General features: G+C 38.4%; 5 protein-coding genes across 7 annotated transcripts; 1 reads left to right on the top strand and 4 right to left on the bottom strand.

Moving 5' to 3' along the window:
• Positions 1-11,810: 11,810 nt before the first annotated feature.
• Positions 11,811-23,150, bottom strand: LOC107041067 (TAR DNA-binding protein 43). 2 transcript variants are annotated; one of them, XM_015261435.1, is made up of 4 exons: positions 22,413-23,150; positions 20,862-21,031; positions 20,383-20,523; positions 11,811-14,966 (listed from the first exon to the last, which is right to left on the bottom strand). In XM_015261435.1, the coding sequence occupies exons 1-4, from the start codon at positions 22,648-22,650 to the stop codon at positions 14,109-14,111; spliced, it is 1,407 nt and encodes a 468-aa protein (XP_015116921.1). In that variant the 5' UTR covers positions 22,651-23,150; the 3' UTR covers positions 11,811-14,108. The 2 variants fall into 2 exon arrangements, with proteins under 2 accessions (XP_015116921.1, XP_015116922.1); XM_015261436.1 differs by lacking the exon at positions 11,811-14,966 and adding an exon at positions 15,619-17,834.
• Positions 23,151-24,655: 1,505 nt separating this feature from the next.
• LOC107041125 lies at positions 24,656-37,006 on the bottom strand. Its single transcript, XM_015261529.1, has 7 exons — positions 36,356-37,006; positions 34,928-35,170; positions 34,710-34,850; positions 29,521-29,718; positions 29,233-29,442; positions 28,582-29,089; positions 24,656-27,304 (listed from the first exon to the last, which is right to left on the bottom strand). The coding sequence occupies exons 2-7, from the start codon at positions 35,135-35,137 to the stop codon at positions 26,643-26,645; spliced, it is 1,929 nt and encodes a 642-aa protein (XP_015117015.1). The 5' UTR covers positions 35,138-35,170; positions 36,356-37,006; the 3' UTR covers positions 24,656-26,642.
• Positions 37,007-40,859: 3,853 nt separating this feature from the next.
• On the bottom strand, positions 40,860-44,355 carry LOC107041053 (heat shock 70 kDa protein 14). The gene is made up of 5 exons (XM_015261412.1): positions 44,255-44,355; positions 43,988-44,068; positions 42,799-43,229; positions 41,123-41,927; positions 40,860-41,057 (listed from the first exon to the last, which is right to left on the bottom strand). The coding sequence occupies exons 1-5, from the start codon at positions 44,321-44,323 to the stop codon at positions 40,914-40,916; spliced, it is 1,530 nt and encodes a 509-aa protein (XP_015116898.1). The 5' UTR covers positions 44,324-44,355; the 3' UTR covers positions 40,860-40,913.
• A 129-nt stretch (positions 44,356-44,484) lies between these two features.
• On the top strand, positions 44,485-48,342 carry LOC107041121 (mitochondrial tRNA-specific 2-thiouridylase 1). 2 transcript variants are annotated; one of them, XM_015261524.1, is made up of 8 exons: positions 44,485-44,664; positions 44,776-44,956; positions 45,040-45,205; positions 45,828-46,012; positions 46,127-46,353; positions 47,205-47,372; positions 47,657-47,884; positions 48,165-48,342. In XM_015261524.1, exons 2-8 carry the CDS (start codon positions 44,881-44,883, stop codon positions 48,315-48,317), a joined length of 1,203 nt encoding a protein of 400 aa, XP_015117010.1. In that variant the 5' UTR covers positions 44,485-44,664; positions 44,776-44,880; the 3' UTR covers positions 48,318-48,342. The 2 variants fall into 2 exon arrangements, with proteins under 2 accessions (XP_015117010.1, XP_015117009.1); XM_015261523.2 differs by lacking the exon at positions 44,485-44,664 and having other exon boundaries at positions 44,678-44,956.
• On the bottom strand, positions 48,310-51,223 carry LOC107041123 (protein FAM185A). The gene is made up of 4 exons (XM_015261525.2): positions 50,488-51,223; positions 49,646-49,851; positions 49,386-49,569; positions 48,310-48,696 (listed from the first exon to the last, which is right to left on the bottom strand). The coding sequence occupies exons 1-4, from the start codon at positions 50,873-50,875 to the stop codon at positions 48,377-48,379; spliced, it is 1,098 nt and encodes a 365-aa protein (XP_015117011.1). The 5' UTR covers positions 50,876-51,223; the 3' UTR covers positions 48,310-48,376.
• Between the last annotated feature and the right edge of the window lie 20,384 nt (positions 51,224-71,607).

Raw genomic sequence — 71,607 nt, 5'->3', positions numbered from 1 at the left:
AAATTATATCACGAGGGCGATTGGCAATGGAAAGACCGTTTTTATGAAATGTTCATTCTACTCAACTCATAATTACAGGTTTTACTTCACCAGCCAAATGTCACCAGTGCGGTTGACCCGTGTTGCACACGTGCCCAGTCACGTGCACACAATGTTCACCATCAGCTCGCGTAATTTTATCGAGTCTGAAATCTGGGATCGGTATCAGAATTGCCGTGATTGTGTAGTGGAAAGTAATTCCGAAATCAATGCCTCATAATTTCTCGTGTTTGAGATGAGCGAGGCGTGATAAACCGCGTCCAGATGGTTCACACGTCGGATAAACAGAGTCCCATTACCTGGGACTGTTCCAGGTCTGTAATTACCGGGAACACAGCCAGAGGTTTTTCTCACTCCGAATGGAAAATGGGGGGATAAATTACTGATGCAGGCTCTTCGGTGCACGCGATGAAAATTGTGATCCCCTCGGGTGGATGAAAGCAACTGCGGGAGGAAAAAAGTGGAGGGAATAAAACCGAGATAATCGCGGAGACATTATTTTACGAATGGACTATTGCAGATGAGATCCCGCGCTCTGATACGCCCGACGTAATCCTGAATGAAAATAATGGATCGGCCTCCCTCCAGGTCCATTGTCCTTCAAAGTACGTCGATGCGGAGGAGAAAAATTATTTTTCAATTATGAAACGTTGAATGTAAATTTCAGAATTATGAGAATAAACTGTTGAACTTTTTTTAATTGTGGAAATCGGGAGATCGGCAGAGTGACATTGGAAAAATGATATCTCATTCTCAAGATATTTTTTCAGTCTTCACAATGAGCGCAGATTCATCCGAATCGCATCGTTTGCTCCGGATAAATCGGAGATGTAAGAAGTAAAAAAATCGAAGTAAAGTAATTTTGCGAATGCTATTGCGGATGAGATCCCACGCTCTGATACGCCCGACGTAATCCTGAATGAAAATAATGGATCGGCCTCCCTCCAGGTCCATTGTCCTTCAAAGTACGTCGATGCGGAGGAGAAAAATTATTTTTCAATCATGAAACGTTGAATGTAAATTTCAGAATTATGAGAATAAACTGTTGAACTTTTTTTAATTGTGGAAATCGGGAGATCGGCAGAGTGACATCGGAAAAATGATATCTCATTCTCAAGATATTTTTTCAGTCTTCACAATGAGCGCAGATTCATCCGAACGTCATCATTTGCTCAGGATAAATCGGAGATGTAAGAAGTAAAAAAAATCGAAGTAAAGTAATTTTGCGAATGCTATTGCGGATGAGATCCCGCGCTCTGATACGCCCGACGTAATCCTGAATGAAAATAATGGATCGGCCTCCCTCCAGGTCCATTGTCCTTCAAAGTACGTCGATGTGGAGGAGAAAAATTATTTTTCAATTATGAAAACAAATCGTTGAATTGAAATTCCAGAATTATGAGAACAAACTGTTGAACGTTTTTTAATTGCGGACATCGCGAGATCGGCAGAGTGAAATTGGAAAAGTGACGTCTCATTCTCAAGATATCTTTTCAATCTTCAAAATGAACTCGGATTCATCCAAATCGCATCATTTGCGCGGGGCGTATCGGGGATATAAGAAATTTTGTTTTGTGTACTCTCCCTTATTCAGCTTTCAAGTAAAATAAAAAAACTTTCTTGGTAAATAATATGATATCCCTTACATAAGAGTGATGTAGAAAAACATGGGGATGAATTTTCCACGGTACCCAGCCCCCTCCCTGTCAGCCGCGCATCCAACACCTGGTCCCAGTTCCAAGTGTCTATTAATTTCTACTCAGCGTGAGTGTGAAATCGATTTAGTTACCCTCTCGAACCGAGGGCTTTCACACACTCCCCTATAATCATCTGGACCAGAATTGTATTTACTTCTAACATCCCGAAAATTTGTATCAAATCCCGATAATTGTCTTCGGTAAATAATGAAGATCATCAGTAATCCAAATAGTGAAAAATTTCATGGAAAAATTTAGTGAATTCGCCAGAAAATTCTATTGAATTTCTATTCCGCTTATCACGTAATGTAATTATGATGTCTATATTTTTTTTTTATGTACTGTTATCTTTTGTTTATACTAATTGTGAAAAAAGAGAAATTCATTTTTTACTGTAATGAAAAAATACATTTACAACCTAATATTATATATAACCTATTATATATTATATACTATATGCATATGTATTTTTTTCTTTAATATTTTTCAGCCGTTAAAAAGCTAATATAGTTTTCTATAAAAAAATTAATAATATGGTTCTATAAAAAAAAACATATATAGGATAGTATATATCTATATAGTATATAATACACCTCCAAAAATAAAAAAGAAGGCAAAAGAGAAACGAAGAAGAAAATAAAGAAGATTATGACGATTCCGAATAAATTATTCAACAATTAAATTCTCATTGTGAAAAACTTTGTTGAAGCCATTCATTTTTCCTGCATTAATATTGAGATAAAAATTAATGAAAGTGAGAAACGGTAAGATTTTACTGATTTGGCATCCATGAGAAACAATACGCGCGCGCCCTGTTCTAGTTGAGGGAAAAAACAGCAAATTTATGTCAAGAAATTCCTTCAGAAAATGTCTTAATTGTGGACACATGAAATTCTACGGACTTTTTTTAAATCAAATTCGCGATCGCAATGTAGTGGTGGTAGCCACCAAGTGGTCTCTAAATTAACCACTCTCAGGGGCCAGCCAATGATATCACTGGCCTCTCCTTGATCTCATTGGTTGAGCCTCATCATTGGTTCCCTCCTAGGGATATCATTGGTTGGCCGCCAAGAGTAGTTAGTTCAGAGACCACTTGGTGGCTCTCACTTCGTGGATCTACGTTGCGATCGCGAAAAATTTCTATTAGCCATTTCGCTATAAAAAGCGCGCAGTAACGATGCGAAAAAAATTGATAGAATTTTGAACAGAAGTTTAACCGAAATCCCATACAATTTCCTATCCAATTCTTTAGATTTTGCGCGACTCGCTTCAAATATTCCGAAAAATTAACCGTTTACAATTCTTCCCTTTGAAAAAATGATAAATACAATGGGCGAAAAATCGCGTGTCGTGATAACAAATCGATGGTTGGGGGAGAATGAGGGAGAAAAATAGGGGCTCCGGTGCACGAAGTGTTTTGGGGGTCGCGCCCTCTCTCGCTTGGGGGTCCTTGAGGGATAACTCACCCTGTGGGTACATCCCCCACATACCGGAAATAGTGCATGCAGACCGGATGCAAGGATAGGTATTAGACAGGTGCTTCGCATTACGAGAGGAGTTTACGACGGGAGTTCACGATTGGTCAAGTCATCCGTGTAATTTTTTCGATTTTTTTGCATCATAAATTCAATTTCTGGAAAACCCCGATGACTCTTCGTTTTTTCAAGCATTTTTCGTCGTTTCAAACCCAACCTCCACCAATTTTTCCCATTTTTCTTCCGAATTTGTCTTTGAAGCGATGTAAAATAACGATAAAAAAAAAGAATTTGACTTTCATCTTTTTTACAAATCAATAGAAATCAATTTTTTGTCATTGTTATGTCTCAAATTATTGTACAAATATTATTGAATAATATAATTGCGAAAAAATTAGGAGTCAGCATCGTATTACAACACGAGACTGTTTTGTAACACGAAACGAGCCAAGTGAGCCACCATTTTCAATAAAACAGAGATCACACTGGACTCGATGGTTCATAATCGACTGAGCTCGTTTTGACTTCACTTTTAAACGTCTTTATATTTTAGCCTTTGTATCGAAGTAAATTGTTACTCTTTAGTTACAAATAAATAAAGTATTTTAAATTGCTGAGATTGAGTTCATATTACTCGACCATTCTACCGTACATAACATCATTCCGGCTGAAATCTCCGCCTACGTCCGTTATGACAAAATAGTATATTTAGATACAAGTGCGGAAAAGTGTTTTTCCGGCCTGTGGCGATGGGGTTTTTTATTCGTGTGGCGTTGGCGTCCGAGCCGTAGGCGAGGGCTGGTCAACCACACGAGTATAAAAACCCCATCGCAATAGCCCAGGAACAATATTTTTCATCACGCTGTGACGAAAAGTGAACTTTTCGGCACGCTCCGCGCTTCACCACATTGTGATGAAAAATATTGTTCGTAACTCGTGAAAAAAAGTTTTTTGCACTCGTTACGAAATATACTATTTCTGCAGTGATTTTCAAGTTTTCGAGTTTGGGAAGTATGTAATACCAANTTCACCACATTGTGATGAAAAATATTGTTCGTAACTCGTGAAAAAAAGTTTTTTGCACTCGTTACGAAATATACTATTTCTGCAGTGATTTTCAAGTTTTCGAGTTTGGGAAGTATGTAATACCAATTCCCAGACGAGAAATCGTGAGAAGCAGTACAGAAAAAGTGGTTTTTGGCTCGTGAATATCGAAGGATGTTTTTCATCACAACGTGTGGAAAATGGGCGTTGTGGAACGCGAAACGTGTCTAAAAAGTTACTTTTTCGCACAACGTGATGAAATAGTATATTTCGTACCGAGTGCAAAAAAGTGTGTTTTGGCGAGTGGGAGGTTTATATCACGAGCCGAAGGTGAGTGATATAATCCCACGAGCTATAAAACATTTTTTCACGAGTTACGAACAATATTTTTCATATCACAATGTGACGGAAATTAGACTTTTAGGTACGCGGAGCGTGCCGAAAAGTTCACTTTTCGTCACAGCGTGATGAAAAAGTTTTTTACGGCCTGACGAAGAAATGTACTATTTGTTGCTCGTTGATTCACATCAGAAATGACGCGATCAGAAAAAAATTTCCAGAAACTTTCCTCGGAGATGCTTTAGATGATTCAGCACATGATTCTTCGTTTCATCAACCTTGTTTTTCGTCGCTCAAATGCAACCGGCGATTTTTGAATTTTTATTGAGAATTTGCCTCCCATTCGTTTCTACAAATCAATAGCAATCAATTTTTGCTGCATGTTGATTCGGCTCGAAAATAAGGGGATTAGGAAATAATTTCGAGGAATTTTTTTTAGAAGTTCTCCCTCTGCTATTGATTCCCACCAGTAGATATTGCAGGAAATATTGTCGGTAAATCATGCATTTTCCACAGCAGCGCTAGTGATCGGAGGTTCGTGAGACGCCCGCCGGCAAAGTAGGGGGCTGTAGCTGTAGGTCTCATCAGGGAATGCGGTGGTCTCTAAACGAGTACCTACCGCCCGAAATTGCCACACGCTTAGACTCTACCGCATTCCTATTGGAAACGCTAAATATCAAAACGCCACCTATGAATGGCGGATATTGGGCTGCACACAGATAGTATACAACCGAATTTGGGCTTGGTTAGCGTGTATATGGGAAGCCTAAAATCGTCCATATTGGTGAAAACGAGCGCCGCCATCGGTAATTAGCGGTCCCAATACAGCTACTCTACATGTCGAAACATGAAAATAAAAAAAAACTCGGAAAATTAATTTCATCAAATAAATAGCGCAGGCGCAGATACCGCCCTCCAAGCCGACACCATATCGCACTTAAGGCGATATATCCATGAGGTATTTTCCCGCGAGAACATGCCTGAGGCCGCAGTTGCGATTAGTACATGAAAACGTGCAAACAGTCAGGATCTAGTGAGCGCAGGAAATGGGCGCCGGGAAATTTGAGTCTCACATATTTTTTAATGATTTTAATATTTTTTTCATAATTACTTTTTCCGTTACTATTGCTTTAAAGTGGTGCAACCCATTTATTGAGTTTTTACACTGTCTCATAAGAACAGAATTTATTTCATTGGTGCTACAATTACTGTTTGACACCTGCTGTCTCATGATTATTATGTAGCATGCTACATTGTCTTATTTTTTTTTTTAACGGAATTTGTTGCAAGGGCCTTCAGCCAGGTATTTACAAAGTAGTATAGACATTAGAAAACCGAGTGGAAATATAGTTATAGTTTGACAATAAGAAAATAGTAAGAAAAAAATATAATAAAATGTAGAAAAGTGAAACGATGCCTTGGTGAGAGAGAAAGTACAGAATTTACTGGTTTATTCTTGGGGGTACATTGTCTTATTTTGCGTTAAATTAGCCAAATCTGTAGTTTACATATGATCTCATAAGGAATCATTGGTTATTCCAATTCTAGCTGCAAGGTAGTAGTGGTTGGCTCTAACGCGTCCCTAGGGAGTCGACATTTTTTAAGCCAGATCCTTCCAGAGTCCTTGCAAAAAAGGTCGAAGGATTCTGCACCCTTTTTACTTAACATTTTTTGTTTGTTCCACGATTTTACTAGTTGTCTCTCTGTGTTCATCTGATTTCAATTGGGCTCGGAAGTTCGTGAATGGGACTGAGCTCATCTACCGAGTCGTCTGCCGCACCCCCGCCAGGCTGTCAGCTTCCTCATTCCTCATAATTACTTGATAATGAATAATAATTGACTAGTAGTAATTAATTTGTAATTAATATTTAATAGTCGAAAAAATTAAGAAAATTAAAAACGATTCGTATTCGTGATTAGTATGCAATAATGGACTAGATAAATTGTGGCGTCGGGTAATTCAATAAATACAAACATGATCTTAACAAACGGGTATTTTTATTCATTTTATTGCTCACCATAGGTGCACTCATAAATTGTTATCTCGTGATGCGTGGTACGCACTGAAAGATAATTACGATTCATAGTTGACGAGCCATAGTCATCCAGAGCATTGACCATTTTTTTATATTTTTTTTTATTTCTGCTCATTCCAGTCTTTTAAAGAAACACAACAAATATAGAAATAAAAAAAAATTATACATTATTTATGCACATTACACGACGCATTTTGATCTCTCACGTAATTCTTCAGTTTTATTATGAATAAATAAATTCTCTATTTTGTTTCATTCTCTTTTTACTCATTCTTCGATTACTTTCCGCACACTTTCCGTCTAATTATCGTAAATGAATGACTATTTGTACCTTCTTCGATCAATTTATATAGTAATTTAATAGATCGAGGTAAGAAGAAAAAAATCGCTATTTCAGGTGAATTTGATGGGTCGACCTTCTTTGCTAATTACGCGATTATCTCGGTAGTGGGTGCCTCTAGCGAAAAATGTCATAAGACTTTTTTTGTAGAGAATTCAATTTTCTACAAAAAAATCTTATAACATTTTCCTGTGAAACCACTAATTACTGAGATATTTACATAATGACGAGAATGAGAAAAATTCCACTCATCAAATTTCGTACCTTCGATACAAAATTCTCATCAAATTCAATGAATATTCGATTTTAGGCGAGCTCCGCAACAATTTCATGAACTCGTTCACGACTGAAAACCGTTCAACTATTTTAAATGCAATTTCACTGTTTCTAATTGATTAAAAAATTGATTTTATTCATTTCTGATTTTTTTTAGTATCATAAGAGAGCTCGGAATAACGGTTGAATAATGATAGTAGAAAACAATTCGAAAATCTTTTATTTACAATGAAATTCAATGATCTCTCGAAGAATCGGCTGATATTGGAAAGAAAATAAAACGTGACTTTTTCACAGATTCAACATTCAATTAAAAATCTTACTTAAGCGTTTTTCTTTGTTTTTGTTTCATCATCAGGACGAATGACAAGAGGGAATAGTCCAGTATACCTTCACACAAAATCATCTTGATTTTTTTTAAATTTCCAATTTCGTTCACTCATCTCTATTCACGTTATGGCAAAAATGGTGGACAGCCTGGGGCAGAATGATCTTCACTAAATCTCAAATATCTTTGGAACCAACGATGCGATTCGAGCGAGTCGGGGTTTATTTCAAAACTCGAGATATTCCTCTCAAAATGGCGCAATATTCTTTCAATTCCACTCAGCCAATCTTGAGATATTCCTGATTGAAGATGATCATTGTCCCCCGACTGTCTTCCTCACTCGTAATTTTTTTCATATTACTTCTCTTCATAATCTTAATGACACGATTACCTCACACAATAATCACAAGAACCCATCATTATCGCTCACTTTACATTGAAAAATTGTTAATGAAACTTTCAAAAAGTTGGTTTTATTAATCAACATGAAAATTCATCATGGATATTTACAAATTCCGTGCCGATCACTTCCAAATCGCTTCACTCGTCATTTTTTCATCATCATTTATTTATTTAATCTTCTTGCAAGGCAACTCTTGAGCAACAATTACTTTTTGTTTCATTTTTTTTTGGTTAATTAATCTTCCCTAATTCTAATTGACTTAATACATTAGTGTTGTTGTGAAAAAATTCTTGATTCATTTGTTAAGAGTATTTCTGCGGTTTTTTCAGTTGTCAAATGCATCAATGGACAATTCCATTTTATATAAATAGAATTGCCATAGATATTGCACACTCGTTCATTGTGTAATAAGTGTAATAGTACTTTGAGTGAATTTTCTTTTTCTGTGTACAAACGGTTTGGAAGGGACCGAAATTCATAATTGTATCATCGTACGCCCTAACGGTTCTAAATGTTTGTTAAAAGTTGTCTTAAACTACAGTCTTTGTCTATCAGCTGTCATGTTTTGTTTAAAATTGATTTAAACATTTGTATGTAAGCGCTCATTGCTGGTTGTCATCCCTATAATTTTTAAAAATTATTTCTCATTACCGTGCACGCTTCATCGGTATAAAACACTCAGGCATTTTTTCAAATCAGTCGGGATTAAATAGAAAAATTAAATAGCCGGTGGGAGATGCTGTTTCATCCATCATTGTGATTCAACACTCGTTTCACCACTCTTCAGATACAGTCCCATTCATTTTTTATTTCAAAAAGATTTTTACTTTTAATCAGACAAACTTTCGCTTCTGTAGTTCTGAGACGACCATTAACAAATACATTCAACCGATTCATACTCACATTATTCACGTTCGTTAATTCAATCCAATCGGTCCACTAATGAATCTTCAGTCATCATGAGTAAGTCAATAACACATCAGCCATCACTTGAATACTCAGTTTTTCTTTCGCTTCCAGAATTTTCAAAATAATACTTTCAAACGATTTTTTTAAAGGGATGAGTCTAGGAGTGCACGAGGGATGAGATAGGGGAAAAGGGCATTTTATTTGAGTAGAAAAAAAATATTTAAATGCGGAAAAAACTTTGCGTCTTGAAGTCTTAGTCAAAAGAGGATGGCAAAATATCAAACATGGCTGAAATTTTTTTTTATTCTTGATCGTAATTTAGTCTGCGACCTGAATTTAAGTGCTATGTATAATAATTTTAGTGTGCTACCTGAATTGACTTTCAAACCTGAATTTAAGACATGACTTGAATTTATCAGCATCGACCTGAATTTAAGCCCAGGCTAAAACGTAATTTGCGACCCGAATTTAACTCGCGGTCTACATTTTAGACAATATCTGAGCTTAAGTTGTGACCTGAATTTAAGCCCTGGTCTCAATTTAATATGCAACGGGAATTAAAGCCGTGGCTTAAGTTCAAGCCTTCCTTTCCATTCAAAACGAGGCATGCATTTAAGATGCCATCAAACTTTAGATGTCCCGACCTGAATTTAAGGTGATACCTGATTTTAAGATAATGTATATTCAAGTCCTGACTTCAACTTAATTTACGACCTGAATTTAAGTCGTGATCTGCATTTAAAACAAGACCTGAATTTAAGCCTTATGTAACCTGAATTTATTCCATTTATAGAAATCGTTTGAAATGAGTTGAGGGTGACCTGAACAGTCTAAATAATTTTAAAAAATCTTTAAAAATACAAGGTGGAGCCGCCGCCATCTTCCATCCGAGGGAGTTGTATGCAAACAAGATGGCGGCGCCCACACATCTCGTTTTTGATCACCTCGCATTTTTGAACAGTTATTAAAAATATTTTTCAAGCTATACTTCAGACTTTTTCGTTCCCTTTTGGCCGAGAATTCATGACGCAAAGTTTTTCCAGCATTTCAGTATCATTTTCTTTTACTCCCGAAGCCTCCTAATTCTCACAAAAAAGGTCTGAAGACATTTCCCTCTAAAAAACATCCACCCCTTTCACTCCAGAATGAATAAAAATATGAAAGAAAGAATATGATGTTAACGAACCCATGAGGTGAACAAAAAAATCTCAAAAAAATGCATAAAAAAGTCAAATATTCCTCACAGAAACGTCCCATCATCGCTGGAATCAGCGACGATCACCGAAATAAGCCCCACGTTATATTCGACAGAATCCATTCGCGAGTAGAAACATAAAAATCGTTGGATGAATGAATGATAATAAAATGAAAAGAATATTATTCCATAAATTTTTCACACTGTAAAACAAAAATGAAAGATACAAACAGCACACACAATCACGTATAAGAATTCCTTTTATTTGTCAATATTTGTTGTTAATTACCTCTCGATTTTCTCTTCACTAATTAGATAATAAGTGATTTGAAGTAGTTTATATGAATAGTTTCATTAATTGCGGCATAACGATAGTTACGTAACAGCATTATCCTCGTTCATCGATGATTTTAATAATCTTTCAACTATTTACTGTCACATATTTATCACTTAAATTTTTCCCCTCAATTATTTCATTTCATTTTTAATTTACGTTTTATTGACTAATGAAACTGCGAGACCCTCGTCACCTAGTGAAACTTCGCTACTCGATAAATCTTTCCTTCAAAGAACGAGAAAATGTTTTTTTTATTCATCAACAACCCCATTTTGACACAACTATTATTGGTTTATATATCATTGTTTTTATTCTCGTCTATTGCATTTTTCTGGCCAAGTGGTAAAACGTCAATATCATTGGAAGTAATGATGCGAATGAGATGAGTCAGTTCTCATTCTAAAGGTTGAAATAATACCTTGAGAATGAGACGTGACTCGTTGAATTGCACTCAGCCAATGTCGAGATAATCCCACAATAAAATTCCACCACTTGCCAAAAAAATCACAACGAAGCAAAAAACGTTGAATCGATTGTAAAAAAAAATTCACTGAATTCACTCCTGATATTACCTACCGCTTTCAAACCATTCAATTCAAATAAACCGTGTATAAATATATAATTAATTGTTTTTATTCCACACAACCAATGAAATCAAAGCACTCCATTTATTTATTCAGTTAAAAATTTATCGTTAGATTCTTTCGCATTTGTTAATGAATTGGTTTCATATCCGTTATTTCTGACTCAATGTTTTTTAACATTAAATTTTATTTAATTTACACATCAGCGCACCAGTGTAAAATATTCATACACAAAAAGTCGTACAACTGTGTAATTCACGCTAAGTACCTACGAGAGAAAGTCCGTGGTTACAAATCAGATTTTCAATTATTTTAATCTATTCAGTTACTCGATTAACTGCGTACCAATTATTTATGCATTCATCGTTTTTTCTGTTGTTTTGTCGTCATCCCCCCCCCCCCCTGACCAACTATTACTTATTAAAGATGAAAAATTGTGAAAATATTGGGGAATTGAGTCTCGATTGCGGTTTGTTCATGTGAATTGTAACATTGCAATTGTTTGTGGGTTAGTAATAAATAATCTATGGGTGAATATTAATGATGAATCGGGTTAAGGAACTCCCGCAGTAAGTATACTTGGTGAAAATTTCGAAATGGTATAAAGACGCAATATTTGGATCATGTTGTTGAGCACATTCAAAAACTATTCCCAAAATTTCAAGTACCTTGTCCACCCCATTTTCGAGATATACATCGTCAAAAATGGAAAAAACACAAAAATTGAATGTTCGGCGATGCATATCTCAAAAATGGGGTGGACCAGAGACTTGAAATTTTGGGAATATCTTTTTAATGTGGTCAACAACATATGATCCAAATATTGCGTCTTTATACCATTTCGAAATTTTCACCAAGTATACTTACTGCGGAAGTACCTTAATATCTCGTTTGAGATATTCATTATCATCTCCGATTCATTGTTTTTATCAGGGGAAAATTGCAAAGTGTGAGAGGAATTTGTCATTTTTTAATGTTGAAAAAATTTAATGTTGCTGATTTTGGGGAATATCTCGAAGTGTTGGGTTTTCGAAAAAAAAAGTGCAGTTTTTTATCGACCTGAATTTAAGCCACGCCTCCAATTTAAGCCGCACTGTGAATTCAAGCTGCGATATAAATCCAAGCCCGACCTGAATTTAAGACGAGACCTGAATGTAGGTGCAATGTAAATTTAGGACGCAACCTGAATCTGCGCCCGACCTGAATTTAAGCCACGACCTAAATTGATAGGCATATACCTGAATTTAAGTCACGACCAAAATTGATAGGTCCCGACCTGAATTTAAGTCGTTACCTGAATTTAAGCCGTGAGCTAAATTTGACCTCTTTGGTAGCTTATAACATTCTCCACAAAAAATGACTAATACTTTTTCCTGAACATCATGAAAAAAAAATCCTCTCACACTTCACATCTTCCCTAGAATTCCCGTCTATATACCAAAATAAGAGAAGAAAATTCCTCAGACATCCGACCCATCCAGGAGGGAAACCATGCAACATTCCTTGAAAAAGCATGTATACAACGATTACTTAAGCTCTCATCGATGAAATAACTATCAGCTAAGCGCATATTAATCCATATACTTACAATAATTTTTTTTCCACCATAATAAATGGCATTACCTAAATTCATGTTACTTTATTTATTAACCATATTTTCTTTGTTAGTAATTCAATGATACGAATACACTCACAAACTGATAAACAACTATAGTATAATCAATCTTATACCGACCCTCGCAGATATTGATCATCTAATCTCCATCCCCCCTCACAAATTCACATCTACCATCTCGAAACCTCATCAATTAATCAATTATCAGTTACATTGTCATCCATTATCATCAATTATCCCAATTACCTCATTCATTTATTTGTGAAAGGGTGCTAACTTACTCAAAATCCCACATTACACCGAACATACCTCATTATTATTTAAATATTAAACACACTGCAATGAATTCCAAGCACATATACGCCGCTCTAGACATTAGAATTATCATTACAATATATCTCGTGAGAAATAAATCAAATGATAAAGAAAATTCTAATGCACATTCACCACTCATTTGACTCTTCCCATCCATATCTCGGCTTAAGTTTAGTTAATCGTTTTCAATGCACCATATTATTACAATTATCTCGTGTTAAAAATTTTCTCATATTTCATCCCAATATTTCGTTCCTTTTTTTTTCATCAGTTCTCTTTAGATTTAGTTGCGTTGATTTTATGACATCGATTGCATTCCAAGTCAATTATTCATCTTCTCTCGTCGGTTTTCCTGGGTGATTATTTTTACAGATTAGATATTGCTGGCTGTGTAAACAAATCGTGAATTGTGTAATGAAATAAAGCCAGTTGATAAGACAATTATAATTCGAGGTGGGTAATTGTAGGTGAGACTGAACATGATGGGTTTGATATTTTTGTTGTTTGCGCGTTTATCTCAGTTGAAAGTGGGTGTAGGGGAATATTTAAGACATTTTTTGTGGGAAATTTTAGATTCGCTTTTTTTATACTGCATGATTGAATTTATATCTGAATTTAAGTAGCGATTTCAATTAATTCAAATTGTGACCTGAATTTAAGTCGCAGCCTGAATTTAAGCCACGTCCTCGATTTATGGTTGGACCCAAATTTAAGCCTCGACGTGAACTGAAGTAGTTTTGCAGATCCAAATCGAGGATTAAGACTTTCTGGACCTAAATTTGCGTCACGACCTGATTTTAATCTGCAGCCTGAATTCAAGCCACAACTTGAATTTATGCCTGGAACTGAATTTAAGCCTTCATCTCAATTGAATTCTAGATCCACATTGAAACTTAAAAGCCTTTCTAGTTATAAATTTGCGTCACGACCTGATTTCAAGTCGTAGCCTGAATTTAAGACATCATCTAAATGTAGAATGTCCCTCCATTACCTTCCCCCTAGACCCCTGCCAACCAAGACAACCCTAATTTCATATCCCCCACGTTCTCATCACGTTCTACACCTCTTCTGCATTAAAAGTGCTGATAATTTGACATAAACACCAAAAAAAAAACCTTCCAAATCGCCTCCAAATAATCACCCTCAACAATTTCCCACGATCATCTCCTCCCCACCTTACTCATACTTCAAAAATGTATTAGTTTTCTGATCCCGCTGTCCTGGATGATTCTGCCAGGCGCCCTGGCTAGCATTGGGATTATTGGGCCCAGGTCCCCCAGACCCAGGATTTCCCGTGTTGCCATCACCACCCCCTTGATTCATCCAGCTGAGAAATCCCGAATTTCCACTGTTCCCAATACTGTTGTTCCCCGAGGGTGGTTGTCCAGGTGGTCCAGGCTGGTTAGAATACCCCTGATCATTTCCCTGATTCTGAAGATTCCCAATGAGTCCCCATGACGCTTGATTGAGGGCAGCAGCAACAAGTGCTGGATTAACTGGCAATCCTGACAGATTAATTCCCCCCATAGCAAGTGGATTGGTCAAACCACCACCACCACCACCGCCATTATTCTGTCCTGTTATACCAAGTGCCTGTAAATTTGGCATGTCAAGATTTCCACGATTTCCAGGATTACTCCAGCCATTGGGGCCCATATTATTGCCCGAATGTCCCATGTAACGATTTCCCTGATAATTTCCCTGCATATTATTGTCAATTGGGCCTGGCATACCCCTTCCACGCATATTTGAATTCATCTGATTGTTGAAATTACGATTGTTACCCTCGGATTTTGGTGCTGCATTGGATACATGAACAGATATGCCCTTTATTATGTGATCTTCACCGCACAGGGACTGGGCAACCTCGGGATCTAAGAATGTTACGAATGAGAATGCACGAAATGGCTTGGGGATGAATACGTCCGTAACTTCACCGAATTTTGAGAAGTAGTCGCGAAGATCGTCCGCTGTTAGGTCTTCTGTACAGCGGCCCACGAATACCTTGCACGGTACTTGCTGAATCATTCCCTCCTAAGCACAAACGCCAATCATCAGTCAGGGGGTTGTTAGCCGGGGGGGTTGTTTCGGGGTGTGGGGTTGATACTTGTTGGGAGGGTTGGAGTCCATTTTCTTTATTCGATCGCGAGAAATTGACAGTCTTTCCAGGGTGAATTATTAAATAGATGGGAGAGAACTCGGTGAAAGTCCATCTGCCCATTCATATCTCAGCATTTACCCGCCAATTCTGTTTGCTCCATTCTTATTGGTTATGGGGTGTGGTTCCGTCTAGGCTCCATAGGCGTTCACGCGCAAAGTTTGCGCGCGCACGCTGACGCAAAATGGCCGCGAGTGATCACAAAATGGCGGATGAGTGATGAACAGGTCTGAGAGTCCGTTCAATGGGGTGAACTATTTTTTCCAAGGAAGGGCTTTTATGGAGTTCTGGGGCATCTGGTGCTGGAGGGTAAAAGGCCTTAGTTGAATTTTTTTTTCTTATAAAAAATGGAAAAACTATTTATGAACAATTCTCACGTGCCTCCCTTCCAACAAGTATCAAACGGTTAAACACATATCCCCACATCATTTGCATCATATCAATCAACTGAATCCGCTGAATATCATCTAAAATATATACAATACATACAACAAAATTGGTCCTAATTCGGTTGAAAAACCTCATAAGTATTCAACAATGTTCATCGTTCATGTTTTTTTTTTCTATTTTATACAAAGTTATCTATTATCTATGTATAAATCCTTAACCACTAATTTCAGAATAACAAGAAATAAAAACGTTACCCCGAACATTTGCATCGTTAATATTCCACTCGAAATTATAATCAAACTATGGTACAAGGAAAATATACCCAAAATAATGGTTAAAATCATACTTCATAACTATCCATTCCTAGGTTAATGTAATCATTTAACTTACAGTGAATATCGTAAAACATTATTAGTAATTGGCGACGTTGATGGATAGTAAAGAGCAAACGTCTACAATTATTCTTTCCATTTTGATTTATCTCCCCAAATAAAAAGAAATTTATAACTTTTTTGCTAAATTTTTCTGAACGTAAAGGCGATTGAAATTTTTTTTTTGAACCATTTTTTCTCAAGTCGCAGCCTAAATTTATGTCACGAACTGATTTTGAATGCAAGTGAGTACCTGAAATTAAGCCATGGCTTAAATTCATATCTCGACCTGAGTATGAATGCAAGTTGTTACTTGAATTTAAGTCACGATCAGAATTTCGATTTGAGACGAGATTAGAATTTAAACCGTGATCTAAATTTAGGTCACGACCTGATTTTGAATACAAACGACTAGCTAAATTTAAGCCATGTCTTAAATTTGTGTCACGACTTGATTACGAGCACAAGTTGTTACCTGAATTTAAGTCGTTGCATAAATTTAAGCCTCGCCTTAAATTCAACTCGCGACCTGATTTTGAATGCAAAAAATACCTGAATTTAAGCCGTGGCTTAAATTTGCGTCGCGACATGATTATGAATGCCAGTTGTGACCTGAATTTAAGTCGCGATATAAATTTCATTCTCTTCTTAAATTCAAGTCGCGACCTGAATGCAAGTCACAACCCTGGAAAAACAGATTAAAATATCTCTCCCTTGAATTTCAAGATCCCCAAAAACCCTAAAATCACACGTAATGCCTAAAGACGTTACATTTCCAGGAATTCGCGATGTTAAACGACCGCGAGGCGGCGCTGACGCTTTAACATGGCCCCCTTAAAACATGTCGAATGAAATCACCAAAAGTGGTATCAGGGGAAACTTCCTATTCATACACACAATTGGGGCTCCTCAATAATAAATGGGCTTAACTCCATTGATCCATTGACTCCATTGAGCGACTGAAAATTTTTAATGGTAAAATTTAATGTCATCCATATTGTAACATTACTTAAAGCCCCGCCACTCGTCAATTTAACATCGCGAATATCTTCACCCTAAGACAATGTCAAATCAATGAATCCTCCCTGTCCGTAAACGAGACCCTTCTGAGCCCTCTCCCAATATCCCTAACTCCCATCAAGCCCGATCCCCTGAGAAACTACTCAATTAACCGTAAAACCGGGCCATTTATCAATATCTCGACGTCTCAGCGGGATGTTCCCTCGCAGGTCGATGCTTGTAGTACCGATCGTAATAGTTCTCTTTGGGATATCTGTTGTCATATCGTCCATCGCTGCGATCCATGTACCGCTCCTCCCGTCCCTCATACCTGGTGGTCTCATCCTCCCTGCCCTCCTGGTACCGTCTGTCCTCCCTATTATCGTATCTATTCTCCTCCCGATTGTCACGTCCATCCTGATGACGAGTGTCTGTGTAACGCGGATCATGCCTGCCATCGATGTACCTTCCCTCAGCGTCGTAATAGCTCCTCTCGTACTGATACCCATATCTTCCCTTATCATACTCACTACCGTCTGACCCCAGATAAGGCCGATTGCCCTCGTAATTGTACCTAGTGTACTCCGACTCCTGGTAATTCGTTCCAGGGGCTGACTGTGGCGCCGCCTGGTGAGACGCCATGTAACCTCTAGACTCGTAATTGTTCTCGTCATAACCTGGATACTGGGGCTTATCGTAACCGTAACCCTGGGCTATTGGCTGTTGGGGCACACCCTGCTGCTCATACTTGTATTTATTTGTTTCATCGTATGGGTAATTTGGGGGATAGGATGGATAATGAGTTGTCTTGTAATCGTAATCCTGATCGTAGCGGGGTGCGGTTGTACTTTCGGCGGTTGTTGGCATGTAGGGTTTAGCCACTGATAAACGACGACTACCTGGGGTATGCACCGGAATTGGACGATAACACTCGCTGTGCTTACCGGTATCATACTGACGTGCCATCATTATCCCGTCTATGTTCTGGAACCAGACACATCCATTCCCTCGAACAATAGGTACTTTTTGGGGGGTTGGGGCTGATTTTTTGGTTTCAGGGGGGCTTTCTTTTGGGGTCAGACACTCTCAGGGGCACATTCGGACATTTTGACGTGTAATTTTTTGGGGGAGGGGGCGTTGCTGAGGGGGCGAAACGTTTTTGACTCGATGAGGCAGATTAGAGTGATAAACGAATTTTATTCGATCGTGTTTCAATTCTAATTAATTGAAGTAATTGATTAATTAATCAATGAAATTGTTATATTACTTGTTGGGTAGATCATTCGTTATTAATTCATAGTAATTTGTGAAATTCTCTACTTGTTTTTAATTGCTCAATTGGTTAAAAAATCAATGTTCGTGAATTAAGGGAGGATGGAGGATTTTTTCTCACGGAAAATTTGAAATATCTCGAAAAAGAGTGGATCTACGAGAAAACTCCCGGGAACATTTTTTGTAGCTTATGAAATTCTCCACAAAAAAGGTTCTAATAAAAAATTTCTAATCCCCCTTGGATTCAAAGATATTCACGAACGTTTGTCTCCTCAACAATTCCCCCTTTACTTCTCTCCCAAACTAACGGAGGGAAATTCAATCAAGGATGTGTTTTAATCGCCTACTCAATCTGTTCATTCAACCGATCGACATTGTATTCTACGGTCTCACTCCATCGACATACTCCACACAGCACACCCCGGAATTGAAACGAAAAACGTACAACAAAGGATGAATTAACGCGAGTACATGAGTTTATTTTCTCCCACGCACGCACACGTCATTACATAATTGAACTTTCGTAATAATTCGGTAAGCAGAGCTGGGCAAAATAATCATGACTGTTGGTTCGAATGGGAGAAATTGAATAGTTTTTTCATAGTTTTCTTCAAATGAATACTATTTCAAATCAAGAGTTAATAATAATCTTTTGAAATATCGTCGTATGAAAATGTTGATCAACTATCCGGCCATTTTATTGGAATAGTCGATCTAATTTTAGAAACAGTCAATACAACTTCTGTTAAAAAATAGAAAATGCCTAGTTCGTTTCAGTTGCGGAAGGAAAATAAAAATAGGTAATTTCTCCAAAACAATCAACTCAATGACTATTTACAATAGTATTCAATTCTCAAATACCATAAAAAGCTATTTCCCTTAAATTCACTATTTGATTGAAGTTGAGAAATTACATAGTTTTCAAATGTTTATCAACTACCCAGCCATTTTATCGGAATAGTCTATCTAATTTTAGAAGCAGTCAATACTATTTCTATTAAAAAACAGAAAATACCTAGTTAATTTCACTTTCAGAAGCAAAATAAAAAAAAAAAATTAATTCCTCCAAAGAGTATTCCATCCTCAAAAACCATAAAAAAAACTATTCACTATTAAACTCCCATGGAACTCCCCAGCTCTGTCAGAATGAAATCACACTGTCAAAAAATTCATCAATCAATAATAAACCATTACTCTTAAAAATTCATATTAAACATGACTTGAACTCCCGATAAAAAAACACCTCTCAATATACCATCCACCCGATGATTTTAATGCTCTACATCACGAGAGAAACTCCATACATTTCGATTATTTAATAAAAAAAATTGGCGAAAACAAGAGAGAAAAAAAAGTCAGTCCATTCACTTGAAGAGAGAGAAACACTCTGAGTCACCCGCATCACACTCCATACATTCAGATATCATACAGACATGAAACCATGTACGCTCGCTCTTTACATCATTGTCGCCATTCGCATTCATCTATTTATACCATAAAAAACGTTCTCACTCATTATTTACTTTCTTCCATTTCATTTTATAATTCGGTAAATGCACACACGGAGATGATCGGTTTCTTCATGACTCGTTTTATTTTTTCTCTTTAAATTTTCTAAAATCAATGGTTGCAATGTAAATGTAGCAATGAAAGTTCAGAACGAGAAGAAGTGATGTAACTTTAATTTTTGCAAAATATTTCGGAAGATGTCAAGCTGAAATAATTTTTGTTGTGAAAGAATTCTACTTTTAGGAATAAAATGAAGCAATAGATAATAGCAGTGGTCTCACTTGGTTTATTCTATTTTGAATATTGTAAAACGAAAGGGGTTCAAGTTTAAATTTTAGATCAGTTTTTGCAAAATTGTTAGCAAAAATTTGTGTCATGGTGGAATAAATAATTTTTTTTATCAAAAAATTCCACTTTTGGGAATAAAATGAAGAAATAAATAAATAATTACAATAATATGAATAATATTTCCACTGATATTCACCAAAACTTCATGAATTTTTCGATTTTGCTCTGCTGAATTCAGGCCTGATATTATTTTTCGTGAATATTTTATATTTACATCTCATATTGTCAACTCTGGAGACAGTCATGAAAATAACGATCTGAATCTCGTACATATTGATCGTTAACACGTGGAATGTATCTCTCCTTAAATATGTTGTGCTCTGTTCAATGGTAATCCCCGAATAGGGGACGGCTCGACTCAATCTGTTGTCAAGTTGAATTAAAATATTGTTTGGCCGCTTACCTTGCTGTTGGGAACCTTGACGTCACACCATCTTCCATCGATCATGTGTCGTTGGGCAAGACACCTCAGCTGGGACTCGTAACTGCCGAATCTTATGAAGCCAAAGCCTTTACTTTGGCCGGATTTAGCGTCCTTTTTCACCTGAAACCCCGAAAATTCTATTGAAACATTTCTGGATTCTACTCGGATATTTTTTCATACTTTTGTTAATTATAAATGATAAATTTGCGGTGATAATTCTCGCTATCACCTCATTAACAATGATTCTGCTTCCAAAACATTGTTTATAGTCTTTTAGACAATTTTTTGTACAAAATATTAATACAAAGTCCTGATTAATTAATTTATGAAACAGCCAACTTTTCAAGATTATGAAACTGCAAAAAGTACTTGAGGATTTTTAAAGTTAAATGGAGTGATTTAGTTTTTTCACAGCAATATTGGGGCTTTTCCAATGTCGATGAGAATGAATGCATTACCTGGGCCATCAGAACTTCCCCAAAAGTCTCGAAGTACTCCCTCAAATTTTGCTCAGTAGTTTTCCAGGGTAATCCAAGTACGATTAAATCAGTGCAACGCAGCTTTGTCTCCATTCTTTTAGTCTTGGCCGTGGAATTCTCCAAATTGTCATCAGATTTGCGTTTATTTTCTGTAAAGCACCAACAACGTTACCAGAACATCTATTTTCTCAAGTTAATAGCATTACGTGAAATAAACCGAGAGTTAAAAAATATTTTTCCGTACTGATCTTCACTTTTCCTCGTCCGGGGATTGGTATTGGCCTTTCCCCAAAGGGCCACAAAAAAATTCCCCTTTAAACGACCCAATCGTAATGCATCAAATTCCCGTCTCACATCCCAAAAATCCTCCCAAACCAAAAAGAAAATTCTCAAATTTCACTCGCTCAATCTCAAATCGTCGATTATTAAAAACCCTGCATTTTCCCAAAATCGCAAAAATCTCCACATCCTCATCCCTCACCCCCAAACCCAACCAAAAAACAATCATCAACCCAAACATCCTCATCCCCTCCGCCAACCACAAAGCCATCCTCGTTTAAAGTGAAATGGAACCCCTGTGTTTACATGAACTTGCAGAATTGTATTTTCTCCTCCAATTATTATTTTTTATTTATGAAACTACTTCATTGACTCAACAATGCACTGATCGAGTGGATATACTAACTTCATAGATATAAAGTAATAAATGTAGCAGAAAACAATTCTAAAAGTTCCTGTAAACACAGGGGTTCCGTTTCCCCTTAAAAAAAATCCCCACTTTCCCCTCCCAAAAATTCTCCAAGGCGAAAAAAATCCTCAAATTCCACTCGCCCAATCTCAAATCATCAACAATTAAAAACCCTCCCCTCCCCTAAAAATCTCCACATCCTCATTCCCTCTCCAGCCCCCCAAAAGAACAAAAGAAAAAAAAACAAAAAATATCCAATATCAACCCAAACATCCCCAACCCCTCTTCCAACCGCAAAGCTATCATCCTTAAAAAAAAATCCCCCCTCCAACCGACCCAAGCCTAATACATCAAATCCGACTCTCACCTCCCAAAAAACCCTCAAACAAAAAAAAATCCTCAAATTCCACGCGCCCAATCTCAAATCATCAACAATTAAAAACCCTCTCCTCTCTGAAAAATCTCCACATCCTCATCCCCCCTCTAACCCCCAAAAAACAAAAGAAAAAAAAAAGAAAAAATATCGAATATCAACCCAAACATCCCCAACCCCTCTCCCAACCACAAAGCTATCATTCTTGAAAAAAAATCCCCCCTCCAACCGACCCAAACCTAACACATCGAATCCGACTCTCACTTCTCAAGAAACCCCTAAACCAAAAAAAAAATCGCGAAATTCCACGCGCCCAATCTCAAATGATCTACAATTAAAAGCCCTCCCCCCTCCCAAAAATCTCCACATCCTCATCCCCCCCCTAATCCCCAAAAAAACAAAAAAATATCTATTATCAAGCCAAACATCCCCTCCCCCTTCCCCAGCGTCGGGCGCCAGTGGCGTCTACCTTTTGGAAAAACGCAGAAATAGACAGCCTTTCCCCAGCCACTCTCAGGCGGATGAAGTCTTCCATCGACAAGCCTAACGCCCCGCATGCTCCTCGACTCGGGATTGCGATATTTGAGTCCACAGGTACCGGGAAATTGGGCAGCCAAAGTAGTCAACAGTAGTGTAATGTCGTCCTCAGTGGGTAACTCTATGGGCTCCTCACCCTCGTCCTCAGCAACTTGAATGTACGACGACATTTTTCTGCCCGCCACAGTATCTGTTATTCCCAACTGAATTCGATGCTCTCTTTAAATAAACTATTGCCTCGTCCTTCCTGTTTCTGGACAATGCTGTATGCCTCACGAAAATCGTTCACTCACTCACGCGCTCAGTTATTTATATATGTATTCATATACAACACTTTTTTGGTTGTTGGCTTGTCTCACGTTCTCGCTATGCTTTCGGTATTTGCTAGGGTCTGGGTGCTTCCATTTACTACGCAGATTTTTTGATTTTTTTTCCCGTTGGGCATGAAATAGCGGGGCTTTTTCAGCGTATTCAGTGGCGAAACGGTGGGACGGGGGACTTTGGGGATATTAATATTACTCTTTCGCTCGTTATTTATTATTTTTCAACTCGAAACAACACAACAAACATACACGCTCGGAAACTCGCAGCCAAATCTCGCAGTCACGCAACACCGCACTTCTCTCTCACGCTTACGTTGGGGGGCTTGTGCATCGAACACACGGCGAGAGCATTGGGAGGTAGGAGAGTGTTGGCTGATGGCGGACCTTCGGGGTCGATAACGGAAGCGGATGTGGCGGGCGGCTCATTGGGTTGGGTTGGGTTCAGGGAGCGGGAAGGTTTGAATTCAGGGGAGCGATTTTACTCGTTTTATGTCGACATCAAATCGTAAATTTCAACCAATGACAGTCCTGAATTCGAAATACTCAACTAGGATTGGTTGAAATTTATGATTTTATGTCGACATAAAACGAGCAAAATCGCTCCCCAGCTCTCAGTTGTTTTTCGGGAATATCTCCCAATCTAGGGGAGGTGGCGAAATTTTTGTGATTAGCTTTTTTGGAGGTCTATATTCGGTCTACGAAAAAGGTTATAACAAAAATTGTGGTATCTGCCTTAGGTTCCGAGATATTCATTGACAACTGAGCTATTGTCAAAATTTACTTACAACCTTTTACTACATTTTGGTATTTAACAAAAAATCGAGGGAAATTTTGAAAAAAATTGAGGGATTAATGAGACTATTTTGAATGCGCTTTTCGAGGGTATGAAGTGAAGTTCAAAATGAGCCTCGATTTTTTAATTTCATTGATCATTTAAAAAATCCATTTTTATTTTACTTCCGACCTTTCTTTCCTTTTGAAAAATTTTTGTTCAATATCTTTTGGACGAATCGTTGCAATGAGATGATTCTGTTTTCATTTTGAAGGTCATGAAAATATCTTTGAAATGAAACTAGATTTTTTTAATTTCACTCCGCCGACGTCCAGTTATTGCTAATCAAAGACAACCATTGTAGCCTTACCTTCGACTTTCCCTCATTTCATTGAAAATTTCTTCAATCAATATCTTCTGAACAAATAATCGGAATGAATGACATGTCATTTTGAAGAACATAAAAAAAACCTTGAAAACAACATCTAATTTTTCAAATTTAACTCAGCCAATCCCGACTCATCAACAATTAAAGATATTCTTTTCCCCTCTCTCGATTTCAAACTCCTTTATTTCAGTACAAAATATATCACATTATTACATCATTAAGAGGTTATCAATAAATTACAGAATATCATATCCATCTAATCGATTGAATTCTCGAAAAAATTATTTTTAAACGATTTTTATCGAAGATATATTTCCGGGATTAGTGCTGCCCCCATTAATCTCAGGTCAGGTTGGGTGACAGTAGTACCAAATCTTGCCGCTAGTTCCAAAAAATATGTAAAAATAGAACGAAAAATAAATATAGAAAAATATGGAAATAAGGAATCACGTAAATAATCGATACATTACAATAACGACATAAATAAATAATAAATTTGTATCCTAAATTGCATCATAAAAAAAAATTAAGTGCATCTGCATTACCATCCGAACACCTAAAGAATTAAGAGTCACCAGGGGGCGCATGGGGTCAGTGAACTCTAAAAAATAAATAACTAAATTTTCCCTAGAAAAAAAAAGCCAGAAATAGGACACTCTCGACAGCCTACCCTGGAATGAATCCATATAAAATGAAAAATCTAGACAAATTTATTTCAAATGAGGATTATTTTATATGTACATTTTTCATAAAGTATACAGCGACCACAAGTTGATATCAGGATCCACGTGAAATCCACTAACTTTATGACAATCGTAATCTTATCTTAACAATCTGATGATTTCGTACGAATAATGTCATACATCACTATTCGTTTACGTTGCAATGCTCTCTCGATGAAAAAATATAATATATATTCAATAAAAAAAAACAAGTGATAAAGGGAAGAACTAAAGGGCTTCCGTACGAATGAAATAAATGAAAAAACAGTCTATATTGTCCAACGCTCATCAACGTCGGGGTCATTGACCCTTTGAAATAATTTCTACGAGAGTTTTGCATTCTTAATGCAATCAAACTGTCGTCAAAACAACAGTAACGTCCTATAAAATCATCTAAACTCAATGAATAGCGCTCTACGACCGAAAGGAAATAATTCACAGGCTGCAAATGAGGGTTCTTCAATCTTCGATGTTAATCCAGTCAAGGAAGATTTTATTTCAACCCATGTCAATGCGTTTGTGCACGAAAAATTGTCAATCGATGAGGAAAAATATCCTGGAGAGCATGCCAAAACGACTGTAATTTCAGTTCAACTCAACTAATTCATAAGTAATTTCGTCCACGCGTTGGTGTTCGATGAATATCTCGGAATGTAAGCGAGATAGCGAAATTTCTCTGAGAACCTTTTTTGTAGAACAAAAAGAGAACTACAAAAGAGGTTTTGACGAGAATTTCGGTATCTCCCTTAGATTCGCAGATATTCCTGAAAAACTCATCGGGGCCTGAACCAACATGAATTGTTTTACCGCTTCGGCAATGAATTGTAAAAAGAAAATATGAATGTTGTTCGATGAATAGTTTTTGCGTAAAAAATTGTCAAACCTTTCGATCCTAAATGATCCGCGTCCTCGATTGAGCTGCGCGCGCAGGCGATCAGTTGATTGTTCGGCACCATTCAAGGTTATAAATCTTTACGATTTTGTTACGTAAAAACTATTCATTGTAGAGCATTCATTGCCACTTCAAATGTATGGAGAATTTTCTCCTCTACATGTTGGTATTTTTTGTTTTTCAATTGATTGAGTTGAAATTAAGTCATCAGTATTTTTGGCGCCAAGCGTTGATCTACGATTTTAGATTAATTTATGTAGTACGAGGTTCAGAGATTCTCTGAACATTTTGATGTTCCTCAGGACATTTTTCCCCATCTATTGACAATTTTTCGTACGCAGTCGACTAATCATGAGACTTCACCATTTCATCGGCTTCACTGACGACTATATCTGTTTAACCAACGATTCGATCCGGATAAATCGATGAATCTCCCCTCCCAGCCAATCATTGACACCGCAACAGGAACGGTCTAAACTCAATAAATAGCGCTCTGGGATTGAAAGGAAAAATAGACAGGCTGTGACTGAGTCTCCTTCAATCCTCAACATCTCTCGAACCGACGATTCAATCCGGACGAATCGATCAATCTTCAAAGATCAATAGAGGACCTTGAAATTGATTCTAGATCTTTTCATTTTCACTCAGCCAATCCAAAGTTATGAATGACTGAAGTCCCCTTCGCACGCCTTCAATGGAGGTTTATTCTATGGAGATTGCTTAAGAACCGATGCCAAGACACTTGACAGGATTGCTGTGCCTTCCATTGTCCTTGGAGAGGGGCCCCTCCCAGCCAATCATTGACACCACAACAGCAACGTCCTCTAGAACCATCTAAACTCAATAAATAGCGCTCTGGGGTTGAAAGGAAAAATAGACTGTGGCTGAGTCTCCTTCAATCCTCAATATCTTCCGAACCGACGATTCAATCCGGACAACTCGATCAATCTTCAAAGATGGATAGAGAACCTTGAAATTGACTCTAGATCTTTTCATTTTCACTCAGCCAATCCAAAGTTATGAATGACTGAAGTCCCCTTCGCACGCCTTCAATGGAGGTTTATTCTATGGAGATTGCTTAAGAACCGATGAGTATGTCTTGGACGTGTCTATGACATTGCCAATATACTTGACAGGATTGCTGTGCCTTCCGTTGTCCTTGGGGAGGGTTCCCCTCCTCAGCCAATCGTTGACTGTCGTCCCCTGATAACCGAGCGACCGAGATCGGCCATTGCTAGGGTTCAGGGTAATGGGCTTGAAGTAATTTGCCCTCGAGAGATTCTCGCGGGTGGACATAGGATCGCAATTCTCATCAGACTGAAAGGGCGTTCTCGTGTCCTCTTCTTCGTCAGATGATACCAGGTCCACCAGGACGATATCCTTCTGCACCTCTGGACGACGATGAACAGGATTTTTCAGTAGTGTTGGCAGAATTGGCTTTGGAGCTTTCTCCACTGTCACCAGAAGGCCATTCGCCATGCGTTTGGGCATGACTGAACATGCAGCATTAACTTCAGTCGTGCTGTTGCGCTTCAGGACCAGGTTTCGGGGCTTCACCTTTGACAGCGGCCCTGGTCGGGGTCTTGGGGGAATCCTCCTGGGCGGAGGTGGACGATATTTCCAGGGGTGCATTTGCAGGTCTTCCAACTTCTCTGGGGTCAGTCGTTCTAGCTTCACGTGGCAGGTGCCACACGCTATGTAGAGCAGTTGAGACTTTAGACTGAGGGCTGCAACAGAGGTGAATTAATTATTCAGGGTAAGGGGTTCCTGGGGGCTTTTTCTATAAATACTGGAGAGAAAGTTGGGCGATTTTGTTGGGATAGCAGGGGTTGGTGCATCGGGAAAGTTTCTACGTAATCTCTTTTGATTTTGCTGGAGATTTTTTTTTATTAATTCATCATAGATTTTGGAGAACTTTTTTATTGTGTTAGGGAAAACGATTAGTGGGAATCGATGTTGATTGTAGTGAGCTGGAGGATGAAGTTGGGAACATGCGCGCTTGGCTTCGCTCAGCGAGGCTTGAGCATTTTCGGGGGTATATTGATCCTGGAAACTCATTTTGAAATTGGGAAATGCCAGTGTTTCGCAGGATTTAGAAGATACTTGGAATTATGTTTTACATTATTCGTCAAGTCTAGCTGTTTTGTGGGCTACTTTAACCGGAAATTTTATAATCCTAGCACCATCGCGGCCGCTTGCTTTTTCGGTTGATGCCATTATGTCCTTTTTTCTGTAAGATTCGATATTCCTTTTTTGCAAAACGCAATACAGCCGATGAAAATCATGTCCCAATTCATCACCCGTTAAATTTTCGTATTACAATAAATGACTTGCTCATGCTCTAATTCCGCCGCACACTGAATAATATTTTAATCATAATTATAATTTAATTCCTTTTAGAACACTTTAGAGTGTGAATTTATGGAGTTCAATATTTGTTGATACTCTGGTAAAAGTATGTGTCCACACTGTTATCAATTCTCAGTTATTTCACACGGCAATTCAACTAATCTGTTGTTCATCTTATCCATATAATACCGGGCTTAGAATATTGTCATCTCGTGTTTTCAGCTCCAATTTAAAAATTGAAACTTAATTTGTAATATTGAGTCACAGCTTCTTTTCATTTATATCAGAAATTTAGTATTTGGATATTAATATTATTTGTTCAAAGTGAAAAAATCGATCATCATTTTCACTATATTGCATTCAGAGTCTCCTATCCTAAATTCAAAACAGTGAGATAATCTCATAATTCTAGCTATTAATTCTACTCAACTTCGAAGAAAACCTTAGTAAACGCAATATTAAGAAAGTAGAATTATTCCAATTTCCTCGGACCTAAATAATTTGGACAATTATGATTCGTTTATTCATGTATTATTGAACGGTATTCAATTCTCTTCCATGAAATTCGCTCGCGATATTGCACATGCATTTTTTTATAAAAGGATAGAGAAAAATTCAAAAGTCATGTGAATACTTTATTGAAGATATCACTCACCAGGTTTCCGTTTGAAAGCCCCAAACGTATACTTATGAACGTAGTCATCCTGAGCAGATTTCTCCCTGCTTGGTTTATAGCTGACCATCCACCGATTGTACTCGACATGCCGATCAAGCCACTTTGGTCTGCTGAACTTGTTGAGAGGTGGTGCATGTAGGTGTCTCTCCACCCTGTCCAGTCGTTCCTGCTGAATGCTCTCAGTCATCGTCTTCGACTTCTTCAGCATGATGAGACCAGCAGGCGATGACAGCGGAATCGTTGGACACCTCGTGAGATTGACAGCTGTTCGTAATCGCCTTGTGCTTCTAACAGGTTCACAATGAATCGTCGGCGAAGGCAGGCTAGAGTCCGAAGAGACTGACCTCGGTGGTGCAGTGGGTGTTGATAATTTGAAGTAATCTAAGAACTGATTCTGATTCAGTTCAGGTTCGATGATGGGCTCGTATGGGGTCGCTGGACGTGGACTGATGTTAGGAACTGGTTCGCCGCATATTTTTTCGTGATCCTAGGGTCCAGTCAAATATTGGTTTTGAGATGAATGGTGAAGGGGAGGTGGGTGCCAATGCCGAGGAATCAGGAATATTAGAAAGGATGAAATAACAAGGCAGATCTGGGAAAGTCTCTCTTTGCAATGGAAGCTACAAGTACCTTCATCTGATCCAAATCACCAAATTCAGCATCACAGTTGTCACAGAGATAAATCTCCTCCATTGAAGGCTGTATCACAACCAAGGATGAATCATCCTTCGCCCGTTGCTTCGGCTCCTTGGGCTTGTTCGGTTTGCCCAAGGTTTTTGATGTCGCATGATTCTGGGGTAGTAGAGATCGACGTGGGCTATCAACTATTTTATCGTAATCCTAGAAATTTTCAGTCATTACGGGTGGATATGGATTTATTCTCTACGACTAGTTGAATTATTCAGTTTTCAAGGGTACCATGTTCTCATTGCGGAATGTAGTCAGTAGTTTTCCAGTGCCCTTGTGATAAAGGCTCGTCGTCGAGTCCCAATTATTGACATAGTAAAGCTTTTCTCGGGGATATTGGGCGAGATACGCACAAAAGCGAAGTAAGTACTCGCTCTTGTGGTATGTGTAACATTTGTATACGAGTTTCTTTAAGGTCCCCATCCAGTTCTATAAACACAAAGAATTTCTTGTTGGTTTGCATGTGCAGAAGATTGCGAATCAAATTACAGAGCTTCTGGAAATTTTCGACAGTGTCTATTCACACGCTCCACAGTAACTTTTGCCGTGGATATATAGGATGGATTTTTTCCCGTGGATTTAACCCTAGTCTGGTCATCTTACTTGACTCTGACTTTGGTCACGTCGCGAGGTATTCCCCGCAATGTTAACGGCGCTGCGACGTTGTCAAACCCTTGGTTCTTACCGAGTCTCTTAGTCGGTACCGACTAGGTACGTAAGGAGTGGGGGAACGCACTGGAGAGGGACTGGCGACGCCCTACGACGAAAACCTCCAACGACTCTAGTCACAGTACTTCCCACTTTTGCGGGTTCTCTTTCCCATTATTATTCTCTCTGAGACTAATTATTGAATCGATAGAAGTGATAAAAATACTATTTATGTCGCGCCGTGCAATAAGTCGAGTTTATCGCACGCTGCGCTTCGCGCAGCCTGCTCGAAACTCGACTTCTGCACGACTTGACATAAAATATTATAGAGCACTCGGTAATAAATTTCGTTTTCAACAAATGTGTGTACAGACCTCGCCTTCGGCTCGGCCTGTAAACTACACAGTCGTTGAAAACGAAATTTGTGCCCTTGTACTCTAATGTACTATAAATTCTACACATTCCGATTGACAAAGTCGATTTTTTTCAGAATTTTCCGAGTTATGGTTTACTGGTAAAAAAAATACGGAAAAAGACGGGGAATCCCTCATAGGGTGACCAATCTAGGGTTAAGCCTTCGTTACTCGTGTGAAACTGCCCGACGTGATTACTCGCATGGCGGCGCCGCGCCTTAATGTAAATCTGAGCGCACCGTTGCCACAATTCACTCGGAGAATGGACTCGCTGATCTTCCGGCAGCCACAAGTGTGGCAACGCCGTGTCAAATATTTCCATGACACGATCAGTCGCGTCGCGGCGCCGTATTTTTTTATTTCCAGTTAGCATAGGAATGAATTTTTCATCAGACAACGCTCGAGTTATTGAATGTTTTAAAGCGAGGTGACCACCAAGTGTATGCATAATTCGGACTATGTACTGCAGATAAATAACGGATGCACCCCATCTCCCGGTTTATATTCTGGTTGCACAGTGGTCTCATGGAAAATGGAGAGAAAATGATATTTTCTATGGTAAGAAAAATAATACTGAAAGAAATAGACCTGGATTGTATAATTATGATTATTAAAAATTTGGAACTTCATTTATTCCGGTTTATACTCCCCCTGACGTATTTATAATAGTCCCCAATTCGTAGAAAGGTGGCGATGTCGGGTCGAGTCGGCTAAATACTTCGGATGCAGCCGAGGGGACTGGAGATNGGCGACGCCCTACGACGAAAACCTCCAACGACTCTAGTCACAGTACTTCCCACTTTTGCGGGTTCTCTTTCCCATTATTATTCTCTCTGAGACTAATTATTGAATCGATAGAAGTGATAAAAATACTATTTATGTCGCGCCGTGCAATAAGTCGAGTTTATCGCACGCTGCGCTTCGCGCAGCCTGCTCGAAACTCGACTTCTGCACGACTTGACATAAAATATTATAGAGCACTCGGTAATAAATTTCGTTTTCAACAAATGTGTGTACAGACCTCGCCTTCGGCTCGGCCTGTAAACTACACAGTCGTTGAAAACGAAATTTGTGCCCTTGTACTCTAATGTACTATAAATTCTACACATTCCGATTGACAAAGTCGATTTTTTTCAGAATTTTCCGAGTTATGGTTTACTGGTAAAAAAAATACGGAAAAAGACGGGGAATCCCTCATAGGGTGACCAATCTAGGGTTAAGCCTTCGTTACTCGTGTGAAACTGCCCGACGTGATTACTCGCATGGCGGCGCCGCGCCTTAATGTAAATCTGAGCGCACCGTTGCCACAATTCACTCGGAGAATGGACTCGCTGATCTTCCGGCAGCCACAAGTGTGGCAACGCCGTGTCAAATATTTCCATGACACGATCAGTCGCGTCGCGGCGCCGTATTTTTTTATTTCCAGTTAGCATAGGAATGAATTTTTCATCAGACAACGCTCGAGTTATTGAATGTTTTAAAGCGAGGTGACCACCAAGTGTATGCATAATTCGGACTATGTACTGCAGATAAATAACGGATGCACCCCATCTCCCGGTTTATATTCTGGTTGCACAGTGGTCTCATGGAAAATGGAGAGAAAATGATATTTTCTATGGTAAGAAAAATAATACTGAAAGAAATAGACCTGGATTGTATAATTATGATTATTAAAAATTTGGAACTTCATTTATTCCGGTTTATACTCCCCCTGACGTATTTATAATAGTCCCCAATTCGTAGAAAGGTGGCGATGTCGGGTCGAGTCGGCTAAATACTTCGGATGCAGCCGAGGGGACTGGAGATAACGCATCGACGAAGGTCATGCGACGTTGCCGAATTTTCCGCGGCGCAAGCTTTAGAATCGGTTCTACTGTGAATTCAATTAGCAGTAATTTGTTAACATCTTCTATCACCTATTATCAATATCAAACAGCGATTTATTCTCAATGTGATTCTTGGAACACCCTGTATAACCGCTATGCTCCGAAAGGGCGCGACGTTGTGCTGAGTCGATTAAATACTCTTGAATACTGCGAGGGGATTACGGGTGCGGCGCGCATAGTTGGAGGTCATGCGACGTTGCCAAAGTTTCAGAGAATTTATTCCATTTACCTTTATGCCAAACTCCCAGTCTGTGAGACTACTATTAAAACTTTCACAGTGTATAACTATTGATATTGATAAATGTAAGATAAAAATTTCAAACTTCCAGTAGCTTCCTATTTCATCGATTACAATCGATGCAAAACGTTTTCGATTTTTTTTCGCCCCGATAAATTCATGAAACCATCAATGTTTCTTCTAGTTTAGTCCCTGAGGGAATTGATAAAAAATGATAAGTAGCACCGATTATTCATAGTGACTACCATATCTTTGTTAGTTTGATAATCGAGGATTAACGAGTGAGATTTATATAAAAAAATATTTATAACAAACATTTATGTGCGAAGTAAAAAAATTAAATTGAATATACTCATGCGTTTCGCCTCTTCTGTTCAACCCTTCCCCGTTTGACCCTTCCATTCTTCAACTTATCTTTGTGTGATCTTTCCCCGTTTTAGCCCTCATATGAACCTTTAGTTACAAAAAGTATTGATTCATTCCCTCAAACAAACGGGAAATGCGATCCAGACGGAGTAGCGGTCTGACAGACCGCGAGGTATGGTAAACGCACGGTTTCGGAGGGGTTCGATGTAAAGGTTAAAAACGTCACTTGAAAAAGTAATTAAAATCCTGTATTCAATTAAAAAATTGTGAATGATTCAATCTCAACCCGATTTCGTCGAAATGTCGCAACATTGCATTGGGTCGGTTGAATATTCCCGAATAAAGCCGAAGGGACCACGAGTGACGCATGCGCCATCGGAAATCACGCCACGTTGCCAAATTTGTCAAACGTATCGAACTTTAGAATCGATTCTGCTTAACATCTTCTATCGCGTATGATCACTGTCAAACATATAGGGGCGATTTATTCTCGATGTGATTTTTGGGACACCCTGTATAACCGTTATGCGCTGAAGGGGCACAACGCCCTATTGAGTCGATTCAATACTCTCGAATACTGCGAGGGGATTACGGGTGCGGCATGCATAGTTGGAGGTCAAGCGACGTTGCCAAAGTTTCAGAATTTATTCCATTGATAACGGAATTCGAAGAAAGGGCATAATTGAAATCCCTTATTCAGTTAAAAAATTGTGAATAATTCAATCTCATCGCGACTTCGTCGAAATGTCGCAACATTGCGTTGGGTCGGTTGAATATTCCCGAATAATGCGGTGGGGACCACAAGTGACGCATGCGCCATCGGAAATCACGCCACGTTACCAAATTAGTCGAACGTCGCGAGTTTTAGAATCGATTCTCCTGCGAATTCAATTCGCAGTAATTTGTTAACATCTTCTATCGCGTATTATCAATGCCAAACATATGGGCGATTTATTCCCAATGTGATTCTTGGGACACCCTGTATAACCGCTATGCGCTGAAAGGGCGCGACATCGTGTTGAGTCGATTGAATACTCTCGAATACTGCGAGGAGACTACGGGTGCGGCGTGCATAGTTGGAGGTCATGCGACGTTCCCAAAGTTTCAGAATTCATTCCATTGATAACGCAATTCGAAAAAGGGCCGGAATGTCTTGGACAGAACTATAATTAGTCTCTTATTCAGAAAAAAAATTTCGATTTCGTCGAAATGTCGCAACGATGCGTTGATTCGGCTGAATGTTCTCGAATAAAGCCGAAGCGACTACGAGTGACGCATGCCTCATCGGAAATCACGCGACGTTGCCAAATTTCTCGAGCATTCAAATCAATTCCCCAACCGCCGCGAAATTTCAAATTTTCTTCGCAAATATTACGCGAAAACCACGCATTGGACATTCGTAATTTAATGAGACTCGTTCGATACCTTCCACGGAAGAAAGCAGCTGCTATCGCATGCCAGTAACCCGATGACCCGAAAGATCCATAATCTTGATCGTGGCTGAGCCACCTCAGCCGGCGGCCATTTTGTCCAGGTCGTATCGAGTTCCGTGTTAGTGGACGCGAGCACGGCGTCGCAGGGAGCCCAGAGGGATTAGAAGCCCACATTTACGGGAGACTAAATTCGTCTACATTCGGATTGATTCATCTATCGCATATCGAGTCACCTCACATATTTTTCACCGATTAATTCGCGTCGATTGTTGATACTTTATAAACATTCAGGAGTAATTTCAACGCAAATCCCCATCTTCCGTTGGACGACGCGCAATCGGAGATTGTTTGGAATACGGAATTTCATATTTCCTTTTCGGGAGAAATGGTCCAAAATAATGAAGCTGATGAATTATTAATGAACAACGGTACTTACGTCATTGATTCTCTTAGGTCGTACAAATGGAATTGAAAATTTGACTTCCTTGGGCCACCACTGGGGTGGATTGGCAGGCCCAGTCGACAGTGGATCTGATGAACATTCAACCATGAATGTTATGAAACGTTCCAACTCATTCTGTGAATTAATAACCAAAACGTCCATGAGCAGTGTCCAATAACGCTGATATGGATGATATGATTAATGGAAATTACCAGTGAAATTTTCTCTAACGAAGTCGGATAACCATTGGCAAATAACAATGGAAGATTGTAGGTCATCGAGGATTCGTCAACCATGGTTTTACCATCTGGCTGTGTTTCACCAGCGGCAGCCATCATACTCACATCTACATCACTGGCAAGATTCTCTTGCCCCAGTCCTACCCCATACCCATCCTCTTCTTGAACAGCCGAGAACCTCATTTTTTCACCATCAACATAGCTCGATATCGCTTCCTGACAAATCAATATTTCGACTTTTTACATTGACCATATAAAGTCGTCTAGTCGTCTAGGGATTATCTGTATTTGCTTTGAACATTGATCAGGCTGTGAACGTTTCTTCGTTTGGCAACCGCAATTGGGGCAAGATGGACCTTTTTCAATCATCAATACTTGGAATCAACAGACGATTTAAAATTGGAGTGGATTTGCAAAAGAGATGAGCAAAGATTGTCTGGAATAAAGGATTGATGTGACCTTGGCTCTTATGCACCGGACCCTAGTGACCCTTATGACCTTTGTTAAGAAATTGGGGCGAAAAATTTGCGGGGAAAAGTAAAACTTGTCAGTTGTTGATGGAAAAATACGAAGAATATTGCTGAATGTTACGATATCATCCGCGAATTCCTGATATCTTCTCGTTGTTTTTTTGCTTCGTCTGGACAAATCTGGAATGGCACATTTTGGAGATCTCATATTACCCAGCGTCATCGAGGGATAAACCACTCTGACAATTGAAAAAGGCCCATTTTCACCCGATTACCCGTGTTATTAGTAATTTCTTTTCCTTATGAAACTCATTCATAGGATCTTCGTTGTACCGTGGGAACAGTCTCGAGTTTCTCATGCATTCTCAATAAAATTTGTTTAGTCTTCTGGCAAGTGCATCCAAACTTGCTGAAACTACCAGGCTCTCAGGATTTTCAGTCATGCTCTGCATTGTGAATTTAATGGAAATCAATATGACCGATTGATCTCAATTAATCGTCAAACACGTCTAGTCTCAGAACAACATCTTTGCTGATTAGTTCCAAGACTGAAAGCTAATATTGATCACCAAAAATTGAACTTGGATATTTGAGTATCATCTGGAGTCGTTAGCTTCTCAATAACAATTGATCCAGCTCTAACTCCAATTCCCATGGATTCGCCAATCGTCAGGACGAAAAAATCCACTCCAAGTAAATCGAAAAATCTAATCAGGCCCTCATCGTCAATTAAATTCAAGACTGAAAAAAATCCCCCGTCCTTTCGCCAATGAAAAACCAACAACTGAATGCAGAAACAAAAACTCGAAAAAAGTTGAAAAACCCGATAATCAAATCACTTGTTTTGATCATAAAATTTATTTCAACATACATAATATGTAAGAGCCATGAAATTTGGTAAAAAAAATCCCCAAAAACAAGTAAATCTTACCTATTCCCGTTAACAAGTTTAGCTCTGAAATTCGTTGGTAGCTAAGTAGCTCAGAGCACTTTCTTTTTGTGCTTTCTGATACTGACGGTCGACTTGCACGCGTACCATTATCACTGACGCCTAACACAGCCACAAAATACACACGCATTGTAACCCATTTTGTGTCGAAATAGTACACGCAAGGGGAAAAACAGTGATTTTTTCAATTCCAAACGGTAAATAACAAGGGGGGAAAAATAGTAACACACATATGCACAGAAGTCACTGTTGTCTAGGCGCTGTATCACCACTGTACCGCCAATGGACAATTTTTTGCCTTCACAATTCAGGGAATACGCAGTCGTGAGTGGTCAAACGACACCAACAACCCCGCGCACAAGCCCGTGCTGACTACGATTGAACCCACGGGCGGTTTAAACCAAATTTTGCCCCAAGGTTATAACCACTCACTCAATCGGTTCATACAGGATGCTTCACCACATCAATGCCCGTATTGAACATTTATATTGTCGCTAGGGCTCGAGATCCTCCCGCACTTAAAGGTTACAAAATAGTTTTCACCAAACAAAAGGTAAAAAAAAAATGAAACTGCGGTTGGATTGACTATAGCTTTGACGTATCGTGACTGACAGCCCCCTCCTTCTCCGGGCAGTGCCGTTGCACGACTATACGAACCAAGAACCCAAGATGGCTGGGTGAGAAACGCGCTCGACCTATCGTCAGGCGGTTCCCAACGAGCGATTTCAATCGGGGGCACTTCAGCACTTCAACATCGAGATAATGGGCTCAATTAGGATGTCCAGGGGTTAGATCAGCCCTGAAATTCATTGTAATCCGTGAAAAAACGATGCTTCATAATTTTTAATCATGGCAGGGATCAGTTGAGTCGCAGAATTGTTGAATTTTTGTAAAAATTCAGCGGATGGGGCTAGCTATATATGGCGGCTTAAGGCCCCTTCCACTTCCAATTTTTATAATAGCCCTGCTCGACGCCAGCGCCACGTAATCCCAATTCTGAAGTGGGCGAGCCCATTTGTTCATTTTCTTTTTCTTCACTCGGCGAAAAAAAAATTCTTTTAGCTGAAAATTATAATGGCGGATTGGGTAATGGCGTTGGGAGGGGAGTTTCTCGCTGAAAGACACGTATCATCCACTTCCGCATCGAAATGCCTTATCGATCCTATGGCGAATATAGAATTTTCCGTAATTATTTTTTGCATCAGAAAAATTGTTCGGAGAGCATTCCAGGGACGGGAGTTGTCGGCTGGGTTGCCGGATTGATCGATAACTAATGAAGTTCTTTGGTTATTGATTGAGACATTGTTTGATATCTATGGCTGGGGGTCACTGTTCTCGTCAGATTGACCCATAAAAATTGAGGAAAAGGTTCAGTTCCTTGAGAATGCGAGGATAAACAGGCAGATAAAAGCGATATTCGTCGGTCTGGCAATGCGGGAATATCAGCGGATGAAGGATTCATGATAATTCGTCGCAGAAATGGCGATGACCTTTCCAAGTGTGAAGGAGAGAGCGGTGGCGTCGAGCCTCGCCATAGCTGTCCATTTATATCGCTGAGGCATTCTCGGCGGCCATTTTGTTGTGACCTCTACTGTTCGTGCTATGACGTCATCCAATATGGCGACGGGATAAAAGCTAAGCGTCGCTCATATTTCGTAGGGACGAGCGATTTTTGATGAGGTCATCGTCTTGAAATCTCGCGTGATAACGGCAATTTTTTGGAAAATTGTCGATATTTGCTGAAGACATTGTCACATTTCGGCTTGGAATGCATGGGGCATGCATTGATTTTTTTTTCATAAATATGTGCAATACTGAAAATTGTTGCTCTACTAATTATATTGTATAATTTTACTGTTGTATATTTTTTTTATAGTTTTTTTCTATTTCCTATTCATTGGACGCTCAAAATTACCTGTGAATGTGGAATAATTTTTTTTGTTCCAATTTTTTTTCTCGAAATCGTAAAATACTCGGGGCGGGGATTCTCTTACGTTCGGTGGAGAAAGCTGCAACTACTTAAGGGGTACCAGAATGCGGCCAATTTTCCAAATTTTTCAACAAATTTCCTGCCCAAAGTTATTGATATTTTTACAAATCAAAGCACATTAATCTCCAGGAGGCGATGATGAAGCTCAATGTGCTTTGGGTTCAAAAAATCCTAATAACTTTGAACAGGAAATTTGTTTGAGAAGTTCGAGAAAACGGTAGCCTACTGTTACCCCTTAAGGGTTAATTGCCACTCGAGGAAAAATACAGGAAGATATTTTCCGATTATCGATTTCGAAAGTAATTGGATCTGAAGAAGTCTCTTGCGACGTTCCTCGAACGGGAATTTTTATTTTACGTCCACGTGCATTTCAATTGGTGTCAGAAGTGTAATTTGAGCTCAGCGTTCTTTGCAAGAAATGTGAGACTGTTTCTCCTCAGCGACCAATCGAGTAAATGGTTACAAATTATTTGGATTTCTCTTCTACATTACAATATTCCTGCGCCCGCATGCATGCGGCAACGTCGCAGCTCTCGGATATCTCAGACAGTCGCACGAACAATGCTACCAACTCGCGTCATAGACTAGTTTATCAGGCGGCGTTGCCACTTGTTTAGACTATAAATATCCTTTTCATAGCGCTGTAAGTCGGTTCTGGAAATTGCTCGATGAAGTCCGGGGAAATTATCAGTGGACAATTTATCTCATCTTGTCTCGTCTCCGAGGTGAGATAAATTGACTCGGAGTCACCACGACAGCAGTCGATACTGCGTATTTCGAGACTGAGATGAGACCAAAAATTTCCGCGTTCACTGAGACCGAGACGATCCCTCCAAAATATTGTCTCGTGAGGTCTCGTAAAGTCTCTCGCGGCATCACTGAGAGTTCCAAGGAGACAAACGTCAAATAACGAAGTTATCCAGAAGACAGTCGTTACCAAACGGACTCCTTCATATCCTCGAGAAGATAGACAAATGAATCAGGGTTCGAAGGGGGATACGCAACACTATTTATAGTTATTCAGGGATGAATCAAAGGAATTTGGAGTGCAGTAAAAACAATGGGGCTATTTACACCGGGACTTCAAGTCGCGCCAAGTATAACTAATTTATGTCTACTCCGGTTCAAGTCTCGGTGGAAACGCAAATTTGACCTAAACTCGACATTTCACCAAGACTCGGGCCAAGGTGGACGTAAACTGTAGCCGTACTTGGCGTGACTTGAAGTCCCAGTGTAAATGGCCCCAATGCTGGTTAAATTGTCATTTATGCGTCGGCTGGAACTGTTGACGTCCGCTTTTTTTAAATCGGTATTTTACATCGCGTCGACCCGGTTAGGGTATACTGCGATGATGATCAAGACTAAATGGGTAGATCGCACCACTCTACCCGGCCGCGATTTGAACTCGGAACCTTTCGCATGTGAGGCAACGAAATTGACATACAAGGAGAGGGGAAGCGGATAATTGAAAAATATTATACATTACTTACCATATGTTTAAATAAAGTAAAGTAAGAGAAAAGTAAATAGAAGTTAATGAAGCAAAATTTCAAACGAAACACTACATAAGGTATTTTTAGAGATTAAAGTAGTACATATTTCAGTACAAATAGGAATTACAAATGATTGAAATTACATCGAGTTGGAATTCCATAAATTTTATTAAATGAATTATTCCATGGAACCTAGGTGGGAAAAAGCATATCTGAGACATGCGAGATAAGTTCGCGGATATATCCGCACACTTGTAGGCAGCCTATACCGCGGGTATTGTATATTTGCCGTGGACATAAGGGACATATTTGAGGTATATCTGCGGATATATTTTTTCCATGCGGATGAGGAACTGTTGAAACGTGTCAGTAAAACGTACCGTAGATGACAATTTTACCAGCATTGTTTGAGTGAATAACATGAAGTTGAACATCATTAACTACGATTTCAGAGAAAAAGGAGATGTTGATTTGCTCTTTGAATGGCCTCGGCAGTCGGTAAACACGAAAAATCCCTAAAACATTAGCCCAACAATAAATAATATAACAAATGACAAAATAAATATAGCAGTGCAAAGCCATCTAAAAACCATTGTAATGTAATTAAATCATTAAGAAAAAATAATAAAACGAAAAACAAATAGCAAAAAAATGAGTATTTTTTTATTAAATCATTAAGATAGAGCAAGTAGTCTAGGGATTTAAAAATATAAAGAATATAAATAATTCTTTCCGTTATGAGTGTTACTTTGAACTGTTGACTTCATTAATTTAATTATTATATGCCTATATGATTTTGATTCTGTAATTGGTTATGTACTGTTGTATCTGCATGAAATGAAAATGAAATGCAAAGAAGTGAACATAAGGACCCCCTCGTTAAGAAATACTGTATATTCCAGAACGTCAATAAACTCCTTCAATCAATCAGTCGATCCTTGAAGTCTTCATGATTTACAAAATTCTGACTAGTCAGAAATTGGTGATGAAGAAATAAATATCATTCACGACAAAACAAATAGTCATAATTTTATTGATAATGTACATGCGCCGGAATTCACAAAGAATCATCCTCATGAATTCCAAATCGAAACGATGACTTCTTTCCCGTTGACAATTCCGTTATATGAACATTCAAAAAGGCCTCAGTCACATCAGTGTCGACCTTGTACTTTCCAGGATTCTTCACGTCAAGAGAAATCTGTGAATGCAATAACCATAGTTACTCATAATTCTGAAAACAATCATGTCAATCGATCAACCCACCAGTCCAATTTGATTAGTAATCTCATTGCCGTTGTCCTCGCCCTCGAAAATATTCACTCGTACTTTCTCCCCCGTGATTTCAGGCATGTCAATTATCGTCTGAATTTTGATGGGCACGATTGTGTCCTCAGGAATGATCACAGTTTCGATATCCTCAAATTTCAGGCAGATCGATCTGCCTAGGGCATACAACTCGACATGCGTTGAATTCAAGTCACGATCGTGAATTCCTTGGGATAAGAGAAGGGACGAGTGCATTGCAGCCCCTATGGCCATTGTCTCGTCAGGGCTCCACCTGGAGGACAAGACCTCTCCGCAGGGGAATATCGAGCCAATCTTCTCCTGGAGCTTTGGGATCTTCATTGTTCCACCGCAGAGGATTATCTTCCTGATGTCCATTATCGTGTGAGATGTGCTGTTGAGGATATCCTGAATCGGCTGGATGTACTCGGAGATGTGGGGCCCTATGAGATTCTCGAATCTGGCTCTCGTGATGTTGTGACTGAAGTCCACACCCTCGCAGAGGGACTCCACGAAGAGGTGGGCTGTGGACATCGTCGAGAGAACGTGCTTGCATCTCTCCGCTTCGATCTTCAGTTTTGAGATTGATCTACGACTCTCGGTTGGGTCGATCTTGTATTTGTTTCGGAATTCCTCAGCTAAGTAGGTTGTCAACAGATCTGTGAGCTTGTGACCGCCTAGGGAGGGGTAGTACTGAGTGCATTGTATCGTGAATGCACCACCGGTTGCTTTGACCAGGGTTACGTCACTTGATACGCCACCTACTCGGTAGACTAGGACAAGCCTACAAGATATTTTCCGCGATTAATGAGAGAAGGGAATCACAAAAAAAATTATTTTGAGTTATGTGTTTCAAGGTGAGACTAGAGGCTATGTTGAGACTTTAAAGTCTTAAATTGAGATTTTTAAGGGTTAAATTTAGATTTTTATGTCTCAAATTAAGACTTGGAAATCTTAAATTAGAAATTGAAAGTCATAAATTAAGACTTGAAAATTTTTAATTAAAACTTGGTAGTCGTAAGTTGAGACTGTTGAAAGTCTTAAATTAAGACTTAAAATTCGGGAGCACTAAAAAAAATAATTTGAGACGAAAGAAAGGTAAAGGAGCGCGCAAAAAATTATTTTGAGACTTATGGTCTCAAGGTGAGACTTGAGTTCCAAGTTGAAACTTTAAAGTCTTAAATTGAGACTTATAAGTCTTAAATTAAAATTGTTGTCTCAAATTAAGACTTAAAATACTTGAATCAAAACTTTAAAGTCTTAAGTTAGGATTTGAAAGTTATTAATGAAGATGTAGATATCTTAAATTAAGATTTGAATGTCTCAAATCAAAATTTGAAAATCTTAAATTAGGATTTGAAAATTTTAAATTAGAACTTGAAAGTCGTAAGTTAAGCTTTTAACATTTTAATTAGGATTTGGAAGTCGTACATTAGGACTTCCGAGGTTCAACCTAAAATGTTTGTGAAAACTCAAATCAAGGTTTTTAAAAAATCTCATTTTAAGACTTATGAAATCCTAAAACAAAAAATATTCCTTTTTCTGTGATGTGAGAATTTATTTAAGAAGTGAGCAAAATTACACATTCCCGCAATTTTCATGAGGACTTTATTTGAAGGCAAATGAAGACAAAAAAAATTCAAAATTTTACTAACTCTGACTCCTTCTTGTTCTTCCCCAACCCATGAGCGAGGCAAGACGCCACGGGTTCAGCAATGACCTGAAGTACCTTGAACCCAGCACTAGCTGCTGAATCACTCCACTCTTGGATACTCTCGCTATTGAATCTGTGAGGGACGCACAACACGACGTTGTGCTCCTCGTCGTCATGAGCTGCTGTCGTGGATATATCGTACATTGCACCTGAGAGTAATGAGGATATCTTTTTCGGGGTAATTTTCTCGATTTTATCACCTACTGTGATTGAATACTGAAGCTCTGACTCTGTTATTATTGGGACTGAGCTCTTTTTTATGGCAGTATCTAACTCATTCGAGTCTATCTCTTTGTTCATCAGGCGTTTATTGTTTAGGACGGTTATTGCGGCGTTTCGGAATAAACCTGATTTTGCTGCTGCCCCTATTATCTAGAATGACAATTTTTTTTTGTTATTGTCGAGGCATTTGAGAGCATTTGTTGAAAATTATTATGAAGTGGCTTGAATAATTGAATTATCTATTAACAATTAATAATTAAAACAGTGAATTAACAATTTAATTAAATTGTCTATAAAATTTAATAGTCCACCTCCAGAGGACTATTCTGTCATTAATTCATTGCCCCTGATTTTGTAAACAATCAAAACAATTAAAAGCAAGTGGAGAATTTTGGAAATTATTATGAAGTGACTTGAATAATTAATGAATTATCCATTCAAACAGTTAATTAACTATTTAATGTATTGAAATTGAAAGTCGACTGAATGAAATTTGTTTGTTACTTGACGAAAATAATAAAGTAAATATGGTTCGGGTCTGGAGGCTCTTGTAGAGAATCCGAAAAGAGAATTTAACATGCTCCAAAAAAATCTAAACATTCTCTCGTCAAACCCCTGCCCCTCAGATAATATCAAAATCAACCAAAAATGCCAGAATCGCAGTGATCTGAAGTTGATCATCAGATGTTAAATCATCTCAATAAGGTTAGTTCATCACAAATGTCACAAGACAATTTTTGTGGAAAATTTAATGCTCCACAAAAAATTCCTTTTGACTTTCTCCTCTAAACCTCCTAGTTCCCGAGGTATCAGCAAAATTCTTGAACTCATCTCATCATTTTTCCGTCCTAAATCCCACCTCAAATGTTTTGATTCCTAACCTATCCCCCAAAACATTCCCAACTCACCTGTTCGGTCTCGTGAAAAGCGATGACAGCAGCTGTGACTCTGTCCCCCGCATGATTGGCAACGACATCCACATTCTCATCCTAAATAAAAACCGAAATGTTCGATAATTTTTCGTTGAGAACTGAAAGAAAACCCTTCCTAAATTTCAAAAGTATGATTGACACGTGAGTCTCAACCCTAGAAACCGAACTTATCCTCAAGAAAATCACCACCGACTCGAAATGACGAGTAGAAATGCCTGTAAAACGTGAATAATTTGCACTTACTTTGTAAATGGCGAGACAGGAGGAAGTATTTCCCAGATAAAGCCCGAAGGCAGATGCAGCTAGGGCCATGATTCCACGCACATGCACAAGACGCGGGCTGCACGAGGCAATACCGGTGATTTAGCGTTGCCCCGGGGGGTGGGGGGTTCTAACCATTTTGGAGGAACCAGCCTAACCGACGGATGAAAACCAAGAAAATCTAGGGGAAATTCCATTCGATTTCATGTGAATGGACTTTTTTTGAGGCATAAACATCCACTAAATACAATTATTTTTATCATTTTGCATTGTTATTCAAAAGATAATTCAAGAAATCATCATTTATACGTTTTATTTGAGATTTTTAGAGAAATAAAATTGTTCTGTTGTCATTTCGTGCGATGGGAAAAGAGGAATCTAGGGGGTTCCAGGTGAATTGAATACAGCGAAATCTAAGGGAATTCCATTCGATTTCAATGGAATATTTTGGAGGCATGAACACAGATCAAATAACTATTTCGTTTCATTCTTAATTCTTCAAGGAACAATTGAGCGATTCATCATTCATAGCATTTATGAATGAAAGATTCAAAGCTTTGGGAAAAATAAAATTATTCAACAGTCATTTTGTGTGAAACTGAATAATAATGTTTAGAAATATTGTGGTTGGGTTGTCTGGTGGTGTTGACAGTGCTGTTGCCGCATTATTATTAAAACGTAAAGGTAATTATTAACGTAAATCATTAGGCACTACATTAGTTAATGATTGTCGACGTTGTCTCATGAATCTAGAATTGTCTTCACAGGATTCAACGTGACCGCAGTGTTTTTGAGGAATTGGGACACTGCAGACGAGACTGGGAAGTGTCTCGCTGATGAGGATTACAAAGATGCTGAGTATGTCGCTAGGAAGATTAATATTCCTCTTGTGGAGGTGAATTTCGTCAAGGAGTACTGGCACGAGGTGTTCACGTGAGTAATTTTAGTGGATAATTTTTTTTAGATTTTTTCATCATCAGTAACTCAAGATGCGCAGAGTGAAATTGATGCATTTTTTTCATTTTGAGGGTTTTTTGGGACTTTGGAATGAGATTTTATTTATCTCACTCACATCATTTGTTCGGGAGATATTGATGGTTTGAGGATTATCGGTATCTCTCTTGGATTCTAAGATATTCATCTAAAACTGACGACAAAACATTCATTGCAATTAAGAGATTAATTCTCATTCTGATATTAATTTGTTAATCATTCGTTTCAACCGATAAATGCAGCTTCCGTCCGAAATTAAGGGTCACAAGGGTCACGAGGGTCAAAATAAGGGCCACGAAGATCAGAATAAGAGTCATAAGGGTCAGATTGAGGGTTATGTGGGTTAGATTAAGGGTCACAAGGGTCTAAATAAGTGTCACAAGGATCAAAGGTTCACAGTAAGGGTTCCAATAAGGGATATGGGGGTCCAAACCAAGGGTCAAAAACTAAAAGTCACCAGGGTCAAAATAAGGATCACAAAACAGCTATTCAATTATCAAAGAAAAATTATCCCATTTTTTATTCAACAATTTCCTATTGAAATTTCAAATTACTTCAATAGGTACCTTCTGGAGAGCTACGAGAGTGGATGCACTCCAAACCCTGACATAATGTGCAACAAAAACATAAAATTCAAAAAATTTTACGATTTCGCGAGGGAAAACTTGAAGGCTGATGCCATTGCCACTGGACATTACGCGATATCATCATTCGGTCCTTATCTGGAGGATTATAAACCAGGCGCCAGCAAGTATTTCTGCCTCTTGCATTGCCTCACAAGAATAAAAATCAAGAAATGAATGAATCAAAATTAATTGGAATTGATGAGTGGATGATGTCATCCTTTGAATTCACTTTCAGAGATGAAATTGCTGCATGCAGTCGACCGGAAGAAGGACCAGACATTCTTTCTGTCTCAAGTGAGCCAGGAGTCCCTCCAGAGGTGCATGTTCCCTGTCGGGGGATTGCTGAAGTCAGATGTGAAGAAATTAGCGATTGAAGCTGATCTAAGGGCAATTGCACAGAAACCTGAGAGCATGGGAATTTGCTTCATTGGAACGAGAACTTTTCAGAATTTTATTCCACACGTATGAGAAGATAATGTAGAAGTGGAAAGGGGGATTGGGGTCATTTGGTCCATCGTTCAAGTATACTTTTCGTACAAAAACCACCTGCTCTAAAAAATTTTGTCCACTCAATGATTGCTCTCATCTACATGATATTAATTCATTTAAGAAAAGTCTGGGGATATCGGAGAAATAATTACGACGTTGATTAAATTTTCATAGTGCGACGTTTAGCCAAATTATTTTAGCTTATCGCCAAACTATTTCTAGGAATATTAGTGTCGGAACGCATAGTATTATTTATTATTAGTTCTTTATTGAGAAGAAATCAGGAAGGCTGGTGTACATCTTATTCAAGAATGAGTGGCGGTAAATTGGATGGCAGTGGGTACAGTTCACAGGTTTCAGTAAATTTAGATAATAAATAAAACTATAAATACAGCAATAAATAAAACAATTGCGCAGAGATTGCACAGAAAACATGTAAATAGTCAAAATGTCAGTCAGCAGAAACACCGGATCATCACCGGATGAAAAATATTTTTAAAGTGAGTGGAGTATTTTAAAAGTGTCAATTTTTATCAATTATAATCTCGTATGTACAAACAAAATATTCTCGGGAAAATATTCGTTGATTCCGTTCATAAATAAATTACATGAATATTTTACATCATTTACTCGGGTGCATTTTTCTAAACAATTAGACGACAATTTGATTAGAAAAAAAATGGACGAAAATAAATTAAACTATAAGCATTGGACGAATTGACGTTGGATGAACAGCAATTGGACGAAAGAACTTTGGGCCAAAAATACCGAACCCGAATGAGCATCGAATGGATTTTAATTGGGGGATTGATTCTTATTTCAAGTATTTGGAGAATAAACCTGGGAATTTTGTGAATTACGACACGGGGGAGGTGGTTGCCCAGCATCAGGGGATCCACTATTGGACGTTGGGTCAGAGGTGTCGAATTGCAGGGGCCTATGAGAAATTCTTTGTCTTAAGGAAGGATGTCAAGACCAATGACATTTTGGTTGTGAGTAAAATTGCAAGAATTTTGTCCATTATTACTATATTTTTTTCTTCATCTGCTATATTTCTCTTTAAATTATGTTCATCTCCATTAAATTTTTGTGAATTTCTGGTTATTTTTTTAACACAAGAGAAAAAGAAAAAATACTATTCGCTTTTAGATTCCAAATATTCATAAAAAAAATGAACTTGAAGTGAAATTTCTTTTTCTTTTCAATTTTACACTCGAAAAATCAGATGAATTAATGAAGAGAATGAGCGAGTTTTTAGAGTATTTGATGATTTCAGGTCCCAGGAACAGATCACCCAGCATTGTTCTCGAGAATTCTCGTCACCTCGAAGCCCCACTGGATTCGTGAAGAGCCAGAGCAATTGATCGACAGTTGGACAATCCTCAACTGTGAATATCGGTTCCAACGTAACGAGAAGCTCTGTCCATGTATAGTTTACAAATCGTTGAGTGATAAATTGATAATCATTTCGGAGAGGGAGAAGAGAGCGATATCCCCAGGACAAGTGAGAGAATTTAATTATTCTTCCCTTCATCGATTTAAGTTATCTGATTTCATTTTTATCAGAACAATATTTTGTCAAATGTTTATGATTCGTAACGTTAAGGATTAGGTTTCAATCTTCTGTGCAAGCGAGATAAACTGATTCCGGAAATTTAGGATAATTTCAAGGAAGGATCATTTCTCTTTAAGGAATTTTACACGTTTTGTGTGTGTAACTATTCTAGGCAGAGGCATAGTGACGATCCAGTCACCACTCACTGAAATTCATTAAATTCTTTCAGTTCGTCGTTTTGTACTTGAACGACGAGTGTCTGGGAAGTGCCCCCATTGTCCACACAGGACCATCTCTCCACAGCCTCGGCGCGACTCGAGCCTCATCAGACAGTGAGGATAGCGATGGATTCCTCGAGGCGAGCATCAACAGTGTGAACTAAAATAAATAACTTTAATAAAATTGTACATATAACTCTATATCTCATTTCATCCTATCCTGCTATTTCGGGGTGTTCTGGAGTTTAAAAGTGTCCATCCAACTCGACTGCCGAACCTGCACTCTCTTGGTCGACTCCACGGTGAAGGTCGTGGCCCCTCTCCCCCCTATGAACTCTTTCCTGTCTTTGTCGTAAGTTCCTTTTATGCACTGATCTATCTCCAGGGCCGGGGACTTTATTACGACCTTAGTGTCCAGGCTGTCTGGTATCGTGAGACTTACGTCGCCGTTCGAGGTGATGGTGGAGTCATCGGTGACTCTTGCTAGTTGAATTTTCGCTGAACCTTCTCCGAGATTTGCTTGGAGGGATCCGTCGAAACAAGCTGAGGAATATTTTTTAATTAATTGATCAGGTAATTTTGTGACATTACTAGAGGGCTTCGCTCCTTCCAATCGACTTGGGTATGTCTAAGTGTTCGTATTATTTATCGTTTTTAAAAAAAGCATGGGCAATATCTCGAATGAATGGAGAAAGTAAGACTATTTTCATGAGTGCAACCGTCTTGCGTTGAATTTTCATGAAGCACGCCTAACAAACGAAAGAGAATTGAATACCATTTTATGAAACATGAATAAACGAATCATAATTGGCCAAATCGTTTAGGTCGGAGGAAAATAGAATAATTATACTCTCTTAATATTGCGTTTAATAAGGTTTTCTTCGAACAAAGTTGATTAGAGTTAACAGCGGGAATTATGAGATTATCTCACATTTTTGAAGTTAAGAATAGGAGAATCTGAATGCAATATGATTTAATTAAAAAAAGAAATACCGAATTTAGTGGCCTTTCATAAATGATCGTGGTGGATTATATAGAAGAATGACCCCTTAATTCACAAAATTTTTATATAGAGAGATTAAATAATGTAGTATTTATATTATTCATTATTTTATATTCTATAACCAATTGATTGATGAATTAATTCAATTTTTTAATTTTATCTTGGAATGGTTGGGTAACGTCAATGCGTTCGACTTGAGAATACTCAGAGGTTGTAGAAAATAACTTACAAATATTTAAACTCCCTTTCCCGTTGATATCGATGCTGTTATCCATGTGAAGATTACTGAGATTCAAGTCCCCATCTAAAGTAGTGAATGTGGCTTTCTCACAGTAATTGCTCCCAAGTTTAACAGAGCCATTCTCTGTTGATATATCTAGCTTCGTTCCCAGGCATTTTTCAGCATCCACGCACTAAAACATCGAATCACCATTGATTAAACATCCTAAATGTGGGATTAAGTGTCATTTAGTTAGGAACATGAATTACCCCGTCTTTAGCTGTGTTAATTTCAATCTCCCCTTGAATGCTTTTATGAACAGTGACGGATCCCCCTTCACTCGAGGACAAGGAGATCTTCTTCCCCTGCAATTTGGATCCAACAATGCTTCCAAATTCCGTCTGTACGGTTATGAAATCTGATATCATGTTGTGGACTTCCACGTTAGCGTCTCCAACAGTCTTTATGTCGACATCTAGAGTAATTATCATTGAAATAAGTGTCGGAGATATTGAAAGGAGGTAAATGAGCCCATGTTTAAGCAATTTTTCCAAATCAATCTTCAACTCTCAAATATGTTTCTGAATCATTCAGCATGAAAATCATTCTTTCATATTCAGAAATGGAAATTAATTTCATTTTCGAAATTTTTGTTTGAACAGAATTATGACTTGATAATAGCTATTAAATTTAGGACAATCAATGATCAACATTGAGTAGAATATCTCTGAATCTAAGGAAGAAAACGACGTTTTCGTAATGACCTTTTTCATGTAGTGAATTGAGGGCTACAAAAAAGGTAAAAACAAAAATTTTGTTCTCTTTTTTAGATTTGGAGTTATTCATTGAAAACTGATCAAAAGTCAAATAGTCATCGTAAAATTGATAAAATCATTATTTTTCCTCAAAAAAATCCTGACAATCACCTCATTAATCAGTTCATCAACAAATCTCAATGCTTGATTCCCCCATCCCAGCTCAAATAAATAATCGAAGAGAAGAGAATGCTGATAACAAAATATATTACGCAAAAAAATCGTGCGAAATTCAGAAAAGTCAGAGTGAATTGTCCCCGAAAATTCGTCTATAAATAGCATTTCTATTTTCGTACCATAACGAACTGGCGTCTGAACGAGACACCTGCCATTCCCAAGAAATTCTTCCTCCTTCCCCTTGATTTCGCAGAGCTCATCCGTGACATTGACAGTGACTAGATCCTCTCGTTTATCCCCGAACGAATCCTGAGAGACTAATTTAACGAGAACAGTATCCATGTCCGGATACTCGTGTGGACACGTGGGCTTGACCTCGACATGGTAAGGAACATCGATGACAACTCTTCCAAAGGGTTTGACTCTCTTAACAATATTCTTGAGCTCAACTGACTTGGACGAGCAGAATTTGACTCTCGCGTTTGTCGTGTCAATGGCAATTTGACACTTTGGAGTTGTCGTGGCGAGCCATAACCGCAGGAGATGTCTCCCAAACCATGCCCTCATGGTTGCAGAATACTTACGAATGTTCAAAAATAATCGATTGATATTGATATTGATTGATTGATTGATTGAATGATCAATTGATTTTTAATGACTCAAGTCATGGCAACAAAAAAAATCTCGTCTTCACTAATTAATTCGTATGACAAAGTAACATGAACAGTCACTGAGTTGAACTGCTCCAGGAGAAGCTGATATTATTACTGATTTGTGTCTATTTATAATTCAATCCTTGTAATAGTCAATTGGATCAATTAAATTCGTCTTGTCGGCTTTTGATTGACTTGACTCGGGAGGAGAGGGGGGTTCGTACTTCCGCAACTGTACACATCCATGGCTGTCCACAGATTTGTGAAAAATGTGAGGGAACAACTGTACACAACCACATCTGTGCACGGTCCTTGCAGTCGGTCAAAAAGTGTCGGTAGAGTAGAAATTGCATTCGTTTTATTTGCAGTCGATAGTAATTATGGATGGCGCCATGTGTCCGACTATAGCGCAAATGGAGATCCGATCAATTAGCCCCTCATGTATAGATATTCCAAATTTTTATTTTTTTCCTCATTGAAGTAGTTTTGAAAAAAATTGCGAGCTAATAAAAAACATTTGCTAGTTAGTACTTTTTTTAAAATANTGTAGCAAAGATGTCAGACAAGATATGAATGTATTTTTGGGCTCTAACGAAAGAGCCGGTCGAGAAATGACGTGCTAGAGCCTCTAAACATGACAAATGTCTCTAAAGATGATATCTGTTTTCAATTGAAAAGCAGAGTTGTGACAACATTGTCTAGGAGGACAATGGGGTCTAGGAGTATGTATAGAACATTGGGGTCTAGGAGTCTCCCCTGGTTCAAAACCATCTTTAGAGGCCCTAGCACGCAGTTTCTCGACCCGCTCTTTCATTTGAGCCCAAAAAAACATTCATATCTTGTCTGACATCTCTGCTACAAACTCGGGTCTTCAACTCGGGCCTTCAATTGAAAGAATCAGCATCAACTATCGATCGAACGAGGACCATAAATCGTTTATCGACCAATGATCGACTATCGATATCGACCAATACCTCTAAAAACACAAACAATTAACGACTAATAGTCGATCATCGACCACCTATCAATCGACTGGCTATCGATCGCCTAGCATGCAATGATCAATCAATTACGAATAATGATCGAGTATCGATCGACCAACGACCAACTATCGATCGACTAACGCCCACTTAAAACCTCGAAAAACGCCAACATCCCCAGAAAAAAACCGAAAATACCACCCACCCTTTCTAATCTAAAAAATTCACAATAAAAATTTCCAAACCCCAAATAGTCTTGACCACTTGCAGGTCTCCCCCTACACCTCCAAATTCCACAATCATCCCTAAACTTAGCATAATCAATAGACCAGCCATCACCGGTTATTGTGACGGTTTACACACTGTCGCCAGCCGCTGGACAACTGGAGTAAACAATGGTAGCCAGTCGGGTCAACTGATCATCAGGCCGGCTAGAGCCATGTTGACTCCAGCCATGATGCACCAGATGCCTGGGATTGTAATGAGAATTTCCGTATTACCACAATCTCCAGTTGTTCGATAACATCGTTATGACCCCAGTATACCCAATCCACCAATCGAATTCAACAGCAATGAGATTTTATCCACAAATTGGTTTACGAATAATTTGAGTGGCTAGTGCGGTTAAGAGTGGTCATTTTGTAACAGTCACGCGTCACTTTGGTGCACTGCCAAAATCACGAGTGGACCCTTCTGCAGGTGATGGTTTAGGGTATTATTGACTATGACCACATTCCAAAAGTTCGCGGGATCATTCTAGTGGTCTGAATACTACTCGGCAGTGGGAATCGTTAAATCTCGATACTATTTCATTGGTAAATGTAATTCATATTGTTTTGATAGGTCGAGAGGAGGAGACGGTAGTGGTGATATTTAGGGGATGAAGGATTTCGCGTTTCTAGGTAAATAACAGAAATTCAAACTCTGGAATGGTGAATGAATGCATGCGGTATGTACGTCACGTTTAACCGTTCGATGCCCTCGTTTTCCATTAGATTCACCAGCCGGAGGTATTCTCACTGTGGGTAACGAATCGAGATGAATATCATCCTGAAATCAATAGTGTTATCTTCATTACGACTGCTGAACTGATAATTACGTTACCCTATTTCAAAGACTTTAATCCCACACGGGCTGATGAAATTGTCAATTTTGCATGAGTGATGGGGCTTGTGATGAAGATTTATCTCTTCTTTTTTTTCTGCAATGTCTCCTCTCTACGATGATATTGTTCATGTGCACTCTCGTACTTTCCTCGTTTCCTTACTTTAACACATCCTGCTATAGTGGAGGCAACATTCTCGTGGGGAATAAACCCCCTCCTGAGCTTCCAAAGTACAGCTTTATACACTCTGGCTTTACCCACAGTTCAATGCTGCACGTAGCACATGATATGCCATCCATAAAGTCATTACACCATCTGGCACCACCCGACATAACTTAAGTCATTTTGGAAAATATAGCGTCATTCAGTTTTCTCGGGTGCTTTTCATTGAGGGGGGAGGGGGTGAATAACATAAATGGTTTAGGGCTTCCTTCTGAGGTTCAAGTGTTTCATGCAAGTGGTTTTGTTTCTGTAATATTGGTATCGAGTTCGAAATTGAGAAGCGAGAAAATTAATGGATCAACATCGTTCCCATTGCAGGAGTGCCATGAAACGAGTTGAGAATGATCTGAGGAGGATAAATAAATTTAGACGACGTTTGAAAATACGAGATGAGGCGATTTACCGTTCCGGACACTGCCATTTTGATTGCCCTCAAGGAACGCCCAAGATGGCGACGCTCAGGCCTGCCGCCCACCTCGTATTTTCAAATATTTTTTATAATTATTCATATTCTTCATTACAATCTCAACTCCCTCCATCATACTCTTACGATAGGAAAAACTTTGATTCAATCATTCTTTGGAAAATTCATAGAGCAAAGATTTTCGTGGAGGATGTTTCATTTCCTACTTGAGGATACAACTTGATAATGAATATTATTGGATGACAGGACAAATTTAGTTACCGGGAATCTTGGCCGGGAAGTTAGAGAACAAAACATCTGAATGTATCATGCAGGCAACTATATGTATTTTATCATCGACTTCGCGTCCCATTGTTCAACCAAGTTTTCTCCCCTCCCCCCTCCACGATATAGCGTGTAATTACGGAAGTTATGAGGCGCACAGAGGTGCAGTACGTGCGAATAGTCATAACTGTGATAATTAGATGAGCGGGAAACATGGTGTATTTCAACAGAGAGTGCCTTGATTCAACTGAGAATTGACACACCACTGGAGTTTGAGTGTCCGCAGTTTCATCATTCTCACTTGAAATCATTGGACATTTGTCGTGCGAATGTGATTAACAATTCATACATACAAATATTGTTCTTATGGAGTGTGAAATTTCCACTTGTGCTTTATTTAATTTGAACACTGGTTGAATTTGCTATGAGATGTTTATGACAATTATTATTATTTTTTTACTCGTTAATGAGATCGTTGAACGGTCCTCGACGGTTCCGACTTCAACTCAAAGACCGTTCAGCAAGCTAAGTGGTGCAAACTTTTCCTAATCGCTCTACAATAGTGCTCCCTCTAACCAGAGGGTGAGCTTACGGCAGTCCACAATCGTGCTGTCTAAGTAGACCGAGGGACCCCTTGAGTTCCTCTGTCCACCTAACCCTTTGGACAGCCGGGTTGCTACCATTGGATTGAATGAATGATAGAATAAATGTTCACTATGAACAAAACGGTTATGTTAACTCTTGTACCCATTAATAATTTGTAAGGTATGTCATCAGTTGGAAAATTATTGGTATTTCCGTTGGATAGTACAAAAGAATATTCATGAAAAATACACAATGAGACTCCCACTTTATTGTTTCAAATGACGAGGGTGACAATTCGTAATTAGTATCATGAAAGTTATCTCGCTTCGTGCATGAGGTCTAATCATTATTTTCCAGCATCATGAAATTCCAATTTCTTAGATCGAATGGTATCACATTTTCAATTGTTGCAAATAATTCCTTCTTGTCATCTCTTGCGAGAAACATTCGATAGAATGGATTATTGGAAGGAAACCTCAATCGTACGAAACTCTATGGACTAAAATATCTTGTTAACTGAGTTACAAGTATCATAAATAGTGTGAGATTTTTGATGATTCACTTTTTCTTTATGCATTCCTCATCGTAACCAGGATAACTTGATAGAGTTAGATTGCGTATAAGATGTTTCAAAAAATTTACTTCAGTAGTATCCTCAGTAGACATCCTTTATCAAATTGAATAGTCTGACAATATGCAATGAATTACAAAATGCAGAGAACAAACATGGGCTGTATAAAAGAAAGTAACTAGGAAAATTAATCTAATTCATCAACAGAAAAACATTCCTTTTAGCATGTATATAATAACACCATGAGTGCTTAAAGATGAAAGCGGGTATTTTCTGTATCGGTCATTCATCTACGCGGCACATTCAATTTTTGGAATATAGGAACAACGGTCTTCTGTAATTCGACAGTTGGCAATTCTGATGAATGGATCTCGAAATACTTGACCCCAATTCTGAATTTCAACTTGAAAAAATAAAAAAAACACGGGCCATCCACAATGAATAAATGAACCCCTAATGGTTCTATGAGAACATTTTCATTTTCATTTTCATCTTCATGAAGACAACTCCCACCTTAAAACACACAATGATATAACCCAGCCTTCTCCACTCACTCGCAGCAGATTATGATTCAATGTTAAATGTAGTTGGGTAATTAATGCATATTCGTGAATCACAACAAGGAACATTTTCGCGGTTATGTTTCATAACTTAGAACTTGTGTAATAACTCATTTCAACCCTGTGCTCTCACCAGCCCCCAACCCCACCCATCATCAAAAGTTTACAATGAATAAACGCAGTTTGTCACAGAGTACAAATGGAATACCAAGAGGGTATGCACGTTTTATATGGAGATGATGAAAAACCTTATGCTTTGGTGGGTAAAATTTTGTAGAAAATTTTGACAAAGGACTTAGTTGACGTGACCCTTGTAACCCTTGGGGGTGCACAGCTTTGGCTTTGCTGAAAAAAATTCACAGAAATACGTAGGGAATTCGATGGAACATGGTATTGGATTTCGATTAAACTTCTATTGGAAATTGTATTCGTTTTTGGCAAATTTTATCTAAAAATTTCGCTGCTTTACTGTACGGTTTTTATATACAATGTCCAATAGAAACTATTGTACTAGATATTCATTTTTCTATACGATTGTTTCGATTGAGATATTTTCTACAAACATTCCTCGCCATGATTTTTCACGCTTGTGAAACCTATTATTTCAATCGTGACGTCACAAAGTGGTATGAGTAATACTGGGTAGCACTCTGTTGGTCGAATGTGAGAAGAGAGGGGAGTTGCCATCATCCACTGGTTAAGAGGCCCGTGAAGATTGGGTTAAGTTGGAGCCAGTCATTCTGTGATTGGTCCAGCGTTCGACCACCCTTGTGACGCCATTAAAATCCTCAACTGTCGGCAATCGATTATTAATCAAAGAGCAATATTTCTAACGTTTATAAATAAAAAAATCGGCTTTCAAGGCCGAGACTTGACATTAAAAAATTGAAAAAAAAAATCCATGCAAGTTTCCTATTACAACAAGTCATATTATATTTGAAATACAATTTTGAAAACATATCTCAATGTTCAATTAGAGTTGATCCTTATGAAATAACTCTTACGGACGTCACGCACATTAAAACCTGGACTACTCCACAAATGAAACACCACGAGAGCATTCAAATTTCACCTAGAAACAACAGAAATCCTCATGTTCCTGGTGGTTGAAATTTTCGCAAAACAGTTGACAAAACATCAACTCACCTTCACCCTTTGATTTCTACATTTTCATCGCATGATATGCTCCCCCCCACCCTTTGTGCTGCAGACGACACAGTTGAAAATTATTTTCCACGTCTCTTTGGCAATGAAGGGTGTGGAGCAGAGGGGGGAGGATAGGGGGGGGGTGTACACGTGGGTTACATGAACATCAGCAGTTGCTCGAGGCTATTCATTCACCTGGAAAATAACAACGCTATGAACGACACCTTCGGGGCGTACCAGCCAGTGGCGCTCTTTTCAGCAATGTTGAAGTTTTCAAAGGCAAACTCGCATGAGTAGAAAGTATATCATCTCTCACTGAAAACAAATGCATTAGTAGAGGAAGTAAGGAGAATGTTGGGGGTGAGAGTGGGCGGTGGTGGGTGTAAATCTTTGCTTCTTCAGCGAGGCAAGACAATGAATTACGAGTAGTTGGGTTCAAGGAGGTATGTGTCTGCTATATCCATGAGGAAGACAAAGTGTTCATCAGGTATAGGGGGAATGCAAGAAGTCATGTAGGCAGGGGAAGGGGGGAATGGTTGGTAGAAACATGCGAGGCTAATTTTTCAGGTTGAGATCTGGCTCAGCAGCGACATAAGGGTCTTATGGAGGTCATCTGGAGGCCCTATGTGCATCATATTCTCTTCAATCAACGAAAAATTCCAAATTTCACCCTCTGGACACCAAAATAAGAATTTGGAGGGAATTTTTGGGTTGACTCTTGACCCACGACCGTCGTAAGGGCCATATGGAGGTCATATGAAGGTCCTATGTAAATGATATTGCCCTCAATCAATGCAAAATGCAAAATTTTACTCTCTGGACACTAAAATAAGAATTTGGGGTATATTTCTAGGTTGAGCGTTGACTCACAAGCATTGTAAGGGTCATATGGAGGTTATATGAAGGTCTTATGTAAATTATATTCCCCTTAATCAACAAAAAATACAAAATTTCATCCTCAGGACGCCAAAATAAGAATTTGGAGTGAATTTTTGAGTTGACTCTTGACCCACGAGCGTTGTAAGGGTCATATGGAGGTCATATGAAGGTCTTACGTAAATGGTATTCCCCCCAATCAACGAAAAATTCAATACTTGATCCTACAGACACCAAAATAAAAATTTGGAGTGAATTTTTGGATTGACGCTTGACCCACGAGCCTCGTAAGGGTCATATGGAGGTCATCTGAAGGTCTTATGTAAATCATATTCCCTTCAATCAACCAATAATTCCAAATTTCACTCTCTGGACACCAAAATAAGAATTTGGAGTGAATTTTTGGGTTGACTCGACCCACGAACGTCGTAAGGGTGATTTGGAGGTCATATGAAGATCCTATGCCAATCGTATTGCCTTCAATTATGGAAAAATTCAAAATTACATCCTTTAGGAACCAACATAACATCAACAATGCATGAGTTAATCCAGTGGAAAACGATTCAATTCATTAGAGTCTGCAGGCAATAAATTTTCCACTCACCTGCCCCCAGTAAACAAGTGAATTATGTTTATGCATTGAAACGGTGATATTTTTTTTATCGTTTAATCCCGAAAGCATATCTCACGTGAAACAAAATAAATCCATTCACTGGTGTTGTATATTTTCCAAATTTAACTCTCGTTGTCGAATAGTGAATACGTTTGACAGTCGTATGATCTACGCAACAAATAATTTCCATTGAAAACTCGTTATAACGAAATTGTCACGTTGACTTGTCGCACTTAATTTTATTGTGTGTCACGAGTTAACGGAGGATTTAATTAAAACATTTTGTATTGGTCTCGGGAATTATATCAATCGATTTTAATCAAGAGAAACAAAGGGGAGAAATAATGCCGACTGAAGCTATTCGACAATTTTACGTAATTGCTTAAAGCTTCATCAGGGTATTGATCGGTAAATAAATATGTAGGTCAGTGCGGCGAGGAATTGAAATGCTCATTTGTTAAGATTATGAGAATACACGAAGGAAAAAATTTCATAGACAAAATCAGCAGAATTCCATCTTTCGATACAACTTTTTCTATTGAGACATTTTCTGCAGGAATTTCTTGAGATGAATTTCCAAAATTTTGTCCACTTTATATTTTTTTTCTTTTCGTAGACAAAAAATCAAACAAGAAAATTTACGTAATTTGAGCTGAACAATTTCTATAGAAAATGTTTCAATAAAATAAGTTGTACAGAAAAGTGGAATCCTATTGGTTTTTTCTATTAATGATGTTCAGCATCGCAAACAGTACAATAGACAATAGAATTTTCTCCCCAATTCGCAAAGTTTTTCCAAGAAATTGGGGCGTGAGGAAATCATGCAGGCCAGAAGGGTTGTTTGAGGCACATGCGAGTCCAAATACACGACGTGGCATATAATATACTGCTCCAATACATTGCAACTGATTGAAACGCACCTCCTATTTGTAAACTTCATTACTATCAATTGAATTCAATTAAAAATTCAGTATTGAACAGCGCTGAAAAGTTAAATGAAAATATTTCATTAATTCCTCGTTAAAAGTTCTGCCAACGTCGAACAATTTATTTCTTTTCTATAACATGAGTATAAAAAATCCCCAGGGGAATTCAATTGTCCATAATAATCTCCAGCGAGCGTGCTTTCAGCAAAAAGTAATTAGCGCGGATTTATCGCAAACACGATCGCATTCGCATTGAATGTTGGAGTGTTAATAGTGTCGAGGTTAAATTTATCATTTCAATATCAATTATCATAACGTCACTGGGATTTGCAGAGGCTCGATACAGTGAATATTTGATTGCTGGGGAATTATAGCAATCAATTTTTCCACGAGTTTATTCGATAATTGTCAATCAAATTCTAATTAGGTATTCGGTGACACGTTGAGGGGGCGAGTGATTAATCAATTCAAAAAGGTGAATTTTTTTTTGGGAATAATTTTATGATAATGTGGGAGAGAGGTATCCATGGAGGATCGATTTAATCATCACAGGACAGGCCTTTGGACGAGTCGATAACGAGAGCCGTTTTGCAAGCACATCTGAATCCCATTCATCATCCGATAATCCTATAATCAAGCCTTCATCGGCCATGCGCGTGTGTAACACAAGTGAATTCGAATTCGTAGTGATTTGGTTGTGCGGGTTTTGGGTGGGAAAAGCATTTTGATAAGTCAAAGTCATATTTTTGGTATTTTTTAAAGGTCGTGAGGGTCAAACGATAGGCGTAAGGGCAGAACAATTCACACGCGAGCAAAATTCATGGAAAACCTAGCGAATTCTGTAGAAAACTCGAAAATTCATTGAATTTCAATTCTCTTGAAGAATTCCGCAGCTTTACTCCACTTTTTTTTTAATAGAAATGTTCAATGGAAACAAATCGAGAAAAAATGGATAGAATTCAATTCTTCTGTACAACTTTTTCTATTGAGACATTTTCTGAAGGAATTCCTTGACATGAATTCTTGTACCTCTCACGCAATTAATTTTATGTTAATAACAACTGTGTGCAATTTTTCGTGTAATTTAAAACTTTGTAATCGATGAATGTGTAGATGGAATTAGAATTAGTGAATGTAAAGATGTGAAAAACAGTTCTGTGTAGTTCCACTATGTGCAGAATTTTCTGTGCAAAAATTAATCGTGTTTGTGTAAAAAATCTATGTTTATGTGTTGTGCAAAGGTGTATAGTACTTGATGTGTACGATTGTTTTTTGTAAAGCTGCAATGTGTACGTATGAAACACAACCAAGTCAATCAAAAAAATTATTAAAATTCGATATGAAAGATTGCCGGGGAAAATATTTTAATAGTATAAATGTTTTTCCACAGACATTCGTCGACATGAGTTTTTTTTTTCCATCAAAAAAATAAAACAAAAAGGGGAATCTAATAGAATTTTCTAGCGAATCTGCTAAATCCGTCAATGACTTTTTTCTGTACACATTATATAATAGAAAAATATTTTTCTCGAATCAAGTTCAATATTTCTTCCAAACAACTTCATACGTCTACGAAATCTAGACTATAATGTGTCCTCACAAAATTCACACCTCCGATATGAATAAATTCTACAATTTATCATGACATTTCCGGTAGCACGAGAGTCCGCGCATGGCCAGAGCAATCCAATATTCAGAATATTTTGAAATATACTCCATTATCACTGTACGATTGTTGTACGTCTTGTACATTGTACTCCAGTGCCCCATCGCATGTTACAATATATAACGATCTCTAGCAGCCGCTACATTTCAATTTCAATCTCTCCATTCCACCTTTCTTCTTCACTTATAGCTCCAACAACCCGCCCAGATCCCGGGATTTTTATTATCCCCGGTAGTGTGTAGGTGAGTGAAGTGAATAACGACCAATGTATACCGATTGGTTTGTACAATTCAACGTAGTTTATCAGTCGATAAATGAATAGGATTTTGTATTCAGGGGTTCGTTGCGCCAGTTGCATAAATTCATGACTCTGCCCAGCTAATTTATCCCCGGGAAAATTCGAGAGGAAGGTGAGAGAATTAGAGTGGCATGGGAATCAAGTATGTTTGCGAAAATGTTAGGCCAAAAAAGTTTGATTTTCTGACAGAAATTTTGTTAATTATAAAAGGTAAAAGAATTGCACAATTCAGTCTTGAAATTGGGTGATTAATATTATTGCGCATTTTATTGCTAAAATAAATCAATTTTACATGATTAAATTATCGATTATCTATTGATTCAAGTTTCGAATTATTTTAAGAAATTTATATTATTTATTGTATTGTTAATTTTCATTTCTCAATGAAGATTAGCAATTTTTTTTATTTTAAGAAAATCTCCCACTTGATTACTAAAATAATGATTAGATCAGAGTGAGAATGTTATGAAGAAAGCCTTTGAAAGATGAAGTCAAGTGGTTGAATGGGTCACGCCGTGTGCCGTTGTGCATTGATCGTCAGACTCATCCTTCACATTAAAATAGGATACTGTACATACATTTTTTCTAGACTACTTTTTATACATGTATATAGTATAAATAATTTTGTTGTCTGAATAAAAACATTGTTAGACAAAAAAAATCGTTGGACTCATATGCGAGAGGTTCCAGGTTCAAAATTCGGTTGTGGGACAATCATGACTACTCTATTTTAAGGTGATCTGCATGATGCAGTGATGTGATTGCGGATGTAATTGTCAAAATTTCTGCACAACCTTCTCGTATAAAATAAATCCTCAAAAAGTTCGCAAAATTTGTCACCAATCTGCCTCCTCATCAAACAACTTGTTAGAGATTGAGGCTAATATTAGGGCAGATTGGGGACACGTGATATGGAAAGGGTGAAATTAAAGACACGCGGATTACAAAAACACTGGTGACGTACTTTATTTGTGGCGCAAGTCACGCGTCTTGATTTTAGGGATACACGAATTGGTGAATATCTCAATGTCAATTTGATAATAGTCTGCACTGCACTGAGATTCTCTCAATATTAAACTTGATGATTGACTGAAAATAATTGATAGTTAACTCGGAATTAATTGATAATTGAATCAAATAGAGACTCTACACTGAGCGCTCGTCTCAATATAATACTCGGCGATGTACTTGATATACGGTTAGTTTGATGCTGTACTCTATAGGTAAATCTCTGACTAACCGATGTATACTCTTTGAGGAGTAGATTGATACTACTGCAATTTTATATTCGGTGATTTGCTTCGTGATTTGCCCGTGAACCCGAAGGGTCCCGAAGTCGGTCGAGATTTTCCGTTGAGCCCGGTAACTTTAGATAATGACTTATTTGCTACTTTTCAAACACAACTTTATAGTACAGAAAAAGAAGTCACCCATAAATTTCCACAAGCGGATTTTCCCGGATCTCTTGAAAGAACTCCACCTCCTCAAAATCCAAATAAACCACCCCCTCTCCTCCGTGAATCCGTCAGGAAAACATGTCGCCGAGTGAGCGGAATACATGAATGTAAGTTGGGTCAACGATTTGTGTCAGCCGCGGTAGTGTCGAATATTGAAAAAGAGAAGGAGCACGGATATTAAATCGCCGCCCAACGGAGCGATATTTCCCCAGACTGTCGCATAAACAGAACCTCCTTACCGGTATTTGTCAATATTCAGAAATATCGCGAATCAATAAATTTCCACCCCCGGAATAAATAATCCAACTTGGCGATCTATTGAGCTCGTAGCGTAGAAAATCCCCGTCCCTCAGAATTCGAAAATTCTCATTACGTTTCACTTCAATTCTTTGTTCAAGATAATTAGAAATTAATTGAATTTTCCCCGGTGTGAGTTCAATCGAGTCATTCGAGATTTTGATGGAAAATTTTCCCAATATCAGGGAGCAAGATGTAATTCATCGCATTCAAACTGGATTTAAACTGTCCTCGAGATACTCTGAGATTTTCACGGTGGAAAATCAGTGAGAGTCAGCCGGTAGTTTACAGGCGAATGGCCAAAAGTACTCTTCACCTAAACTGATAACGAGGGATACTCAACCATTCAACGAAGAGGGAAAACGGAGTACTGATGACCCGTCAGATTGCGCCTGCTGATTGGTTCTTTCTCATTGTCCACCATGTTGCTTTGCTCATCACCACCAATTTTATTGCATCTCTCCTGTTTTCAGAGCCGCATACGCAATCAGCCAGAGTGCAGTTTAACTCGATGGCTTTGGAGAAACATTTTACTGATAAAAATAAATTTCCTTGGCGCGATATTTACAGTGTTTGTTCATCCACGAGAAGTTCTCTATTGGTGACGTAATTATGAGGGAAAACTGGGGAAGGGATGAGTGACGCTAACGGTGGAGTATTAGAGCTGTATTCCGTTGAGGGGAGAGCTTCAAAATTGTTCAAATACGAGTTAACGAGTTTTCGCCACTGTCCTTCATTCATTAGACTTTGCTGGGGACAAGTTAAATTGGTAGTGCAAGAGATGAACAGTCTCTCGTAGAATACTATGGGAATAGCTGAATGCCAATTAGGAATTGCTGTAATTTCTGAGGAAGTTATGAATTTAAGAAGATTGGGGGGATCTCGGATGATGGAGGAATTATATCTGCAATGAGAGAAGGCGGGGTTTTGAAGATAAATTTTATAGAATAACCTACCGGCTTCGGTAGAACATTCTCCTCGATTTCCATTGAACTTTCAATTAGTTTTTCACTGATTCTATTGAAAACTTGCGCAATTTATCTGTGGGTTCTCATGAATGGAAAAGGTCAATGGGAAATATTCTACAGCAAAATTGATAGAATTCGATTTTTCTAGGAAACTTATTCCGCTGAGATATTTTCGGTAAAAATTCCTCGGCTCAAATTTTCAAACTGTCTCTCATGACTCTTATGAATATCGGATATATGACATTCGGACCCCTAAATATTCTGTGCACTGCCACGTATTGTCCACATTTCGTATTCCAATTTCGTATGAATCAACAAAAAAAAATTTTTAATAGAGTTTTGCCTCATTTTCCTCTGGCTTACATCGAATAAACAAAAAGCAATCAGAATATGGATATCGGACTTTCTTTAATCCCTTTTCAATTCCACGCAGAAGCAATTAAGGGAATTCGACCCCCTCGAGGCGTTTAATTAGGACGAACAAAGGGAAAAGCTGAATTGAAAAGTTCTTTAACAAGTGCTTGTTGACAATAACGTTCAATTCGGAGTTACCATTCGCAATCTGGGGATTCAATATATATTTTTAATTAGTTTCTGATACTCCGGTCATTGTTCTCGGTGGATAATTGGAGTCTGGATGAGAGCAGCATATATTTCGGGAGATTAATGACTAAACAGTTGTGGAGAATTAGGTTCGTTTAACAGTCTTTCAGCCACAGAGAGTCACATGACGAATGCCTCGTTAGAGCTGAAAGTTTTCGGGTGTGTTTCAATGGAAACGGCAAACCGTCGCGTCAGCAGTGTTACGAAAACTTGACCGGTAGACAAATAGGATGGGTGGTGAACCGGAATGCCACAATAATATGCGATAACAGTCGGCGATACTTTTGGCGTTTTAGGATTAATAGGAGAGAAAATTGAGCGAAAATGTCAGAAATGGAATGCGAAAAGGAGTGGTAATGATTATTTAATTCCAAATTAATTTCTAGCGGTATGAAATTGAGGCTGGGAATGGTGGCAGCGGTCAGAATCACTTGTAATATCCACAAGGGTCGAATGTCGTAAGGGAAGTTATTGAGAGATGAAGATGTGTCATTGGACGGGCCACTGTGTGCGACGTGATGCATTAGACTCATGTTCGAGAGGTTTCAGCTGCAAAATTCATTCATTTCACATCTACTATTTAATACCTTCTTTAAAATGGCTTAGACTAAACGCAAATAAAAGGTGAAATAAATAGTTTTATCTATTCTATTTCATCTTTTATTTGCGTTTAACAGTTTTTTACATTTTATTTCATCTTTTATTTGCGTTTAGTCTAGTAAAATTGATGTGGAAAATTCAAATTTGAGCTCCTCTAGAAGAATTGTATTCCAAAAGTATCAGGAAGGTGTTTCATATCTCGTATTTTTCCATTTTCATGTCCACTTGACTCTAAATTTCAATGTTTCAAAATTATATTCATTAAACAGAAGTATTTTTGTCATTAAATAGTTAATTTAACAATCAACAGTGACTAGATTTGGTAGTTTACATAAATGTGTCTGTTTCAGAAAAATTCGAGGGTGACGACTGGATAATAACTTCTGAGCAATGCGCGCCTGATGAACAAGTGAGGATGGGACCAAATTATTTTTCACCTTCGAGAAATAAATAATTGTCGGCGAGCGAGTTTATAATGATATTTAAATTAATGACAACCTTTTCATGTAAAATAGATCCTCAAAATTGTGACCATATGTGTACGTCCACGTGAAAAGGGCCCACTTTGTCGCATCTAGTTTCCGAGATATTCACGTTTTTCTCTCCACATCTTCCATTTAAACCAATGTTAAATTGTTTTTTTGATCGTCTATACTGACGTCAGTTTTCATTCTATCGGGTTAATTTTGGGCTCAAAATGTAAGAAATCTGATCAAGATTATCGGAACATACATAACTCCAATACCGTCAAAGTGGGCCCTTTTCATGTGGACGTCCACATATGATGAATATAACTTATTGTAATTGATCGCACTTGGTCACGCAAATTGTGGCGTCACTAAACAACCCTCCCACCCTGAAGAATAAATCGACACGTGAAATACAAATATATTATCCCAAATCCCAGTATGACCGAGATGATTATCTTTCTTAGTGTATCAACATACTCTACCCCCCTTTCTACCGAGTAATAAGACTTCAGGAGTCTCGAGGGAGGCTACCTTCTAATGGCTTGGAGTTTATGGCTGGAGTGCGACCCTCGTGAGTTAGCTGTTAACCTCGCAGTTTCTGCGCTCATTCGGGAACATTAATGCCCCGTTCGTGACCATCATTGATGCATTTATATGATATATCGGTGGAGCGTCTCAAGTTTCACTAAGAAGCATTCTCAATACACTGGGGGGATATTTTTATCCTGTCTCCTCTCGGTGTTGGAGGCTCAAAGGTGTATTTTATAAGACTACTAAATTGTTTTCAACCGTGGGAATTGAACCAGACGGCTTCAGGGTGATCAAAAAGTTCACAATAACAATGATAACTAGCGAAGTTGAAACAGTTGCGGGTGATTGATAATGGTGCACTTCCGGGCAGAGGGGTATTACTGCTATTTTAAGGGAGTTTTTACACTGTTAAAAAATTTTCACTGAAGTTTTCAGGCTTTAGTCTTGAAATATGAAACGAGTGGCGGTTTCATTGAAATTTCAGGGAATTTTACCATTGAAAATTCGTGGTTTTCGTGGAAAATTCATGGAAATTTTAAATTTCAGTTAAATTATTCCATGAAAATTAATGGAAATTAGAAAATTCAAGCAAAAATGCCCTTGAATTTTCAATTTTTTGAAATTTCAGAGCAATTTCTTATTGAATTATCATGTTTACATTGAAAATTCATGGAAATTTCGGAATCTTCATGCTTCTTCCACTGAAAAATCAGGAATTTCCTTATTGAATTTTCAGGGAAACTTGAAGTTTCATAGACTTTTCTCTGTTAAATTGAATTCAGTGTCATTTTCTAGAAAATTCAGTTAAATTTTTTTAACAGTGTAGTTGCCAAAGGGAAGGGGTAATTTACATGGAAAATTTCGGGTCATCTCCTTTAGCGATTGTATCGAGGTCAGGCGAGATGTTCGAGGGCTCAACTGGAGAAACTGATATAAATGTTGAAAGTATTGTAACTTCTGAGAGGCCATTATCATCTTGGGAATAGATAAGTTTTATCAAGTGCTGTATGTTTCAATTACGGGCACGCAAAAGTGGGAAAAATGTGGTGAAAAGAGTTACGAAGGTCTCGAGTTTTCCTGAGTTTGTTCGAGTTTCATTGGAGAAACTGTGAGTAAATAAAATTGTTCTCGTGCTTTTCGATGATTAAAAACCAATTGAATATGTGACAACAGTTGAATATGAAGATTTAATATTCATGAAATTTTCCATGAAATGTCGATCCTTCATATGTGCAAAACGATTCGCCGCCCGTAGAATGTCAATTCATATTGCTATGCCCAGCAGGACATTCGTGTTGATCAGTGATGGGTGTACGGATGACTGAAAGCAAGGCGTGAACTCCAAATCGATTAACGCTCTCTGAAGCTTTATCTCCCTACGAATATTACAGAAATGTTCAATCTATGGTAGCACCATTTTTTTTCCATACATTTTTAGTTTTTCACATTGTGATCGTTTTTTTTTTACCTCGCAGCCTTTTATTTTTGTTAGCTAGCGAACTGCTGGCGTGACTGTCGTCACTGGTGATGAATTGTAGCGATTTTTTTTCATGTTAAGCCACGCATTTGGATTCTGTGCACGGTGACCCATTAGGTACTCTGTGCTTGAATTTTTTTAAAATTTTTTTGTCCTTGTTTGACCACACGTGAACCATTTCATACAGCCATTGAACGATCCTCACTTTTTTCTCTGTCCCTGTAATTTTTATTTTTCGGTCCCTTGAAAACCATCGGCCAGATAATCGCTGTCCACAGCAGGGAGCATTTTTTTTTGTCACTTCTGATCAAATATCGGTTTAATAAATAACGGAATGTCCCATACATGCTCGACATTGAGAGCACCTGATGTTTATTCCGTGTGAAATATTTTTTTTAATGGATGTAAATTACTCAGAAGTAGAAATGATAGGATCATTGATGAGGGTCAGAGTCATTAGGGTCACATGACTGCCTGATGTAAAATATATTCTTTAATGAATTTCCCAGATTTTTTCGTGACGGATTTTCATAATTACAATCCAATAACAAAAGCTCACATTCCTCGAATATTATACATCCGCGGTAATTCCCTTGAACGGGATTTCCAAATATACCAGTGCTTTTATTTTGATAACAAAAGCGTACTGACAAGCACGGTTATAAAAATATAGGGGTTACGCTCTGGCATGTTGTTACTGGTGTTTTCCACCGCTCTCCAATACACTAGAAAATTGATACACATACCACGGTAATTGACAATCCGGGTTTTGAGCCTTTGTGAGCCACCAGCAGTACTCCCTCACGCTCGTGTCTTTCTGATGATTTTCCAGGAAATTTTACGGGTGTTACGCCCTCTGAAAAATGATCCGATGTCATCAACAACAGCCACAACATAGGTGAGAAATTTCAGGGTATCAGCTGGCGTTTGTCATGCGACAATTTTTTTCAACATGAAGAGGTGGGAAAAAAAATTATTAAATCGTTTAGAACATGATTCCGGGCATGTTATACTCGTCATACGCTCCAATGGGGTCAACAGGGGCTGGCAAAGTTTCCGTAATTACGAAAATCGTTTAAATTCGATAAAGTAGAGGAGGCCATGACACTCGACCCTGGAGGGAAAAGGGGGAAACAAGGATTGAAATTCCTACAACTTGAAAGACGCCGACAGAACTCTCTACCGCTTCGAGAAACGAAAGTTTCTTGGCTATGTTCGAGTTTCTCAGGTAATTAAAACCACTTAACGTGTCTACTTATCAGACGACTTGACGTCGAGATGGGGAGAAAAGTGTGGGAGAAGAGATGAGCTTTGTATATTGTATTTTAGGTGGGTTTTGGTGGAAATTGTGCGGCGATTATATATGTGATGTACGCGAAACATTCTGAGGCAGTACTGCATTCTGAAACTTCGGGCATCAAGCCGTTTTCAAAATGCTTGAGGGGTCATTAGGGATAATTTGGAAATTATCTTCGGGAGTTCGGTGATGAGAATTGGTTTCGTCATCAACTAGATTGGTGGATGGATTTTTTGAGCGATGAAGTTATCCTGATGGGCGGACAATTAGGTGTGGCATCGTTGGCAGTGTCTATTCACACGCTCTACGGTAACTTGAGACCGTCGCTCAAATAGTTGGAATCTACGTTCACCCGTCTAAAAAATTCGATTTTGGCGAAAGTCAACTTTCCCCCTGGAAAAACGGAAAATCTGCCCCTTTGAAAATCTGAAAAAATTTTTTTTTCCAGTTTTCACTATTTCCACATACTTTTGAGAGTTCTGAATAACTCGTCGCTCAAATAGTTGGAATCAACGTTCACCCGGCTAAAAAATTCGATTTTGGCGAAAATCGACTTGCCCCGTGGAAAAACGGAAAATCTGCCCCTTTGAAAATTTGAAAATTTTTTTTTTCCAGTTTTCACTTTTTCCATATACTTTTGAGAGTTCTGAATAGCTCGTCGCTCAAATAGTTGGAATCAACGTTCACCCGGAAAAAAAATTCGATTTTGGCAAAAGTCGACTTTCCCCCCGGAAAAATCCAAGATCCGACACTTTGGCCTCCGGTGAAAAATTTTTTTTTTCATTTTTCACTTTTTCCACATACTTTTGATAGTTCTGAATAGCCCGTCGCTTAAATAGTTGGAATCAACGTTCACCCGGCTAAAAAATTCGATTTTGGCGAAAATCCACTTGCCCCGGAAAACCCGAAAATCTGACCCTTTGGCTGGGGCCAAAAAAAACGGTTTCTCAGTTTTCACTTTTTCCACATACTTTTGACAGTTCTGACTAGCCCGGCGCTTAAATAGTTGGAATCAACGTTCACCCGGCTAAAAAATTCGATTTTGGCGAAAATCCACTTGCCCCGGAAAACCCGAAAATCTGACCCTTTGGCTGGGGCCAAAAAAAACGGTTTCTCAGTTTTCACTTTTTCCACATACTTTTGACAGTTCTGACAAGCCCGGCGCTTAAATAGTTGGAATCAACGTTCACCCGGCAAAAAAATTCGATTCTGGCGAAAAATCCAAGATCTGAAACTTTGACCCTTGTGACCCTTATGACCCTTGGACCGACTTTCCCCCCGGAAAAATCCAAGATCCGACACTTTGGCCTCCGGTGAAAAAATTTTTTTTTCATTTTTCACTTTTTCCACATTCTTTCGACAGTTCTGACTAGCCCGGCGCTTAAATAGTTGGAATCAACGTTCACCCGGCTAAAAAATTCGATTTTGGCGAAAGTTCCTGAACAGCCTGAAATCCTGAGCAGTCTGACAAATCTCACCATTAGGCCATAACGCTCTCACCAACAGAGAACATTATAAAACAATCTTTTTGCAAAAATGAAAATTGAAAAAAAATCATCATCATACAATAGAACAATTGACATTAAAAATCACAAGAGCTATTGAGCACTGTATTACGAATCAGCAATCAAGGATTACAAGTTTAATCTAGACTGTCCTTCACGTACGGATCTTAATCCATATCATCCCTCCTCACCTCCCTACCTCACCCAGAATCCTATTAGAGAATCGTGGCATACCGGTAGTCTAGAATCTAGAGAGTCCGGGCATACCTTTGAGAAGTACAAGTGAGAGATATAGGAATAGTCTGTGGGGACCTCTTGTACATACAGATATGTACCTTCACCCTATATATTTATATACATCCATACATAACATGTACTTCAAAAGCTTTCCGTGCTTTGCGCCGTGCCACTGGGTCGACCTAACCCATAACACAGTGCATAAATTACTGAAGGATTAAATGGAAACCGAGTTGGGAATATTTCATGCAGAACAGATTGAAAATTGGTCTGATGGAAATGAAGAAATTTCGTCGAGGATCGATGCTGTAAATTATTACATGAGCTGATGATAAAAAGTTGGGGCTGAACGGATTTGAAAAATACAAACACTTGGCAGAAAATTTAACACAAAAACATCAGACCAGAAGCGCCAGTGATCATCTCACCTAATCCCAGTCATCTGAGATTAAACGCTGGCTCGTAATTTCCACCGAAGCTCCAGGGACTGGTTGAGCGGCGCGGGGACGGAAGGGGGTAGAGGCGGGGTTTCACTTCTCTCGCAACTCCAATGTAAATAAAAACCTCGACGTTGAAAAACACAACGATACGAGTATAGACGCTGGTATACAGTTTTGCACACGCGGCGTCACACGGTCCAAAGTAAAGCTGCAGGTCGAAGCACACACAGAGCAAGATATACTACGGCAGACCCGACAGTCTCGCTGATTGCCACAATTTATTGGCGGTTGTGTGTATCTGTCTCTCTCGCTCTCTCTGACTCGCTCACTCGCTCGCCCCCGTGGATCCAACGGTTTTCACCCCAGTTACCCTAGTATCTCACTGGGATTCAAACTGGGAACTCCCATGTATACACCGGAAATCTACTGGCTGTGAGATATTTTACTTAAGACGCCACTTGGCTGCTGTAACATCCAAGTTTCTGTTATCAATTATCCAATATGGTTGGTGAAACATGGGGGTATTTA

The sequence above is a fragment of the Diachasma alloeum genome, unplaced genomic scaffold (genome assembly GCF_001412515.2).
Source record: "Diachasma alloeum isolate Michigan unplaced genomic scaffold, Dall2.0 Dall_scaffold_00354, whole genome shotgun sequence".
Lineage (NCBI taxonomy): Eukaryota > Metazoa > Arthropoda > Insecta > Hymenoptera > Braconidae > Diachasma > Diachasma alloeum.
This window is presented reverse-complemented; position numbering and strand designations above follow the sequence as displayed.

Bases quoted from the DNA above. Each gene is read 5' to 3' on its own strand.
- LOC107041123 (XM_015261525.2), bottom strand. From the start codon at position 50,875: ATGAGGGCATGGTTTGGGAGACATCTCCTGCGGTTATGGCTCGCCACG. The intron at 49,852-50,487 runs GTACGAAAATAG...TAATTACTCTAG, and splicing joins TCAGACGCCAGTTCGTTATG to ATGTCGACATAAAGACTGTT. The intron at 48,697-49,385 runs GTAAGTTATTTT...AATATTCCTCAG, and splicing joins GAAAGGGAGTTTAAATATTT to CTTGTTTCGACGGATCCCTC.
- LOC107041121 (XM_015261524.1), top strand. From the start codon at position 44,881: ATGTTTAGAAATATTGTGGTTGGGTTGTCTGGTGGTGTTGACAGTGCT. The intron at 47,373-47,656 runs GTGAGTAAAATT...TGATGATTTCAG, and splicing joins AGACCAATGACATTTTGGTT to GTCCCAGGAACAGATCACCC. The intron at 47,885-48,164 runs GTGAGAGAATTT...AAATTCTTTCAG, and splicing joins GAGCGATATCCCCAGGACAA to TTCGTCGTTTTGTACTTGAA.
- LOC107041067 (XM_015261435.1), bottom strand. From the start codon at position 22,650: ATGTCGTCGTACATTCAAGTTGCTGAGGACGAGGGTGAGGAGCCCATA. The intron at 21,032-22,412 runs GTAGACGCCACT...GGTGCTTTACAG, and splicing joins TTTCTGCGTTTTTCCAAAAG to AAAATAAACGCAAATCTGAT. The intron at 20,524-20,861 runs GTAATGCATTCA...TCGGGGTTTCAG, and splicing joins GGGAAGTTCTGATGGCCCAG to GTGAAAAAGGACGCTAAATC.
- LOC107041053 (XM_015261412.1), bottom strand. From the start codon at position 44,323: ATGGCCCTAGCTGCATCTGCCTTCGGGCTTTATCTGGGAAATACTTCC. The intron at 43,230-43,987 runs GTGAGTTGGGAA...TTGTCATTCTAG, and splicing joins CTTTTCACGAGACCGAACAG to ATAATAGGGGCAGCAGCAAA. The intron at 41,058-41,122 runs GTGGGTTGATCG...TTGCATTCACAG, and splicing joins TTACTAATCAAATTGGACTG to ATTTCTCTTGACGTGAAGAA.
- LOC107041125 (XM_015261529.1), bottom strand. From the start codon at position 35,137: ATGAGGTTCTCGGCTGTTCAAGAAGAGGATGGGTATGGGGTAGGACTG. The intron at 29,719-34,709 runs GTAAGTACCGTT...TTGTGTTTATAG, and splicing joins GACCTAAGAGAATCAATGAC to AACTGGATGGGGACCTTAAA. The intron at 29,443-29,520 runs GTACCCTTGAAA...GAAAATTTCTAG, and splicing joins CATTCCGCAATGAGAACATG to GATTACGATAAAATAGTTGA.